Raw genomic sequence first — 72,089 nt, 5'->3', positions numbered from 1 at the left:
GATAAATCCTAAGGGGGGGTAACCTTAGGTCCTAGGGGGAGGTAACCCTAGGTGGAGAAAAACCCTAGGGGGTGGTAACCCTAGGTCCTAGGGGATGGTAACCCTAGGCAAAAAGTCTAATCAATCTGGAGGACCGGACTGGCATCCGGTATGCTCTCCCGAGAGGAATAGGTGAGGGCGTGTTCCCCGGAAGAGAGAACAGTAGGCGTCGGTTACACCTAGGGTTTCCGGTCAGAAATCCAAAGTCAGAATCGGACGGTCCGGTGACTGGAAAACATTTATAAATATGTTATTATGATGTACTGACCTTCTCTTGTAGGATATGTGTGTGTGTTTTTGGGACTAACATGTCTTACAGGGTCAAAAAGAACCAAGTGTGCCTCGGATGGCGCCTCAGAGGGTGATGGAGGTGCATTCAACAGGATAAGTTGTAACCAGTTCTATTATGATCCGCGCGGCTGACTCGGCAAGATTGGAGGCGCCTTGGATCGGCATGGAGGCGCCCTTAACGTCCAATAAAAGGACATCTCAGGCAGTACTTCAGACAACAATCAGAAAAGTGATCTTTCGTCAACTTGCTGCTAAACGAGACATTCTGGTTGAGCTATAAGGAGACTCCGACGACCTAAAGCTGCGATTCTTCTAACTCTTGTTGTCGGTATACTTTTTCGGTATTATTTTTGTAAAAATCTCCTGTACATTTTGCACGATTATAGTATTGCCCAAAGTAAACGCTCAACGAGCGTGGGCCTTGGAGTAGGAGTCGCCCTAGGCTTCGAACCAAGTAAAATCTTGGTGTGCTCTTCTATATTTGTGTGTGTTGTTTTATTCCACTGCGTTACTCGTAAATTTCTGAAACGCGTGAAAGCCACGAGCGCTATTCACCCCCCCTAGCACATCTCAATCCAACAATTGGTATCAGAGCGGGGTAGCTTCAATTTAGTGCAACCACTAATCAAGCAATTTTTTGTGGTGTCTTTTAAATTTTTCAAAGTCAATTGGGATTAGCACAATTGTTACATTCCAATCTATTTTTTTTCGTTTGAATCAATTTTTGTTCGAAGTTGGTGCAACACCACTCGAGTTCACTTTTCTTTTATTATACATCCCGCACTGCTAATCCAAGACCAAGTCTTGGAACAATTTTTTTTCCTTTCTTTATGTGTAAGTTTTAAAATAGCGCTTCAAGAAGGATATAGCACCGCTCGACCACCACTCTTCGCCGGAGACAATTTTGGGTACTGAAAGGGTCGGATGGAGACGTATCTCCAGACTCATTTTGAAATCTGGATGATCGTCAAAACTGGGCTCCAACTACCAACTAATGGCGTCGGCAAGCAACTACCATACGAGGACTGGGACGCGACACTAATCAAAAAGGTAGAAGCAAACGCCAAGGCAACCTACACCCTCCAATGCGGATTGACGAAGGAGGAGCTGAACCACGTCGGCCCATTCTTGAGCGCCAAGGAGCTGTGGAAGAAGCTGATCGAGCTTCACGAAGGAACATCTGACACCAAGGTAAGCAAAAGATATTTAATTCTTAATAAATTGTACAAAATAAAATTGCAAGAAGGTGAGACGGTTAGCCAGCTCCACGCCTAGATCCAAGATCTCCTCAATGAGCTTCATGCGATCGGACAAAAAGTGGAGAACCGTGACATAATCAGGTACTCTCTGAACGCTTTTCCAAGGAACACCTTGTGGGCATCCATGGTAGATGCTTACAAGGTTTCTAAGGACCTTTCTTCTATTAAATTAGATGAGTTATTCTCTGAATTTGAGTTGCATGAGCAGATTAATGCACGCCCGGTCGAAAAGGGTATAGCTTTGGTTGCAGGTACCGGCAGAACACGTGAATCAAAACCATGACGAAAAACCAAACCAGAACTAGAAGAAGAACCAGATTCAGATGACGACGATGACGAACTCACGACTAAGCTCGTCAACCTAGTAAAAAAGCTCTACAAGAAGAAGAAGGGCTTCAACAAAAAGGATGTCAGAAAGGTCATTCAGTCCAAGGAAGCCCAACCAAAGGTAAAGTTCGAGGTGACGTGCTACGAGTGTAACCAGAAAGGGCACATCAAGGTGAACTGCCCGAACCAGAATGATCCGAAGAAACCAAGGAAGAAGAAGGCCCTGAAGGCTACTTGGGATGAGTCATCCTCGGAAGAGCCTGATGACGAAGAACTCGAACAGACGAGTTTTCTCGCGTTGTCGGCCCGAGACTACATCAACAAATCAGGAAGCGAGGATGAGTCGGAAGCTAAGTCTGAGAGAAGCCACGGATCCGTATCCGTTTTTGAAGGGTCAAACCCCACTGTAAGTACAAGTCGATTATACAATTTAATTAATTACTTAATGCGTAAATTAGCTAAGTCTAATGTTCGGATCAAGTCACTTCTAAAGGAAGTAATATCCTTTAAAGAAGTGACTAATACTGAATCCTTGGCTAACCCAGTTCAGACTGGAACCTCAACTCAAGTCTAAAAACTTGAGGAAGAGAATTCCAGCCTAAAAAGTCAAGTCAAGGATTTGAAGACTACATTGGAACGGTTTACATTGGGTTCCAAGAATCTTGACTTGATTCTTGGAAAACAGAAAGTCGTATACAATCTATCCGGACTAGGATATAAAGCTAAAAAGAAATATTGGTCTTATTTATCACTTATTAACAGACCGAATAGTAAGATAGTCAACGGACTTTGTCAATCAAGTTGGACTTGGTCAATATTGGGTCCCCAAGGATTAAGTACATTACCTTGATAGATCATATCGAGGCTATGATACAGGGGGAGCCTGTTAGAGTGTATACTAAAAGCCTAGCCTTTTGTAAATATTTTATTTTGAAATAAAGAATCACATTGGTCAAATTTTTACATTTATATGCTAAATGTAGTTGTTCAATTAATTTATATTGTAGATAACATGGTGTGTGGTGTCACACACAGAAGATCATGTTATCAATTCCTTATAAATTATAAATAGTAGCTCACGACTAAGATGGAAAGGAACAAACCATTGGAATAGTCGTAGTATAAGTTGGTATTAGTTTATCTTAACTATAAAATTACACTAGTACGTTCTAAGTGTATTAAGCAAGACCAATTAAGGTAAGTTTTTTTTATATTGATTGAATAAAAGAACAAGACCTTTGTTATTATGGAAGTGTGTGCTCTTAATCCTAATATAATAACAAACACATATATCTAGTATTTATTTCTTTGACTTATCAATGGGTGAGATTTAATTCGATAAATCAAGAGGCCCGATAAGTTGGGAAATGGTATTATTTATAGTGTGTGTTGTTGATTATAGAAGGAAACTGTGTCCTAGTAATCTAGGTTGATAATGTCCCCAAGAGGAGCTCATAAGGATTGTCATGTAAACTCTGCAGGTGGACTTAGTCTGACATGATGATAAGGTTGAGTGGTACTACTCTTGGACTAAGATATTAATTAAAGTGAGTTGTCAGTAACTCATTTAATTAGTGGGCATTCAACATCTTAAACACAGGGAGATTAACACACTCATGATAAGAAGGAGCCCAAAATATAATTTGGGATTGGAGCGGTAGTTCAATAATAACTCTTTAGTGGTATGAGTTATTATTGATGAACTTGAGTTGTGTGTTCGGGGCGAACACGGGAAACTCAAGTTATCGGGAGATCAAAACCAATTCCTCCTCTCGGTCCCTATCGTAACCTCTTATTTATAAATTATTATACTCACTCATACCCACCTTCTTACCCACCCTAAGGTGGTCGGCTAAGCCTAGCTTGGAGCCCAAGCTAGGGCCGGTCAAACCAAGGTGAGAGGTGGCCGGCCCTAGCTTGAACTCAAGCTTGGTGTGGTCGGCCACATTAAAATAAAAGGATTTTATTTTTTTTAAAAAAAAAATTTCTTATGTGGAAGCCATGGTTTTAAAAGAGAGTTTAAAATTTAAATCTTTCCTTTTATAGCTTTCTACAAAAGATTAAGTGAAAAGTTTGATATCTTTCCTTATTTATAGTTAAAAGAAAATTTTTTATTTTTGATAAAACTTCCTTTTTTGTAACCATCCTCATGATTTAAAAGAGAGTTTTAAAATTAAATCTTTCCTTTTATAGTTTCTACAAAAGATTAAGAAAAGATTTGATATCTTTCTTTATTTGTAGATTGAAAGGAAGATTTTAATTTTAAAGAAAACTTTCCTTTTTGTAAATCATCCACATGTGTAAATAGAGAGATTTTAATTTATAAAAGTTTCTTTTTATAACCAACCATGAAGGGAATTTTTAAAGAGAAATTTTATTTTTAAAATTTCTGGAAACAAATAAGGAAGTTTTAATTTTGTGTTTAAAACTTGCCTTATTTGGAGCACTTGTAGGGGTCGTCCATGAGAAGGGTTAAAAGGAATTTTTAATTAAATTTTCCTTACTAACCAATGGTAAGGAAAATAAGAGAATTTTAATAATAATTAAATTTCCTTATTTGCCAAGACCAAGGAATATAAAAGAGAGGGTAGAGGTGCCTCACCTTATAACATATCTTCTATTGTTTCTCCCTTCTCTTCCTTGGTGTGGCCGACCCTATACTCTTCCTTTTCTCTTCTTCTTTAGTGGTCGGTGCATCCCTCTCTTGGAGTTCTTGTGGTGGCCGGTTCTTGCTAGGAGAAGAATGAGAGAAATGAGGCTTTGTTCTAGCATCCCTTGGAGCTTGAAGGTTGGTGGTCGAAACTTACAAGAAGGAAGGTGTCTTGGTGGTTCCCATCTCGGTAGATCGTTGCCCACACAACGTCCGAGATAAGAAGAGGAATACGATAGAAGATCAAGAGGTTATTGCTTATAAAGAAAGGTATAACTAGTAATTCTATTCCGCATCTACTAGTTTTCTTTGTATAGATTTTGAAATACCAAACACAAGAGGCATATGATTCTAGGTTTCGAATTTGTGATTCGAGTTTGTGTTTCTTTTGTTTTTTTCGAACTTGTGATTTGATTGTTTCTTTTGGTTAAACCTAGGGTTACTATAAGGAAATTAAATATTAAATTGCGTTGAAAGGCTTTGTCTAGGAAGTGGTGGATGCTCCCATACCCAAGAAGGCCTAGTGTCTCGCCATGTTTAACCTAGAAGCCGATTTCTGAAATTAATATTTAATTGAATTTGTAACATGGGTGGATTTTGATGAATAATGTTAAGCATCATTTGTGATCCAAGTCTAAACCACTAAGAACAGATAAGTTAAATTTGGAATCAATAATGTTAAGTTCCGTTTACGATTCCAAGTTTAATTTCTAAAAAACACAATAGGTTGTAAGGAATGGTTCAGGACTTATACAAAATTTTTGTACAGGGGAACCGGCATGATATTCCGAGTAGCAACCAACAGAGCCAATAGAAAAACTATCTTAATAAATAAATAGAATTGTTTGATGATTGTTTATTTACTCTCCTGTTAATATGCATGGTTATACTAAGATAGATTAAGGACTAGGCATAATTTACACTTGTTCAATTAAACCTAGGCATTTCAAAAAGAGAATTAAATATGACATTTCTTTGAGCGGTTCTATCTAGGAAGTGGTGAATGATCTCATACCCAAGAATGTCTAGTGTCTCGCCACGACCTGGGAACCAATCCTTGAAATACATACTTAATTGACTAATTGAAAAACCTAAGTTTAACTCAAATGTAAATTAATCCTTAGAAATAATATAAATCAAAGATAATCATCTCACAAAACTACTTAAGGTTCCTTGATTGATAACTTAGAATCGGGTGAGATGAATTCAGGTTGAACTCAATTCAATTTAATTAATCAATTAACTTAAGTAATTAATTTCAAATTTAGATCTAGGCTGAACTTATTATTAAAAACTCATTTTAAAAACTTATTAAAAAACGTTTTAAAAACTTATTAAAAAATTGTTTTAAAAACATATTAAAAAATCATTTTAAAAAACATATTAAAAATCATTTTAAAAACTTATTTAAAAACTTATTTAAAATCTTTTAAAAACTTATTAAAAAATTATTTTAAAAACTTATTTAAAACAAACAAACAATTCTCGGCGGGAAAATTCCCGCCGAAAACCACTAGGGCGCCTCGGACCAAGTCCGAGGCGCCCTCAACACGACATTGAAGGGGCCTTCAAAGAGCTTGAAGGCGCCCTCAATGTCGACATATGCAGCGAACAGAGAGTTCGCTGCAAATCAATTTTTCGCTGAACGCCGACGATCCAAGGCACCTTCAACCTTGGTTTTCTACCTTCTACCTCCATTAAAACCTCAGGATGCCTCCTAGGTATAATCTTAACTTATCTATTGTTCGTATATATTACTTTTGCTCATTTCTTTGCTGTATGAATTGCTTGAATCAAAATAGGAAACGTCGAAACATTGATCCTGCTCCCGCTAGCATACCTTCCACCAATCCTAGATACCCCTCAGAGCGACATAGGATTGAGTTCACCAGACATAAGTTTACCCCTATTAAACCTAAGTACTTGAGTAGGTCATTTTTGCTCAGTTTTGTCAGCCTACAGTCCAGATGATAGAGCATTATCATCTTAGTAAACTGGTTTATTGCAATCATGCAGTAAATCAGGACCTATGTGCTCAGTTCTTCAATAACCTCGAGCAGGTTGACGACCTGACCTACTCCACCAGAGTTGGTGGACAGGATATCCAGTTTACCCCTTCTTTGATTTGCACTAGTCTAGAGCTTAGATCATCTGCATGTCCCTTTTTGTGTTACCCAGCTAGGGATTTGCCATTTGGTGACCCTTATTCACACATCACATTAGACACCATCTACATGTATTTCTTTGGGGAGGAGAGACCAGAGGTCCTGACTGAGTTCAGGTCACTCTCCCTTAGGATTCAGGGCTATGTTATGTACAGAGTCCTGACAACATGTATTTTGCCACATCTCGGGATGTCCTGAAGATGCGACCTTCACATTCCTTTTTTCTGTATGCATTATGCCAGCGCTTAGACATCGATATAGCATTACATATGTTCCATAACATCGTTCATGCATCCAGTCTAGTCACGTCCCTTGAGATCCACATGCTCTACTGTCACATTTTGACATCCATTTTCTCGACCCTTGAGATTGATACCACCCAGGGGCAGTTGTCCCTCTAGGACCTTATGATGAGTTAGGGCAGCGTAATCTTATATTAGCCCGCATTGACGTCATCGTTGAGGGGATCCTAGCACAGCCAGTCGCTGCTCTGATAGAGCCCGAGGCAGCCGACGAGTTTATTGCCTTCTTTATTCCAGCCGAGGGAGAGGACTAGTTAGAGTTTACAACCGAGGATATTCATGGACAGCCCTCCACTTCGGCAGGGCCCTCGACCTCGACACAACCATCCACCTCCTTATCGATCGAGGACCGACTTATGTGTCTCGAGATTCAGTCTGCACAGACACGACGGCTTATCCTGGATGAATTTTGCATGCTTCGCGTAGAGATAGCCTCCGGCTTTTCTTCTCTTCGTCAGGGACAGCTTGCACCCGAGCAGCCCCCACCACCAGCTGACGATTCTTCTACCTGACTCTATCCTTACATGCATTGTATATTGGTCCTGGACATCCATGCATTGTATATTAGTTCTGGACATCTCACTAGTACTTTGTCTGCTTAGATATTTGATTAGTTGTCTTTCTGCTTAATAGTACCTCTATGTTAGTACTTAATTGATCTTCGTTACACTCAACTTGGTTTTCAATTTCTAGGAAAAATGACATCTTCAAAAAAAAATCCCAATTTCTTAAACTTTCAAATTTTGGACTTAGCCTAGGAATTTACCCCTAGAAATCATGTTCCCCTAGATTTCAGCGAGAGCATCTCACAAGCACACTAGGCTTAACTTGTTTGTGTTTGATAAACTTAGAATGGGGTGAGATGTATAGGGTACAATCTAGACTTCAGTATGCTTATTTCTATGCATCACAGTAAGTCTGGACAATAAATACCAAATTACAGTAATCAAGTTAAGTTATCTAGACTTAGTCAAATATAACTAGATCACTAGCTTAACTTGACCAACCAAGTGAAAGTTGTTGCCTTCTAGGTAATCAGCTAGTAACTAATGGTTAGACATATGGCCAAGGAATTTAAGTATTTACCTTTAAAATTACTCATGCTTGGACTTTAGGAATATATTTTTTGGTTTTATTCTCCAAATTGAAAATAACCTTAGTTAAAATTTTACAAGTTTTTCAAGTTAAGCATTTGTTTTAATTATTTCCAAAAAGGAAAAACAAAATTTTTTCCAAAATTTTGACTAAGTCTTTCAAGCTTAACGTTTAAAGCAATTCCATTTTTTTTTTTTGTGCTATGGATCTTTCAAATGCTTATTAAATTTGGCAAACTACTTCAAAAACTAAGTTACTTTTCAAAGTCAAAAACTTCACTTAGCTAAAAGTTTTACAAAGAACATTAAGTGTTTTCCGAAGTATGTTTAATCCTCTACTTAAAAACTTTTATGTTTATTAAACTTTCATTCTCTCCTTAAAAGCTAAGTGTTTAGTTAAACACCCTATTTTTGAAAACTAAGATCACTCTCCAAACTAACTAAATTTATCATTTGTCTTATGCTCCCTTAAAATTGTTTTGATATATGGCAAAGGGGGAGAGTATAAAGAAATTCAAAGAAAATTAAAGAAAGCTTGCTTGAAATTTTTTAGACTTAAGGGGAGCTTTTATTAAGGGGAAGCTTCTATTAAAGGGGAGCTTTAATCTGCTTGTGCTAAATTTTTGCTTATGCTTTGTATCTTTTCATTCTTTTGCTTAACTTTGAATATCAGTTGTCATAATCAAAAATGGAGAGATTGTTGGTGTGGGAAGCATCCGAAGATCGAACCTTAGTTTTGATAATGGAAAAAGGGATTCAAAGTTAAGTTTAATTGTTATCTAATATGCCTGTATGAGTTTGCAAGAAAGTCCTAATTACGGTTAGGCAGGTGGAAAATCCTAAGGAGCGGTAACCTTAGGTCCTAGGGGTGGTAACCCTACGTTGAGGAAAAACTCTAGGGGGTGGTAACACTAGGTCCTAGGGGGTGGTAACCCTAAGTGGAGGATAAATCCTAAGGGGGGGTACCTTTAGGTCCTAGGGGGAGGTAACCCTAGGTGGAGAAAAACCCTAGGGGTGGTAACCCTAGGTCTTAGGGGTGGTAACCCTAGGTCCTAGGGGATAGTAACCCTAGTTCCTAGGGGATGGTAACCCTAGGTCCTAGGGGATGGTAACCCTAGGCAGAAAGTCCAATCGGTCTGGAGGACCGGACTGACATCAGGTATGCTCTCCCGATAGGAGTAGGTGAGGGCGCGTTCCCCGGAAAAGGGAACAGTAGGCATCGGTTCGACCTAGGGTTTCCGGTCGGAAATCCGAAGTCAGAACCAGACGGTTCGGTGACTTTCAAACATTTATAAATATGTTATTATGATGTACTGACCTTGTCTTGCAGGATATGTGTGTGTGTTTTTAGGACTAGCATGTCTTGAAGGGTCAAAAAGAACCAAGTGTGCCTCAGATGAACAGTATCCTAGGCACCTCCATGGAGCTTGGAGGCGCCTCGGGTGCAGACTGTGAGCTGGTTGCGAAGAGGAGCAAGAGACGCCTCAATGGTCATTGGAGGCGCCTTGGACTGTTGATTTGAGGTGCCTCAGAGGGTGATGGAGGTGCCTTCAACAGGATAAGTTGGGACCAGTTCTGTTCCGATTCGCGCGGCTAACTCGGCAAGATTGGAGGCGCCTCGGATCGGCATGGAGGCGTACTTAACGTCCAATAAAAGGATATCTCGAGCAGCACTTCAGACAACAATCAGAAAAGCGATCTTTCGTCAACTTGCTGCTGAACAAGACATTTCGGTTGAGCTACAAGGAGACTCCAACGACCTAAAGCTGCGATTCTTCTAACTCTTGTTATCGGTATACTTTTTCGGTATTATTTTTGTAACAATCTCCTGTACATTTTGCGCGATTATAGTATTGCCTAAAGTAAACACTCAACGAGCGTGGAGCTTAGAGTAGGAGTCATCCTAGGCTCCGAACCAAGTAAAATCTTGGTGTGCTCTTCTCTGTTTGTGTGTGTTGTTTTATTCCACTGCGTTACTCGTAAATTTCTGAAACACGTGAAAGCCACGAGCGCTATTCACCCCCCTCTAGTGCATCTCGATCCAATAGATACTTGTCGTTTGACCCCCTTGAGGATTTCCTGGACCATCATCGGATTATTAAAGAAATATCCGATGATGTTTTTTCTAAATTTAAATGACTGTTTGTCTTAACATATTGTATTTCTTGTTTCCTATTTATAAAAGCTTGTTTTATGGCTCACTAGTACTTGCTCTCTATAGGGGGTTTCCTACTTTCCTTGGGCTAGATTCGTGTGTGTAAGTGAGGTATAGCTTGTGAGCTCAAAGAGCTTGTTGTGAGAGACCTTTTAAATCTTTGCCCGTCTTGGCTGAGGTAGTCAGGCAGGTTTTAGAAGAGCTTTATTTGAGGCTTGCTCAAGGAGTGTGGTAGGACTTAACTAAGCCCTGCATTTATGACTTGAGGACTTCTGGAGTGCCTCGCTAAAGGAATTAAGCTTAATCCAGGTCAGGATTACCTGACCTGGGTTTTTGCACATATGCTTGTAGTGATCACTCCCCGGCCTTAGATCTTTCCCTCAATCAACTACTGTTACAATGGGGTAACATTTTCAGACATAATAAGGCTGGAGATAGTTAGCACTCCATGGGTGGTCCAACCCTCTACCCCGGGTGTCCTGTAGGTAGTAGGCGCTGGACGCTAGTTTCTTAACGACCTTATAAGGGTCGTCCCGCTGAGGTGCTAACTTAGTTATCTCTCGACCGGTTTGATCCTTTTCCATACTAAATTCCCTTCTCCGAAGAAACGGGGGATCATCTTCTTGTTATAGGTCTGCCAGATCCTTTGCCAATACGCAGTTAACTGGGTCGTCGTCCTCTTCTGGGTTTCACTGATTAGATCCAGTTTTAGGAGTCGTCGCTCAGCATTCTCAGGGTCATACAGTAACTGTCGGTCGGACAGAACCCCAACCTCAACCAGCACGACTGCTTCATTGTCGTAGACTAGATGGAAGGGAGTGAGTCCCATACTCTCTCGTGGAGTCGTGCAGTATGCCCAAAGAATGTTAGGGAGCTCTTCGACCCAATCGCCTCCCACATGATCTAACTTAATGTAACGACCCGACCCTTTGGCCTCTTGGGCTGCCCTTGTGGCGGCCCTTATGTCGTCGGCCCATTTGGCGACCTCTAATGTCGTCGACCGACGACCCTTGGCTATATCGTTACTCACTAGGACTTTCCACCCCTGGGGGTTTAGAGTTCGAATCCTGGGGGAGGCAAAAATCCACTGCCAGGGGTGGAAAGTCCTAGTGAGTAACGGCACGGCTAAGGGTCGTCGGTCGACGACATTAGAGGTCGCCAAATGAGACGACGACATAAGGGCCGCCACAAGGGCAGCCCAAGAGGCCAAAGGGCCGAGTCGTTACAATAAAAAGGCGCCTTTTATTGTAACGACCCGGCCCTTTGGCCTCTTGGGCGGCCCTTATGTCGTCGGCCCATTTGGCGACCTCTCATGTCGTCGATCGATGACTCTTGGCCGTGCCGTTACTCACTAGGACTTCCCACCCCTGGGCAGTGGATTTTTGCCTTCCCAAGGGTTCGAACTCTAAACCTCCAGGCTTAAGTATTAGAGTTTATGAATCCTGGTAGCTAAGTGAGTGACGCTCACTTAGCTACCAGGATTCATAAACTCTACTACTTAGCTTGGAGGTCTAGAGTTTGAATCCTAGGGAAGACAAAAATCCACTGCCAGGGGTGGAAAGACCTAGTGAGTAACGACACGGCCAAGGGTCGTCGGTCGACGACATTAGAGGTTGCCAAATGGGCCGACGACATAAGGGACGACGGTCGACGACATGCCCGGCCCCGAGGCCTGCACATGGTTAGCCGGGTTTTTTATTGTAACGACCCGACCCTTTAGCCTCTTGGGCGACCCTTGTGGCAGCCCAACTGGCGGCCCTTATGTCGTCAGTCCATTTGGCTACCTCTCATGTCGTCGACCGACGACCTTTAGCCGTGTCGTTACTCACTAGGACTTTCCACCCCTGGCTAGTGGATTTTTGCCTCCCCCAGGATTCGAACTCTAGACCTCCAGGCTTAAGTACTAGAGTTTATGAATCCTGGTAGCCAAGTGAGACGCTTATTTGGCTACCAGGATTCATAAACTCTAGTACTTAAGCCTGGAGGTCTAGAGTTCGAATCCTGGGGGAGGCAAAAATCCACTGGCCAGGGGTGGAAAGTCCTAGTAAGTAACGGCACGGCCAAGGGTCATCGGTCGACGACATGAGAGGTCACCAAATGAGCCGATGACATAAGGGCCTCCAGTTGGGCCGCCACAAGGGTCGCCCAAGAGGCCAAAGGACCGGGTCATTACACTTAACCTTCAGCCCGCGAACTATCTCCCTGTTAGTGACCTTCATCTGTCCATTAATTTGCGGATAGGCCACGGAAGTGAAAGCTTAAGTGATGTCAAATCCTCGGCACCATTCCTGAATCTTTCGTCCTTAGAACTGTCGACCATTTTCTAAGACCAACTTGTGAGGGATTCTGAATCGACACAAGGTATTCTTCCATAGGAACTAGATGACAACACCTTTTATTATCCCGGTCAGGGCTTCTACCTCCACTTGAAGAAATAATCCACCGCCATAAGTAGAAAATGTTTTTGGCCGGGAGCCATAAGGAAAGGTCCTACGATGTCCATACCCTATTGGTCGAAGGGGCAAGAGACTATTGAGGTTCTCAAAGTCTCGGTCGGCCGATGGGTCAGGTTCTGATGCTTTTGGCAAGAGAGACAGGTGGTTACTAACTGATGAGCATCTCTTTGCAGGGTGGGCCAAAAATACCCGACTAGGAGTACCTTACGAACCAACGTCCTTCCTCTTACGTGGTTAACTTACTGTAACATCCTTGTGAACTTCTTACAGGGCATATTCGAGCTTGTTCGAGCCTAAGCATTTAAGTAGTGGTCGAGAGAATGCCCTCTTGTATAATTGGTCCCCGATCAATGTATATGCATGAGCTCTTTTTCTGATCGATCTGGCTCTTTTGCCTCGGTAGGTAAGATGTCTTGTTGAAGATAAATGATTATTAGAGCTCTCTAATCGATTGCCTCTTCCAAATTATTCTTTATGTTAATCTGAGCTATCAAGAAGATATGGGCTATTAACTTGTCCAGAACTCAAGTGGTTAGAGAACTAGCCATTTTAGCTAATTCATTTGCTCTCTAGTTGTCCGCTCGGGGAATCTTGGTCACTGTGACTTCCTTGAATCCCTCCTTCATTTTCTCATATACTTCTCTATATAACTGCAGCTTCTCATTGTTGACTTCGAAGTTGTCGGTCACTTGTTGAGCTACCAGTTGAGAATCTAAATAAATGACTACTCGGATTGCCCCGACGTGCCAGGTTGCCTGTAACCCTACCAATAGTGCCTCATACTCCACCTCATTGTTGGTAGCTATGAAATTTAGCCTAACGGCTAGTTGCATGATGTCTTCCTGAGGGGATATTAGAAGTATCCCTACTTCTCTCTCTTGTTGAGTGGATGACCCATCTACATATATTTTTCATGTTTCCTCAGAGTTAGGCTGATGGACCTCCGTCAAAAAGTCTGTCAGGGCTTGTGCTTTAATTGCTATTCGGGGTTGATATTGTATATCATATTACCCTAGCTTAGTCACCCATTTGTTGAGACGGCTGGCTATCTCCATGTTAGTAAGAGCCCTCCCCATAGTGCTATTGGTTAGGACAGTAACTGGGTGTGCCAAGAAGTACAGTCTTAAACGATGAGCCATGAGGATCAATCCATAAACCAATTTCTCTAGGGACGTGTATCGGGACTTGGCCCCTTTCAATAAGTGGCTGAAGAAGTATACTGGCAGCTATACATCATCTTGCTCTTTCACCAGAACTGCCCTCACGGCCTCAGGGGTAGCTGACAAGTGCACCTAGAGCGGCTCCCCAATAATAAGTTTAAAAATAAAGGCAAGGTCTCCAGATATTGCTTCAGTTCCTCAAAAGCTTGCTGCATTCTTCATCCCACTAAAACTTAGCAGCTCTTCGGAGTACCTTAAAGAAAGGGAGGGCTCTATCTGCTGATCGGGATATGAACCGAGAGAGCATCATAATCCTACCCACTAGCTTCTATACTTCTTTCAGATTCCTGGGTGCCTATATGTCCTAGAGGGCCTGAACCTTTTCTGAGTTGACTTCAATTCCCTGCTCAGTAATGAGGTACCCTAGGACTTTTCCCCCTCAAGCTCCAAATAGGTACTTTAATGGATTTAATTTCAGCCTATATTGCCTTAGCGTGCCGCATGTCTCTTCTATGTCAGAAATCAAATTTATTGCCAAGGTGGATTTGATGAGGATGTCATCTATGTAGACCTCTACGTTTTGCCTTATCTGCTCCCAAAAGATCTTATCTATCATCCGCTGATAGGTAGCTCCTGCATTGCGTAGACCGAATGACATAACTGTATAACAGAAAGTGTCGTCGGCTGTGATGAAGCTGACTTTCTCCTGATCCTCCTGGGCGAGAGGGATCTGATGGTATCATTGATAAGCATCCAGCATGCAGATCCTCTCGCAGCCAGAGGTTGAGTCCACCATTTGATCGATCCTTGGTAGCAGGTAGCAATCCTTAGGGCTAGCTCGGTTGAGGTCTCGGAAGTCAATGCAGACTCTCCACTTATTATTAGGTTTGGACACCAAGACCACATTAGAGAGATAGGATGGGAACTGTACCTCTTTAACGTGTCTTGCTTTCAAGAGTTGATCCACTTCAGCTCGGATGATCTTATTTTGTTCAGTCGAGAAGTTTCGTTTCTTCTACTTGACCGGCCGAGAATCAGACAGGAGGTGTAGCTTATGCTCAGCTACCTCAGACTTGACCCCCGGTAGCTCTTCGGGGGACTAGGCGAAGACGTCCCTATTGCGTGTCAGACATTTAATCAGATTTGTCTTGATTTTGATCGGCAGATCGCCTGATATGCGGGTGATGCTCTCTAGACGCTCTCGATAGAGCTGGACCTTCTCTCAAGGAATAAGTTCTTCAGCTATAGGAAGGGGTTCATCTTGGATGACGTGATTCCGCCATCCTGGGTTCTCTGAGCCTTACGGGCCTCTACCTTCACCATGTCGATATAACACTTTTGAGAGACCAGTTGCTTGCTTCTAACTTCCCCGACCTGGTCTCCCACATGGAATTTAATCTTTTAATAGAAGGTGGAGATGGTCGCTCGGAACTCGTGCAGTGCTGATCTTTCTAGGATGACGTTATAAGAAGATGGTGAGTCCACCACGATGAAAGTGCTTTTCCGCGTCCTCACCAGGGCTCGCTACTCAGAGATATAGCTTGCTTGATTTGGCCCATTGGTCTTATCTCATTGTCGGCGAACCCATACAATGAAGTAGCTATGGGATGGAGCTCACTAATGTCGATTTGCATGCCCTCGAACGCATTCTTAAACAACACATTGACAGAGCTTTCGGTGTCAACGAAAACCCTGGCCATGCGGCTGTTGGCGATGATCGCTTTGATTATTAGGGCATCGTCATGCGGGAGCTCCAACCCCTCCAGGTCTTGTAGCCCCCGAAACTGATAATGGGTCCTGCAGCTTGTTCCCGACTGCATCCTATCTCATGTATCTCCAAGCGGCGTTCATGAGATTTCCGGGCTCGGGTGGAGTCCCCATCAGTGGGTCCTCCAGAGATCATGCCGATTTCTCGGATGACGGCATTTCTCCTGTTCTCCTCCTCAAGGGATCTTATTTGCTCCATGTCCTGGCGTGGCTGTTGGCTTCCCTGACCCTGCAGCTTGTTCCCGACTGCATCCTATCGCATGTATCTCCAAGCGGCGTTCATGAGATTTCCGGGCTCGGGTGGAGTCCCCATCAGTGGGTCCTCCAGAGATCATACCGATTTCTCGGATGACGACATTTCTCCTGTTCTCCTCCTCAGGGGATCTTATTTGCTCCTTATCCTGGCGTGGCTGCTGGCTTCCCTGACCTATATTTTTGGACAGGGATTTACTTGACTAACCTACTATAGTAGGCTGGCTAGCCAGCAGCCTCTGAAGCTTGGGCACGATCTCGGGTGGAGGCAGACCTAGTTCAGTTGCACGCCGAGAGTCATGGGCGAACTGGATGCAATCTCCAGTGGAATGGGTGTGATACCTATGGTAAGTGCAATAGCGGGGCCCCTACTAACCGGGTCTGGGGGCTTGGATAGCTTCTACCCATTGAGCTGTCTTGGAGTCCTGACCATGCGAAAATCCTTGTCGGGTATCCTTGTGGCGGGGAAAAGGCCGAGCTGGAGGTTGGGACGACCTTTTCTCTGGCTTGTTGGCAGTAGCAGGCACCTTGTCTGCTTTCCGCTGAGCCGCTTGGACTTCTTTTACGTTGATGTAGTTAGCTGCCTTCCCCAGTATCTCATCAAAATTCTTCACAGGCTCTCAGATGAGAGCCCTGAAGAACTCCCCCTCCACCATGCCATGGGAGAAGACGCTCATCAATATCTCCGAGGTAGCAGACGGGATGCCCTAGTCTACCTGGTTGAAACATTCTCGATGGACCCTTGCTTAAGGGCAAAGAGACAATGGTCTGTCTTCTTATACTTCTTGCTATTGGCGAAATGGCGCAGGAAAACAGTCTTGAAGTCTTGGAAAAAGGTGATGAACCCGTTCGGCAATCCATCGAACCATTTTTGTGTCGATTTGGACAGAGTGTTTAAGAACACTTGGACTTGATGGCGTCGTTGTATTGGTGCAGCAACGTAGCGTTCTGAAATTTTCGGAGATGATCGTCCACATCCTTGCTACCATCATACTCTCCAATAGCTGGGAGCTTGTACCCGTTTTGTAATTTTTTCTCGAGTACCCTTAGAGAGAAGGACACTTGCTCCTCAGGCACTTCCCTAGGCTCCTCCCGGAGGACTATGACTTTCCCCTTCTTTAAATCTCTAGGCAGAGAACTCTCGGCCATGGAAGCATGTGGTTGCTCTTTTTTATTATAATAGTCTGAACCCTTGTTATAATGGTCCAGGCAGGGCTCCCGATAGAAGGCTTGAGGGAAATTCTTGGGTTGTTTTCTTTTAGACCCCCGATATGAGACATGGGTATAGTCCTTGGAAATTACATGCATCTTATGTGGATGTGAAGCAGTGGTGTATTTTTCGGAAGCCGTTTGCCTCTTGACCTTCTTGAATAGTTCGTATTCTCCTATTGTCATGGTGACGTTGATTCTTCTAGTCTCCTCCATCATCACATTCCGGAGCAGGTGAAGGAAGTTCCCACAGGCGACGCTAAATTAATCCTGTTCGGAATCTGAGTCAAATGAAAGTCAGCTGAGATGTCGTTGGTGTTGACGGAGAGACAACTCGGACACCCCTAGCGTGTGTGCTTAGGAAAATGGACCCTCCACATGGTACTGGCGGACGACGGTGATTAAACCGGCGGTACTTGGTCTCTGTGCACACTCAAACAAGCGCACGAAGTGTTAGAGACTAGAAATCAAGGGAAAAGTCCCCGACGCAGGCCATCCGATGCTCAAGTCAGGTATTTTTTTCTCAGAAGAACAGTGTACGAAGGGAAAAGAACTGTAGAAAACAAGTGTGAATGTGCGTGTACCTGCTCAAGGGAGATGACCTCCCTTTTTATATTACCATGTGTACCTTTGGAGCATGACCGATGTCAAAGAATGTAGGGTGTCAGGGCCTTTCGGGTGATGGAAGACATGTGACACCCTCTTATGGATTGAGAGAAGGTTCTATTCGCAGATGACAGCAGATAATTGGAATATTCCCTGACATATGGTCGTTATTCCCTGACATGCGATTACGATTCTCTGACATTGTTGTCGCCTAGTGCCTGCTGTCCCGCCCAAGTTTAGCTACGAGCCGTTCAGGCTGACTGTTAGGGTGTGGCGCTTGTCTCGAGTTTTGGTGAGGGAGACGAGTTACGACGAGGAGGGGTTTTCACGCTTAGAGTACTAAAGGGCTGATCGAGAGTTGTCTTACTGAAAGCACCAGATTTGTCTATGCAAATCAGGTTGAGAAAACCAGACCAGCCAGGGAGGGAAGGTCAAACCTTACTCCAGGCTGCATCTTATGTCTCTGATCTGGGATTCTGATCTGTCAGTACCCGCCTGGGAATTATGTGGCTGATGACGTCAGATGGTCTAACTCATTCTTTCTCCCAACTGCTGACTGTCACGTCCCCTTGACTTCTGAATGTCATGCCCCCTTGACTTCTGACTACCACGTCCCCTTGACTCCTAACTGTCTGGCCTTATCGGACCCCACCTTTATGCATCGTATCAACGATGTTACTAAGTTTTAGAAATCAATAACAAAATAAAAAATGGTTCAAGATTTTTTTTGGATGAACAATATAAAGAAATCAACAATATAATTTTTTTTTCTAATTTTTTTCATCATTGTGTTGTTGATTTTCAAAATTTAGTAACACAATGGTGCTGATTGGTAAGTAGAAAAAAGAGAAATTTGTTTTTTATTGTATGCATACGAAAGAGAGAAATGTTTAGAGTGGTTGCATGTAATTTTTGTCAGATGAATCGTAAAAACAAGAAAGACTATATTATTTGGACATTTCTAAAATCATATTCATATTTGGGGAAAATATATATTTACCTACATTATTTGATAAATTGTCCTTAGATAAAATATTTGATAAAAATTAAAGGTGCCTTGTTATTATTATTATTATTATTTTAAAAAAGAGCATCTAATTATATCTAAAAATATTTTTTTTAATATTATTTATAATAATTTTATTCAAGATTACTATAGCATAAGATAATTTAATTAAATTTATTATAATAAACAAACCGATACAATAATATAAGTTAATATAATTTTAATTAAATTATAAAATATTTTAATGTATCAGTAGTTCAATAAATTTTTTTAAAAATGAGAGTATTATTTTGATATTTTTAAAATTGGAATGCACTTTGTTTTATTTTTTTTTTTTCAAAACTAAATTCGATTTAGTTTTTCCGGGGATGAGAGAGAAAACCAAAGGCATCCTGAACGCAAGCAACCTCCCGGTCTAGTCCCGAAGAAGACCTATTTGTTCCTCCGATGCTCCCACGCTTTCTGCAGCCTTCGTCCGCCATTGTTGGGTTCTTCGTGCCCACCTCCGCCCCTCACTTCTCCTACTCCCTCCGTAGTCTTCATTTTTCCTCTCACTTTCTTGGTCTCTCATCTTCCACCTCTGGTGCCAACGTCCAGCAGCAGCATCGTCAAGAAGAGCATGGACATGGCGTTTCCTCGAAATTGGTGTGGTTTATTTCTCCTTATTTGCTTTCTTGTAAAGTAAAACCCTTCCTTTCTTTTTGAGTAGTAGCATACTACATGAAATTGTTAAGAATGTGGATAGGTGTGTCAAAGTTGGGTTTGTAATAGGAAAATTTGATATTTTATGCACCCAAAGTGTTAGAATTTGTGGAATTGTGCATTCCGCTGCACTTCAATTGTTCATTCCGCTGCGCTGCATTTGGCCTGCCGCAGTGCACTTCGCCCAAGGTGTGCTCTCTGCGCGCCTCTCCTTTTATTTTTTTCCTTCCATAGTGGCAAATCCGCGCAAAAAAGCGCTTCTCCGAGATAAGATATTAGTCTCCAAGATAAGATATTATAATTAAAATTTTTGATCCCCTTTGGGTTCCCTAAAGGCTACTATTCCCTGGGCTGGCCTTAACGCATCGAATACAAGACTTTCTCACATAAAATCGCCCGAAGCTGATGTTGCAGAGAGACCTCCAAATTAAATTAAAAAAAATTTGCTAGCGTCTTCAAGATGGTTAGTTAACCTGCTTGACGATGAAGTGGTTTTCACTGGATGATGTACTGTAGACTTATAAGAAACTCACCATACCTCAAGTAACTTGGTGGTAGGAGCCATGTTAGAATGCCATGATATTAATCCTGTGAACTTGTCTTTGTGCATTCTGAATTCTATGATTTGTTTTTTGGGATCATTCTGTTGATGGATGTACTTAGTCTAACTAATTCTGTATCACAGTATCCGTACTTTTCATTTTCTGAACAGTGCAATATTTGAACTTTCAGGGACCTGTAAAATCTGGTTTATACCTAGTTGCAACGCCAATTGGAAATCTTGAAGATATCACCTTACGGTGAGTTATGGGGTTGTCAAAATCTATTTATTATCAGTGCATATCTTATATAATCTCATGGGCATTATTTAGAACATTTACCAGATCATCATATATTATGTACACAGTCAGCTGATTCTCTCACATATCAGCAATGGATTTGATCTGTTGGTAAATCGTTGTTAAATTTAAAAGTCTAATTATGATTCTTATATGAAGATAAGTTACTTATAAGATGAGATTAAAAATGACAGGGATTTTGTCAGACAATCTTTTAAATCTGAAGACGTTGAACTTGATGAAAACTGAAAATTAAAGATCAAAATACCTTTTTAATATGGTGGATTAATGAGATATAGCTCATATATATGTGGATGATATTTAAACTTAGTAGTGCATCTAATGTGAATTTGATTTCAAGTCTTTGAAGGAAATAGGAGAGTAAACAGGCTTGGTTGTTCATATTTGTTTTTGAAGAAAGATCTTGTTTAAGCTCTTACAAAAATGTAGTAGCAGAATAATTAATTGTGTTTTTAGGTTTTGGAGGTATGTTGTGCACCATGGGTGAGAAGAAGATACAAAACAGTGTGTTTTTGTACATATAGGAATTATCTAGTTTTTTGTGATGCAATCTGTGTAATCCTCACACGTGGTAAGATTTTTTCCATTGGGAACATAAAACATACACAAACAATAAATTATTATTTGTGAGAATTTCATCTTCTTTTGGGTTTTCTTGTCAAAATGTAAAATCCTATCTTAGTTCTTACCATAACAATGAATTCACACAAAATACAGGGCATTGCGCATTCTTAAATCTGCAGATTTAATACTTTCTGAAGACACAAGACATTCTAGGAAGTTGCTTCTGTACTATGGAATTACAACTCCACTTGTGAGTTTGTAGCATTACTTATAATTATTTTGCATTCCCATGATCTGGAATTGTATATTATCAACTTATCTTTCTCTGAATATAAATTTTGTTTTGTAGCTTAGTTATCATAAATTCAATGAGTCTGAACGTGAACGTTCGATATTACAAAAGCTTCGACTAGGTGAAGTCATTGCACTAATTAGTGATGCTGGTACCCCATGCATCAGTGATCCTGGTATGGAACTGGTTAGTTAACCTTTTAAGATCTTTGTTGATTGAAAAAATATTGGAAGTTTGTCGATCTCAGCTACCAAGAGTTTTAGTTCATGGTTTGAAGTTGTCAGTTTGAATGCTGTGAAATAATGAAGGAATTGTATTTCAGGCAAAGGTATGTGTGAAAGAAAATATACCTGTTGTTCCTATCCCCGGGCCATCAGCTTTAGTTTGTGCTCTTTCAGCTTGTGGCTTGTCTACTGATGAATTCAAATTTGGTAACCATCCATATGCCCATATGTCTGGACAACTATTTATAACATTACTTTTATGTGTGAGATTTTTCTTTAAGGCCTTTTGTTCTTACACTTCCTTGGCATGCAGTTGGATTTCTATCCAAGCATGCACGGACAAGAAGAGAAAAACTTAAAGTTTCTGCTGCTGATACTGCAACACAAATATTCTTTGTACCTCCCCATAAGCTTCATCAATTTCTTGAGGAAGCGTCCCTAATTTTTGGAGATGCAAGGTAGTTTATAATTCCAGATGTCATTTAAAATCTGTCTGATCTTTGTTTTTTCTCAATTATCTTGTCATATTTTATGATGCCTTGTGGTTGGAACATTGCAAAGTGCTAACAGTTTGTTGCTGGTTATTTTTGATGGTAAATTAGTCTCCATAGTGGTTAAACTGAGAATTGAACCGAATTGTTCACAAGAAAGTCTTGTTACCTTGATACATTTAGTCATGTGATAAGAAATTCTTATTTGTGACTAGGAACATTTTCTCGTACATTCTTGTTGACCGATCAGTGTGATTATTTCATTTGTACAATTGATTGTTTTACATGTTTGTGCTGAATGGAGATAGAAGTTGTTGCTAGTGCAAAATTTCAAAAAAATTTCCCATGCTACGCATCCATGTATATTATGCTAATTCCTTTTCCTTGCACATATCTTGTAATCTTGGCTTTTCTATCGTGTGAGAAAGGTGGTTTATAAATTAACAGATTCGAAGATGCAGAAGAGACATCTACAGGAATTTTAATCATCAATAATTACAATAATAGACCACAAGAAAAATGAAGCATAACAATAAATCTTTTGTGGGTTTAGCAAAAGAACTTTGGTGTGAAGGGAGGGTGATCTACAAGAAAATCATCAAGGATTTCAATAGTGGTCTATACGAAAGTTGACCCATGTTAATTAGGTTTTGGGGGTTTAACCATACGAGTAATATTTTTTTGTTTTTTGTTTTTTTGCAACTTTTTGGATTGTTTCTTTGTTATAATTGATTCCTTTTTACCTTTCTGTTGAATGATGGTTGAGCTTGTGCAAATTTTCATAATCATTTTGGGTGTTACATATAGATAGGTAGTTTGTTAAGAAAACTTCAAAGAGATGATATGAAAATATTAGTCAACAAAAACTTCAACAGTCTATTGGGTTATGTACGGACCACAAAAGGCTGAATTTGTTGGTAGAGACGTGAGCTAGATAGTCAATAAACATGAAAAATAGCTTCCTACTATTTTGATTTAGCTATAGGGATAATGCCTCACTATTGTGATATCCTAAGTGGAAATGTTCCCACTCAATCGAAGAACCATTATCATTAATGAACTTTATTCAAATAATTAATATTCTGTGTATTTTGCATGAATTTGAAGTAAGATGTAATTTTTGTTAAATCCTTTTATAATAAATAACACAAAAGGCTCATGGATAGTCAAATATACTTCTTTTGATTCTCAGGGGACATACAACCCACATTTATTATGTATGACAACTTATAATAAAATGACAAAAGTGCCATTGATGTTCAATATGACCAAACAAATTTTATCTGTTCTTTGCTTATTATTGTGCATTTAGTGTCATTCTCTCTATGAACATTGTGAATAAAGTACTAAGATGAAATTATTCTGGACTACAATCAGGTCATGTGTTATTGCACGGGAAATGACAAAAATTCATGAAGAGGTATTTGATGTCCACCATGTATCGAGGTGGATCTGTTCTTGGTATTAAATTTCTTAACATACCTTGTTTTCTTATTAATTCTATTGCTTTCCATTCATGTTTTAAGCATTCGTTCTATGAATAATGATAAAGTAGTCACAAGTTGTTTTTCTTGTTTGGAGTCTAGATTTAGTTCTAATACAAGGTTTAAAATCTTGATCTGTGCCAAGATTTAGTCACAAGTTATTTTTCTTGTTTGGAGTCTAGATTCAGTTCTATACGAGGTTTAAAATGTCGACTTGTGCCAAGATTTCAATCTTGAAGAATGATACGATTTCGGTATCATATCGTGTTGTGCCGATATAGTTTCAGTATTTTTTTAAATATAAAATATATTAATTAAGAATAAAAAATAATCTAAATATTTAAAATACAAAAATATAAATAAAAATATTTTTAAAATATATATAATTAATGGGATAATTTTATTAGGGTTTATTTGAGTTTATTTAAAATATCCCTACTATAACTAGGAGTTGATTAAAATTATTAAAATAAGTTTATTTAATTTTACAATTGTTATGCCGATTGTTGATCAGTCTGCCACCCGTCGCAACATGCGACGAGTCCACCGTGGCCGCAGGGCTTTAGCGACGAGGCCATTGCAGGGCTTGCACAACAAGTTTGCCACGAGCTTGCGCGATGAGTTTGCTGTGGCTGCGGGGCTCGCACAATGCCTCTAAGGCCGGCCGTGGGCCTTGTAACTTTTGGAGTGCCGGTGCCGATTTCGGTCTTCGAGTGGAACAAAATGTTCACTCGGTATGGGTGGTTTGGCGCGAGATTTTAATCACTGGTTCTATATATAGAAAAATTTTCAATATATATTTGAACGTTTCTTGTATCCCATCATCTTCTGGAATCAATTCAACCTTAACCCAGTTTTATTAAGGAACAATCTACCTCCTTTTCTTTTCATTTCTTTTTTTTTTTGCTTCTTTTGTTTTTTTTTTGTTGGAAGTACATTGTCTTCTGTTTTCAATGCGTGCAACTAAAGGCGATCTATGCTAATAATACATTGGACACTTCCATTTATCACAGCTCTTTTCATTATCCTGGTCATAATCATGAAAGCCAAACAACACCCTGCTTGTAGGTTTGGTGCAGTTATCCGCAACTTTGATTTGTGTTCATTTTTTGCATCGAGTTGTACATTTTTAACATAACACATTTGTACCCTTTGTTAGGAAGTCGACTGGGTTGCCTAATCATTAAAGATTTAATAAAATCCTTAAATGTAAGGCCATCACAACTAGGTTCTAGGCCTACATCAATCATTGTCAAGCTTCATTGAATGTGCCATTTAGCGCAAGGCATATGCTTTCTATGATTATGGGAAAAAAATAAGGTACTTCGGTGTCCTATCAAAATTTAGAATCTTTTGTTTTGTTTTAAAATTTATTATAATTTTTATTATTTTTTGGGGTGGTAGTAAGCCCGCCCATGACGAATATTGTCATGGTCGATTCCAAGTTCGAATATAGGAGGATGGTTATGTTAGATTGTCTATCAATGTAAAACATAGACATATTATATATGAATCCATCAAATAGAAGTAGTGCCTACGGAAGTAGAGAATTAAACGATTTATGAAGTTATTCAATCTGATATTGAAAATGAAGAAAATGTACAATGTCTCTGATATAAAAACCGAGACATAAAATTATGCAAATTACACTAACATTAAACTAATGAGTCATATTATGAAACGTTGGAAAAAAGTGATAGTAAAAATTAAGGAGGTTAAGGTGATTGAAAATCAATTTAAATTCACACTTGTAAGGTTTACAACAGAAGCTTATATGGAGAATTCTAGAAAAGAAATGTGTTAGCATATCGTATATTGAAATAAAGGATATGTACGAGGATGTAACGCAAGAATGAAGAGTCCGAGCAGGTTACGAATTGTTTTCCATTACGATGGAGTTATACCAAGGATTATTTCTAAGTCTATTTTTTTTACACTAGTTGGTAAATTGGACACATCTAAACAAGTTATCATGGTGTATGTTGTTGGTGATGACATTATTCTAGTTGATGAAACGCATGAAGAAGTAAATGATAAGCTTGAATCATGGTGAGAAACATTAGAAGTATAAGGTTTTAGGCATAGTAGAGTAAAGATTGAATCTATGAATATTAGACATAGTAAGAAAATTGTTAGGATAGGAGAGGACTTATAACTAAGAGCTTTGAGTATCTAAACTTGTTTTGCAAAATCATGGAGGCATTCATAGAGATGTTTTATATAGAATACAAGAAGAATGACTAAAATAGAGTAGGACATATGATGTTCTTTGTGATCGTAAGGTAGCTCTAAATCTTAAAGAGAAATTTTATAAAATGATAGTTAAACCTACTATGTTATATGAAGTTGAATGTTGGACTAGAAAACGACTACACAAGCAAGAAATGTGAGTTGTAGAGATGAAGATATTAAGATGGATGTGTGAACATAAAAGGATGGACAAGATAAAGTCGGAGTAATGCCTATTGATTGAAAATTTCGAGAGACATGTTTAAGATGATACCGATATATATTTAGGAGACCAATAAATGTCTTAGTTAAGTGACGTGAGGCCATGACAAATACACACTTTAATCGACGAAGAGAAACCAAAGAAGATTTGATTAGGAAGGATAAAAGAGGATAAAGTTCGTTTAAGTATACATGATGATATAGTAGGGGATATAGTTCAATAGCATAGGAGGATCTATATAGCCGATCCCACTTAGTGAAATAAAGGGTTGGTTGTTATTGCATTTTTTTGGCGGTGGTGGTTGTTAACACACTAATAGAATTAGGTGTCTACTATGTTAATGGCCTAGCCTTCTTACAATGTCTACCTTCACAACTTGTCAAGCCAACAACATGATCCCACGATCCTTCTCTCCTAGTCTCCCTCTTTGCGAAGTGGCAAACACAGATGACCACCTTTGTTGTGACAGCAGGACCACCTCTTTGGTGACGACATTATTCACTCATTGGCTTCTATCGGCACTTGCACAAACTTTAAGGTGTGACTTGTGAGCACTTTTTCACAGAATTTATTGAAATTTTTTTCATAGTTTTGGTTTTCAGAAAATTATACTGCATTTCTAGTTCTAATCAATTTTATTGATGAATCTAATCAGATATTTGAAGCAATCGAATTTCCATTTTGCAAGATCAATTTCATTTTCTTTTCGAGGTCAAATATTTGTCTTCCTGTTGTTTGTTTTTCAATAATATTAATCTTCGTATTTTTTATATTCAGATCCAAGCTTTAAAATTTTGACCCGTGCCGAGGTTTCGGTCCTAGACCGGAATGATACGGTTTCGGAATCGTATCGTGCCGTGCCGATACAGTTTCGGTATTATATATATATATATATATATATATATATAGTAATTATTAGATAAATATATTTATTGTGTATAATTTAAAAATAAGTTATATATTGATTTTATATAAGTTCTCCATTATTAAATAACTTAATATTGTTATAAAAAATAATTAAATATAGGTTTTTTAAAAAAACAATTGATGTATAAATAATTTTAATTAAAATTGATACATCATAATATAATATGTTAAATGGAAGCAATGATTCTTGTAATATTTTACTTAGATAACCTTTATAGTTCTCCAATGTCCAGAGTAAATAATCATAATTATATAAATTAATACAAAATACTATTTTATATATAATAATCATATAAATTAACTATCTGTTTATTTAATTAATTAATAGTTTAAATAATATATATTTAAAATAGTAAAAAAACTAGAATATCAATTAAATATTAAAACAGTAAAAAAATATAAAATAATTAAAAAAATATATAAGAATAAAAATTTGATTTATTAGAATTTTTTAAATTTTTTTAGAATTTTTAAGAATTTTTTAGATTTTTTAAAATAGTAAAAAAAATTTCAGAATATTATTTAATAAAATTTATTTTTTTTTAAAAATTTAAATATATTTTTTTATATTTTATTTGGATAATTTAATTAGGGTTTACAAAAGCCTCTTTAAAATATCACAATTAAGTGGGAATGAGAATTGTTTGATTTATTTAAATTGCAAAATTAATTTTGCATAGTAACCACGCCGAAGCTGCGACTCACCCACGACGTCGCGACCCATCCGACGCCGCGCGGACGCCTCCGACGGCGCCGGAGGCGTCTGGCGTCACCTCCGGCAACATCGGAGGAGTCCGACGACGCTTTCGGTGGTGCCGGAAGCGTCCCGTGACGCTTTCGGCGTCGCCAGAAACATCGCGTCGCGACGCCTCCGTCGCCCCCGAAGCTTTTGGCGCCTTGCGACGTTTCTGCCGGCACGGGAAGATTCTGGCGACGCTGTCCATGCTGCCGTGCGACGACGAGCGACGTATGACACGACGAAATCTTCCGTAGTTCGGTGCCAGTTTCGGTGCGCGGGCGGAACAGTAAGTTTTGTCCGTTCCGCCTGGCACGGAACGAAATTTTGAACTATGTTCAGATCACATTTGAATATTTTTCAAATAGTTAAAAGCAGGGAGGGGATTGACTTTCTTAGAAATTTGATAGCATCTAACTAAATCGAGAATAAGTAGTTAGAGTTTAAATTTATGATGCGTACTTTTTAGCATGGTTTAAAGTGCCATGTCGAAAAGGTTGAAACGGGCGAAACGTCTCGTTCCGCTCGGTGACAGACACCGGCACGACCCTGGCACCAGACCCACGACAGGTGCGACGTGTTGCGCGACCCCGTGGTCTTAGCAGAGGGGTCGCTTGACCATATAACAGTAACGAAGAGATTGCATAACCCTTCCGCTGTCGTCGTGGAGGCATCGTGCGACCGCATTGCAGAGGGGTCGCACAACCAACGTGGTCGTGCCGAAGGAGTCATGCAATCTCCGCGGCCATGGCTGCTCGCGCAACCCTGCGACAACACCGAAATCGTGCGGGCTCGCGAGTGATGTCGGATTTCAGATTTTTTTTAATTAAACTTAGGTTAATTTTTTTATTCAACTCTTAGTTATGGTGGAGATAATCTAAAGAAACTTTATTAAACCCTAATAAAATTATCTAATTAATTTTATATTTCATTTATTTTAATTTAAAAATTATAATAAAATTTTTATTTATTTATTTATTTATCTATTTTCATATTTTTTTTAAAAGATTATTTTTTATCTTGTTTATTTTTTAAATATTTATGTTAAATATTTTAGTTTTTAATTAATATATTTTATATTTAAAAATATCGAAATTATATTGACACGATACGGTACCAAAATCGTATTATTCCAGTCCAGGACCGAAACCTCGGTACGGGTCGAAATTTTAAACCTTATTTTTTAACTTCCAACAAAAAATAAAAATTTATAAAAAATGATAATTAATGCTGATACTTTTGGAGAAGGTTATCCAACTTTTGAAATTGATGAAACATTCACTGAATTGAACATGATATCTAACAGAATTAGTAATGAGAGGGTTAAAAACTAGATCAGAGACAGCTTGAAGTCAATTAGTACTCATCATAAAGTGCGTAGTTTTAGTCAGTGAGGTTAGCGACCTATTAAATATTGAAATAATGGGAAAAACAAATCTGCTTATTGTTTGTGATTAATCAAGTTGGTTGCAATTTAATTGTCTTCTTCATGTTTCTTGGTTATCAATGTTTATTGTACTTGTAGAGCAAGCTTATCAAAATTGGGATTAATACCGTCAAGATTTTCAAATCCTATTTAAAATCGATGAAAATTCTAAAGTTGGCTAAGTTGTTTAAAATTTTTTATTATTTTTTATATTTCTAAAATATATATAAATAATGTTTAAAAGATGTTAAATTAGAGTTTTTATTTACGAAGAAAAAGTCGTTAGTGTCTCATATATTCAAACAAATTTAAATTAATAATTTTTCTTTTTATTTGGTGTTAGATCTATTTGGGAGAGAGATTTTCATGTGGGTGAGTTTTTTATTTTCTCTTTCTCATATATTTATCCCCTTTACTCCATCATTTTCATCGTAATCTTTTGAATGATTTGAGGATAGAATTCGCTTTTGATGCTATGTTAATTGACATCACAGTTGAAACATGATTTGGTTCTATACCTCCTTCCTCTTCTCTGATCACCATTCCTTGCCACCCATTCCCTTCCACTACATTCTCGAGGAGCAGCTCTCCCTTTGTGCCAATGCCAACACCAATAAAGTTGCTTGATGATGACTCTGTTGATTACTAGATTATAATCTCATTGTTATGTGGCCACTAAACATTGACAATTTGATTGGTCCAGCCAACGTCTCTCTCCGGCGTTATCAATGTTCAAACTACCATTGATCCTTCCGAACCAAAGATGATGCCAGAATAGGCTTCAGATTTGATTGAAACCCTAATATATCATTTTAGAATTTAGTCTGCAAACTTTTAAAATTTCATATTAATCCTTTTTAAAATTTATGTTGTTGCTATTGCAATAGTAATGGATAAAAAATAGCAAAAAAAGAGAAATTAAAGAAATAGTGAAAAATGGAAAAACTTATCAAAAGAAACAACATCAACCACCAAGGCTTATCCCACTAGATGAGGTCGACTATATGGATCATTTTACATCATTGAGTTCTATCTCCAACTATATCATCATTTATATTTAAATAAATTTTATCTTGTTTTATTGTTGCTAACCATGTCTTTTTTGGTCTACCTCTTTCTCAGTTGATATGCGTGTTTATCCTAGTTTCACATCGCCTAACTGGAGTATTTATTGGTCGTCTAAGTATATGGTCGTACCATCTTAAATGTGTTTCTCAGAGTTTTCCCACAATATATGCAACTCTGACTTTCTCTCTAATGTTTTCATTTTTTTTTTTGTCCATTCTCGCATGTCTACACATTCACTTTAACATCCTCATCTTTGGAACTCTCATCTTATGCTCATGTGCTCAAGTCATAACCCAACATTCAGCTCCATATAACATAACAGGTCCAACTGCGGTTTTATAGAATTTTCCTTTAAGTTTTAGAGGTACTTTACTATCACATAAAACACCCGATGCTCTCATCCATTTCAACTATCTTGCTTGTATTCTATGTCAAACATCTCTCACTCCCTCCATCATTTTGTAAAAATAACCCTAAATATCTAAAACTCTCGGTTCCGGCCAACTTGTCATCTCCTATCTTAACAATTGTCTTATTATATCTATTATTGCTGAACTTAAATTCCATATATTACTTTTTCCTTCTAGTGTTTCCTACTAAGATTCTAATTTAGCATTTATTCCTTCACGTGTTTCATCTACTAAAATAATATCATCTGCAAACAACATGCACCACGGTACTGTGTCTTGAATATGTGTAGTGAGTTCGTTCATAATTAATATAAAAAGATAGGAATTTACAGTTGATCCTTGATGTAGCCCTATCTTTATTGGAAATGTTACAATTACTCCACCTGAAGTCTTTACTCTAGTCGTTACATCCTCGTACATATCTTTAATTAGTTCAATATATGTTACTCTAATACCTCTCTTTTCTAGAATTCTCCATATAATTTTTCTTGGACTCTTTCATAAGTTTTTTCTAAGTTAATGAATACCATGTGTACATCTTATTTTTGCTCCTGATATTTTTCAATTAATTGTCTAAGAAGATGTATAGTTTCTATTGTCGATCTTCCATGCAGGAACTCAAATTGATTTTCGGTCACCGTGGTTTTCTTAATCTTTTTTCTATTACTTTTTTCCAAAGTTTTATGCTATGACTCATTAGTTTAATGCCCCTATAGTTTGTACAATTTTGTATGTTTCCTTTGTTCTTATATAAGGGAACTAGAGGACTTATTCTCCATTGATCAAATATTTTTTTTTATTTTCAATATCATGTTAAATAATTTTATAAGTCATTCAATACCTTGTTTCTCTAGGCACTTCTATATCTCTATCAGAATTTCATCTGGTCCAAAGACTTTTCCATTGTGTATCTCATTTAAAGCTTATTCTACTTCTAAAGTTTGAATTCTACGATAAAAATTTAAATTTTTATGTTCATTTGACTTACTTAAATTACCTAAGTTAAGTTGGTATCTAAACTTTCATTAAAAAGTTGATGAAAATACCTTTTCCATCGCTCTTTTATTTCTCCATTATTTACTAGTACCCTATTACATTAATCTTTAATACATTTTATTTGGATAAGATTTCTTGTCTTCCTTTCTCTCACTTTAGCTATTCTATAAATGTCTCCTTCCTCTTCTTTTATATCCAATTTTTGATATAATCGTTCAAAAGTTTATTCGTTGTTTCATTCACTATTCTCTTAACTTCTTTATGGGCTATTGTATATTTTTTTAGGTTTTCCTCGTTCTTATAAATATATAATTCCTTATAAGATATTCATTTTTCCTTCACTTTCTCTTGTACTTTCTCATTCCACCACCAAGATTTCTTACTTAGTGGTGCATGTCTCTTTGACCGAGTACACTCTTAGCTACTATTTTTAACTTTAATACTCTCTTATCCCATGTTGTATTAAAATCACCATATATTTCACCTAATGCTTGTACTCCTACGTTCTCCTTAAATATATTTTGCTTTCCATCCTTTAACTTCCACCACTTAATTTTAGGAGTCGTATATTTTTTCTTTTTATTGATATTATGCTTGAGGCGTATATCCAACACTATTAACCTATGTTGGGTAGTTAAACTTTCTCCAGGGGTGACCTTGCAATATTTACAAATCTTTCTATCCTTTTTCCTAGCCATAAGAAAGTCAATTTGCGATTTATTATTTCCATTTTTGAATGTGACTAGGTGTTCTTTTCTTTTTTAAAAAAACGTATTAGTTAATATAAGGTTATATGCTATCGTAAAATCTAATATAGTTTTTCCTTCCTCATTTCTTATTTCAAACCCATAACCCCATGTACCCTCTCATATTCCTCATTCTTCACTCCGACATGCTCATTTAGTTCACCTCCTATTAAAATCATTTCATTTGGTGGAATATTTTATAATATTTCATCTAAGTCGTCTGCAAACCTTGATTTGGTAGTTTCATCTAATCCTACTTGCGGTACATATACGCTAATTATATTCATAGTTTCTTTCACTGCTATTATCTTAAGGGCTATAATTCTTTTCCCTTTTCTAATTACTCCTACAACTTCTTCATTTAACGAACTATCTACAACAATGCCTACTCCATTTTTTGCTTTACTCTTACCTGTGTACCATAACTTAAAACTTGAGTTCGCTATTAGTTTACCTTCTTTCCTACCCATTTTGTCTCTTGTACACATAAAATACTAATTTTTCTTCTAATCATCATATCTACTATCTCTATTGATTTATCAGTGAGGGTTCCTATGTTCCAAATTTTAGATTATTAGTTTTTTTATCATATTTGTTTTTATCTAACGTATGATGTGAGAACTCTTGCCTATTTAATACTACACCCAAGTTCTCATAGAGATGTAGCGGTCTTTGTCGATATGTTACATTCGGATTTGCATCACGAACTCTTGCATATTAACACTACACTTAAGTTCTGGAGATGTAATGGTCCTTGTTGAGACGTTATAGTCGGATCCTGCAATGCGTTTCTTCCGGGGAATAACCTAGCATTAGTACAATAGTTTAACGGATCCATTCATTAAATATTTGTCATAGTTGTAACGATGCTTGACAACTTAACACAACCTCCCTCCTTTTTCCGAGCTTGGGACCAGTCATGATTGGTTCGTCACTGACGGAGTTAAACTTATCAAAAAAACAAAAAACAAAAAAGGAAAACAATGAAAAATAAATAAGAGAGAGAAAGTTAAAACTCATATAACATCATTTTATTTTAATTTTATAATTATCATTACTGGTCTATAGTTAATTGGCATGACAAGAAACTACCACAATTACATCTAATATAGATTTTAGGATAAGGATATCAAATAAACTAACGCAAACAAGAGAATAATTTCATTATTTTTCTGAAAATGATAATTATTGTATATCTGTGTGCTAGAACATATGCACCTATGTTTGTATGTAGAACGGTGAACCTATTATATTTCTTGATTGACAGACGATATTGAAAATTATTTTGACCGATATAACATGACCTCTACTAAATGAGAATGATTTATCAAATTTGTACTTAGTGGATCTGTTAAAATTTGTTAGCGATGTGTCTAAACCATTAGAGACTAAGATAAGACGTGATAATACCATCTAAAGGCATTAGTTCGCTTACAATCCATAAGGAAGTCATATCAGTAGTTCCACAGATATGATAGGGAATATTTTTTGACTTATTAGAAAGGATAACTTAAAAGTAAGAGCACAAAATCAATGCTGAATCTTGCAAAAATTAAAATTAGAAAGAACCCTAATTCATTGGAAGGATCGCCCAGGATAGCATAATAAATAATTCATGTTTAACAGACATCATGAGGCAAACATTACTTGCACATAGAAACATTGACATATGATAACTTGCTTGGAGCTGAATTCTCCTTGGTCACTTAGAATGACACAAGTCAAATTTTGGGATAAAATTAGGATTTATTTTAAAATTTTTAAAATTTAAAGTTTCTATGAATTTATATAATGTTTAAGAGTCATTTTAAGTTTTATAAAAATTTGCTATATTTAGAGATTGCATTAATAGTTTATAAAAGACGTTAGGGGTCCCATGTAATGAATCATCTTTCAGGTAATAATATTTTTCTTCTTTGATGACTTTGAGGCCTTAGATCTTCTTTTGCAGATATTTTCATTCTGCATCACAACACAATGAGGTTGAGAATGACCATAGAGGATATCTTTGCATTCTATTTGGGAAAACAAAATATAAAAATTTACCAACTCTGCACATCAAGATATGCCTCAAACGTGCAAGAATTTTAGAGATTGAAGAGCCAGTGAAAGACAAAAGCTTGAAGTTCCTCCAACTTGAACCATCGTGAAATAAAAAGTGATATTTGCTGTAGTTGAGTTGCCTCAAGCAGAAGATTTCCTCATCATACAGCCTCTTTTTCTTCTGCTCACTGGCTATGCTGGGATTAGACTTAAGTGCTATTCCTTTGACCTAAAGAGGAGAAGACAAATTGAAACTCATGTTTTGGTTTTCCCGGGAGTCAACACATTCAAGGATTGTTACTTTTGGAAGGTTGCAGATTTGGTGCACTGGGAGGTCATTAATGAACTCAAGGAGCTCCTTGCTTCTGGCTAGGTTTTTTTTACTAAATGCAACATTCTTCACTGTCATTGTTATGCCATTGGGAACAATGCAATCACCAATAAAACTTCCCTCATCAACAGTGAGCCATCCACAATATTATCTGCAACTTGGATGAGGGAAAGCTTGAACTTATTAGAAAGTGTTGTCGGTTAGAATGATGCAAAGATGCATTGGTGACAAATGAGAAAACAACAATGACCTTATATTTGACAATTTATGTAACTATTTAATGATTTTAACAATACACTTAACCTTCATTCTCATTTTTTTTTAAAAAAGATCTAACAGATAATGGATAACAAGATAAAATTGTTAACAATATATTAATGCATAAGTTGGGGTGTTTTGAGTAAACGAGCTATATACATGTGGCATACAATATTTGGGTTGTTGTGTTCTTGAACTAGAATTTGCTCATTTTCTGTAATAAAATAATGTCCATTTCAGTTTTGGCGAGGCACATTGGGTGAAGCAAACAAGATATGCTCAACTCAGCAGCCAAAGGGAGAAATAACACTTTTGATTGAGGGAAAGATGGCTTCTGATGAGAATGAGTTAACTGATGACCAACTTGAGCTTGAACTTAAAGAACTTATTTCAAAAGGCCATAGTCTTTCCGTGGTTGGTATTGTGCTTCTGTTGCTTTACTTCTGTATTTCTTTTTCATTGGTTGGCAATCCATCTATTCATTAATTTGCCAACATAGTTTGAACTTGTGCAACAACAAAACAGGTCCTTAAAACAAAAATATTTCATTCAAATTGGCTAAGAATTTAATTTTAATATTATCCACATATTTCTAAAAAATAGTTGGAGAGTATGATAATGTATCCTTCAATTCTGCTGCCGCTAATACAACTGAGTAGCATATTTATAAAACCATTTGCACTTCTTGTTCTTGTAGTATATTTTATATTTTGTCATTTACATTATATAATATTTTTATGCATCCAGTAAAGATTTCTGTGTGACAATATATATTCCACATGGTTAGAACCAAGCGATTAAGAGCTCAAGTGGATCACTGTCTTATCTGCTTTGATAATTGTGCTGGTGATGGCTGAATCTCATACCTTATCCTCTGGTAGTTCAAATGTTCTATTTTTACTTTAATGCGAATATATGATATATCCATTATTTCTGTACTTATGGAATGAGTCATAATGACAACGTTATACATTCTTGCACTGTTTTTTCATTTTTACACATATTTTCTCAAATAAAATGTGATTCATATATTCTGAATTCTTAAAGATCATGTCAATATAGATCTACTTGACTTAATGAGGATGGTAATTGTAAGATGGCTGCAAAAAAGAAGGTATGAAAAGAGTGTATCTGCAAATCTTATGTTTCTCTTAGGGAAGCTATGCTAAAGAATGATTGAAGATTCCATATTGCCTCTTATCATTTAATTTAACTTTTTCTTATTTTTATAGCAATTTTGATCATATTTAACATGAGTTAGATAGATGGTCCTACCAACTTCATTTGATCAGCGATTGTAATTGTCAGATTCTTAGGTTTCTAGTAGTAACAGAAGAATTTTGACTACAATCTAAATTGATTTTTAATCAAAATTTTTCCTTCTCTATGCTATCCTCAAGTCGCCTCGTTGCATTTTCATGTTGGTAATATTGCGTTTTACTTAGAGACACCTTCAAGGAGTATAACCTGTTTCCAATTTCTTACCCACTGTTGCCTTAAATAGTTTAAATCTTTCTACCATTTGCTTGGATGTTCAAGTCACATCTTCAAGTGAAAATTCAAGTATTTATTTAAAGCACGATCTTCTTATATTTGTTATATGGTCATATATCTTTAGATCTTCAGTATCAAAACGCTAATCTTTGATAAAATTGACACAGCTGTCATTTAAGATTGTGGTACGACAGCAAAAACCTTTCTATGTTATATTTTAGCCTACATTTTTTTTATGTTCCAAACCGACCCCATCTAATAGGATAAGACTTGATTGTTGTTATATTTTCTTCCTATTCCGACATGCACAATCAATTAGTTGAATGCTATCGCCCTTTCACTACTACACTGTGTTGCACTATATTTTATCCTAATTTTATTGTACTTTCAGGCGGTGAAATTGGTTACCGGGGGCATATCAGCAAGAAGGAAACATGTCTATGCACTTGCACTGAAGTTGTTCGGAAAGCAAGCAGCAGGGATGGATGATGATTCAGTTCAGGATCTATAAGTATGGTAAATCCTTGACACCCTTCTCCCTAACTACAGGCACATCCTCTGTATCAATGTGAATTGTTGCAAATCTTTGATAGCTATTTTTAGTTATTCTAATTCTTGATATGCATAAGCAGTATAATTTCTCATAAATATTTATTTGATATCAGTCTTTACCTCCTTCAGATTATATTGATGTGCTTCATCAGGTGCTTTGATGGTGTTTCGATGGCAATATACTCGAGACAAAACATCTTATTGAAAATTTTCACTTGCTTAGATCTGAGATCAAGACCACTTGTCTAAATTATTAGGGGGTGTTTGGTACGCGCGTTTTCCATTTTCATTTTCTGGAAAATGCGCGTTTTCTGAAAAACGGTGTTTGGTTTGCGTTTTTCACGCGCGTTTTCTAAAAAATTGGCTATCGTTTTCTAGAAAAACAGAGAATGACAAAAAGTCATTTTCTGTTTTCTAGAAAACGCGCGTTTTCTAGAAAATGAAAATGAAAACGGTGCAAATCAAACGCACCCTTATCTTTTTTTTCTTTTCTTTAAGAGAAAAAAAAGGTTTATATAACCATTTAAAATATGGTTGAAAAATATATTGTGTTTTTTTTTGTTGGGGGACATTTGTGAAAATTACTTAATGTTTGATAATTTTAATATTAAATTTACTTTCTAAAGCACTTGTCTCACAATTTAAAATTGTATTCGGTAATATGCATAAAAATTACAAAAAATTTTAAAATAGTTACAGCAAAATGTTATCATATTAATTTATATATTATTATTTAAAATATGCATCTTTTTTACTTAGCAAAGCTGAATTGTAAAAAAGTTGGGTACTGAAATTTTTAAAAAATTATTAAAAAAAAAATAATTAGAAAGATTCATTATATTTTATCGCTATAATGTATTTTAATTTTTTAAGTTTCTTTTTCTTGGGTATATTTATGTATAATGTATGCCGATTTCTTAAGTTATATTCGAAGTATTTGGGTAATTTATAAATTTTTAATAATTTGTGTGTTTTAATACATTTTTAATATTTTACTGAATATAATCACCTAACTAAAGGAAAAAATTATTAATTGTGATATTATAAATATTTTGTAAACAACAATAAAATGCCATGGAAGAAATAATTATTGAGTCAACCTCTTATTGTAAATGAATTTGATGATGAAGATAATACTAATATTGTAAAAAATATTCTGAATCTTGATAATTCAGAGAATTGAGATAAAATTCATCAATAATCAATATATGAGGGACTTTTTAAGTTGAAAAGGGATAAATTAGAATGGATGATATCTTGTTTCCTAAAATAGTATTAGTAGACATTTTGATACCTTGCACTATAAGCTATTGCTTAAAATGTGTAATAAGTGATAGAAAATAATTAGTTTATTTGTTTTTTTTTATAGAGTGTTTTACTTTTGTTACCAGTTGTTTAAAACTGAATGTGTCATAGATAAAATCGGTTAATTAACTAACGAAGGGTATAAAGATTAAAGATTGACGTAATTTAAATCGACGTCTTAAAAATGCATGAAGTTGAACCTCGAGATGTATTTTCTTTCATATAATCTGAGAATATATTGTGAGGAGCATTTAGAATGAGTGTAATTATTTGTTTACTATGATGAAACGAGTGAGGAGCATATAAGTTGTATAACTAATTAGATTGTATTACAATAAGATTGTAAAGAAATAAAACAATTGATAAAAGCTTTCAAATAGAAATTAACAAAGACAAGGGCATGGGAGATTAGTATTAAAACGGATAATACATATTGAGCATAGGCTAGCAAAAAAATTTACTTTAAAAAAAATTATGTTGAGAAGGATGGTAACCTCTTGCAAATGATTGTGCAAGAGCACATTCGTTGTATAAACACAAGAGATGCATTGTACATATCTTGGATTTAAAATTCAAAATAAATTGATAAACACATTGACAACTGAAGTGAAAAATACCATTATTGTAAAAGTTAAAAAGCAAAATATTATCTGGTTATACTAGATTATATTTTAGATGCAAATCATGAAGAAAGAACAAATGTCTCTTCTTGGTAGGTAAAGATATTGGATAATATTTGGGAGGTAAAGATATTGAATAATATTTTCAAAGGTAGATGATACATCAAGTTATTGACTTTTTACTAAACTAAAAATCATGAAGAACAAATGTCTCTTCTTGGGGGTCCTAAAGGATATTGGATAATATTTTCAAAGGTAGATGATACATCAAGATATTGACTTTTTACTAAACTAAAAATGTGTTGAGAAGTCTTGAGCTTGATTGATTATATATGAGCGAAGGGGTATGACAATGGATCACATGTGAAAGAAAAGTATAATGGTGTACAATAAAATTACTTAAAATAAATTTTAAGCTTCTATACTCCATATGGATGTCATGACTTTAACTTGGCATTATGTGATATGACAAAATATTGTCCCAAAGTTATGTTATTGTTTGAAGTAATATAGGCTATAACATAATTGTAGGGATTTTTTTTTTCTCCAAATAGGACTTGCAACTAAGGGATATTGGGTTTTTGGTCTGTTCGCCGCAAGTGCTTCTCGATTTATCCTAGTAGCCGGTGGAAAATTTTCGTGGAGCTGGACCGGTCATCCCAGACTTGACACTACCCAACCTGATTAATCATTGTTTGAAGTAATACAACTCTTTTATATATTGTTGTTATCATCTATCAAACAATGGAAAATTTACTGATCCTGTCTGAAAGTCGAAGAGGTAGATGCTGGGGACGTGGCACTCTTGTTGATCTCCGAGGGACTTTGCTTCTGCTTGCAACACAAGCAGCATCAGTGTCAAGCTAGGGAAGGGATCTCCGGCGATGACCCTTCGATGCTCAAGTCAGTCTCTGGCGAAGCAAGAAGCAAAGGAAAATATAGCGCAACTGTAGAGATCGCAAGAAAAGCATACCTCCATCGATGCTTGGACCCCCCCTTTATATAGGGTTCCTGTAGCGTGTGTGCATGCTTCTTAAAGCGGGTGAACTGTGTTAGGATCTCTTCGTAGCGTTTCTTTCTACAATTCGTTAGCGCAGCGGAAAAATAAACTAGAAACGAAAGGAAGAATGTCAAACCTTAACACAGTGATGTACGAGGTTCGGAGATGATGCTCCTACTCCTCGGCGTGTCCGTAAGGTGGACGAACCCAATCAATCCGTCGGTGGATGAGTCCCCAGAAAACCGGCTAATAAAAACTCCTTCTGGGTGGAGAAACCTCGCCACACTTGTTTGCAACAGCAAACAGGAGTACAAGTACAAAGAATAAGCAAGAAATACAATAAGAATACACAAGCACTCTACCAATCTTGCTTTCTCGTCGACTGGAGTCCGGATGAAACAGCAGCTTCAAAAACCCTAACAGCAGCAGCTGTTCCAGTCGGGGAAGCTCACGCGAAGCTTTCGGAAGGAACTCAAACAGAGCTCTTATCACCGCCCACAAATCTTCAGCAGAAGAGAAGAAAGAAGAGAAGAAGAAGTAGTTGCACCAAATCCTTGATCTCCTTTTATAACCTGCGAACCTGCACAGCGAAGACAGAAGCCAGCGGAGAAGACGGAGCGACCCGTTGTGACTCAACGGTCGAATCGTGGACCGATCAGGCTCCACCCTGATCGATCCTGGGGACCGATCAGGCCCTGGGCTGATCGGTCCCTAGACCGATCATATTGCTCCACGTAGTGCCCAACTTTTCGTTTCTGATCGATCGTGGACCGATCAGCCACCGGATCGGTCCACGACCGATCCCACCTCTCTTGCGTCTCGATCGGTCCGTGGAGACCGATCAGCTTGATCGGTCCCCCGATCGAAGCTCAGCGCTTTTTTGTTATCCGATCGGTCACCGGATCGATCGATACACAACGATCACTGATCGGTCGATCCGAGCTTGGTTTTTGCCCAAACCAAGTCCCAAACCTTTCAAACCAATATCCGGTCAACCTTGACCTATTGGTACATCATGCTTAGCATCCGGTCACTCCTTGACTGCTAAGACTCCCCACCAAGTGTCCGGTCAATCCTTTGACCCACTTGACTTTCCTCCTTCGTGCCAAGTATCCGGTCACTCCTATAACCTACTTGGACTTCCCATCACCGATGTCCGATCACCCTTGATCCATCCGGATTTTCCCTTGCCCGGCTCACTCACTGTGACTTTCACCTAGCTTCACTCACTAGGGTTTCCACACCGCCTAACATCCCAGTTAGGACTTTCTCACCGCCTCACCCAGGACTTTCCAACCGCCTAACATCCCAGCTTAGGACTCTTTCCACCGCTTCGGCTTTCAGTATACACTCCAACACGAGCCCTCTCGGACCTCCCATGCCGGCTTCCTCACTGGGACTTTTCCACTTGCCAACATCCCAGCTTAGGACTTTTCTCGTGCCAAGCTCCCTGCTTGGACTTTTCCGTGCCAAGTCTCCATACTTGGACTTTTCCCGTGCCAAGTCTCCATACTTGGACTTTTCGCGTGCCAAGCTCCCTGCTTGGACTTTTCCAGTGCCAAGTCTCCATACTTGGACTTTTCCCGTGCCAAGTCTCCATACTTGGACTTTTCGCGTGCCAAGCTCCCTGCTTGGACTTTTCCAGTGCCAAGTCTCCATACTTGGACTTTTTCCCGAATCAGGTCAACCAGGTCAACCTTGACCTACGGTTGCACCAATAATCTCCCAACCATCTATTCTTGTCTCACATCAAGAATAAAACTCTCTCACGAGTGTCAAACATCAACATGCAACTCAACTAGGTCAGCCTTGACCTAAGGTTGCACCGACAATCTTCCCAAGTCAAACATCAAAATACAACTCGAGTCAAGTCACTTCGAGTCGGGTCTACCAGGTCAACCTTGACCTAAGGTTGCACCAACAATCTCCCCCTTTTTGATGTTTGACAAAACCCATAATCAAGTTAGGTTAACCTGATAACCTAACTTAGGTTTTCCAACCATCTTCCAATGTCCAATGTTCTTTCCTTGAACATTCTCTGGACATTCTCCCCTTAGGTTAACCCGATAACCTAACTTGGGTTCTCCAATAATTCTCCCCCTTTTTGACACACATCAAAAAGAATTCCAATGTTCTTCCTTGAACATTCCTTGACATTCTTCCCCTAGCTTAGGTTAACCCGATAACCTAACTTAGGTTCTCCAATAATTCTCCAATGAACACTCTCCCCTTTTTGACACACATCAAAAAGAAAAAGGAGGGTATCAAGGTCAAGAGTTTCTTCCTAATGAAAGTCTCATACCTTTCATTGAAACTCTTAATTTCCCCCTTGATACTAAACTCAACAATCAACTTAGTGATAATCCCATATCACTAATCCTCAAAAGTCTTAAGTAGTAAAAACTCCCCCTAAAAGTCAACTTCCCCTTGACAATTAGGTAAAACTCCCCCTAAAGGTCAACTCCCCCTTTGACCATTGCACCAACAATGTCTTTGAGAGTTCCAACAACACCACTTCTATAACTGAAATTTCAGACAACAGCTAAAAAATCAGAAATTCGGCACGCCTGATCGGTCACCGGACCGATCAGCCCTTCACCAGATCGCACTCGTGCTACTGGAACTCACTGGATCGGTCTGCAGACCGATCAGATCTTCCCTGGATCGGTCCCCGGACCGATCCAGCCACTGAAATCAGAACTTCTGATTTTCTCCCCGGGAGAAGTTCATAAACTCACAGAAAATTATAGAAAATTCGAAAAATTGTGAAATTTTGAGGATACATTCCTCATAACATATACTATCATGGAAAAAATAGTTTTCTATGAAAATAACTTCCATTTTTCAATCTTGATACAAAGTTCAAAAACTTTGAAATCGTTCAAGTTTAACTCAACTTTGTATCACAATGTTCAATGATGAATGCTATCACTAGGAAAGCTTCATCAAGGTTTTTCAAATCAATTTTAAAATACTTTTAAAACCATTTGAATTTAGGACCATAATCTTAGGGCTAGATGTACATGACTTGTACACAAGCTTTCCCTATGATCCTTAATTTCTTAAATTAGGGTCATCTAGGTACAAGGACATTGCACCTTGATCCTAACTCATGATCCTAATATCTCACACACATCTAAGGTGTATCAAACCACATTCAAGTCAATTTGATGTGAGATATGGGTTAAGGTCAACTTAGGCTAAGTTCTCATGCATTTTCTAAACACTAATTTGATCTCAATATCAAATTATATGTTTGTCCTTAAATCAATTTCATTGATTATAATGCAAGAGATGATAACATGGCATATAATGATATCATAAGTAAAAATATGTGCTAATGTCATGATGTCATGGCATAAAGTTTGAAAACTTAAATAAAGCATGACATATAAACTAGCCTAAGCATTATCATGACATTTCAAATGATAATAAACTAAATATGATGTCATGGCATGACATATGGCAACCAATCATGGCAAGTTAGCACAAATAAAATACCTAAATTCCCTATCTAAGTATCCTTAGCCTTAGCTAACTTAAAATCTAACCCTAGATTGCCCATATATCCCTAAGAGAAAACCAAAATCCCAATTATGGTATTTCTCTAGGTTTTCTTAAATTATGCCAAATAAGATTAAAATCGATATTTTTCAAATATGACACACTTTACTCTTCAAGGAGTAAATAATAATTCTTTTTCATTTTCAAAGGTTATCAAAACCTTGAAAATGCTCCTTGAGTGTCAATTTCCTCAAAGTTGGGTTAAGTACCATTCTAATTGGAGTTGACACTCTCTAACCCATCTATGGGATAGAGAAGATGCTCCTAGGAACCCAATATCTATGTGAGCTCATTGGGTTCACTAAATATTCACTAGGGATGACTTCCCTAGCAACCCTCCTAATGACCCTCCTAGGCTTTGAAGCCTTGGTCATTTGGGACTCATCAAGATCAACTCTAGGGGTGACTCCCCTTGTGACCTTGGTGGTGGTCTTCCTAGCCCTAGGTTTTGTTCCATAATCGAATGGAACACTATGATAAGTGGGCTTGACCACTTGTGACTTAGGTTTGTGACCCAAACCTTTCTTGTCCTTGGACTTGGGTTTTTGACTCTTAAACCCTAGAGATGACTTCTCCATGTTTTTAAGAGCCTTTTCTAAATTATCAAGTCTTGACCTCAAGACTTGATTTTCCCTCTCTAATACCTCAAGTGTTAATTTGTCATTTTTCTTTGAGATATTCCTAGGCATATGTCTAGATGATTTGGGATTTCTACCTAGATTTTCCTTAGCCTTAGATGAGTTAATTCTAGGGTTGACTTTCCTAGTGTTATCCTTATCTAGGCTCACATGTTTGGCACCTAAGCATGTGTATCGATTTCTATAATTAACATGCTTATCATTCTTGACAATAGCAATAAGGCTACTAGCATGCATCCTACTAGAATTGCAAGAATGTGCCTTAGAGATTACCTTAGAGTTTGCCCTAGCTCCCCCTATACATGTGCTCGATCTCTTGTCCTTGTGAGATTGCCTCCCTCTCAGACATTGGCTCCGATAATGTCCCCTTCGCTTGCATTGGAAGCACATCACGTGCTCCTTGCCCTTGCGTGTTGGGACTCCGGCTTCCTTGACCTTTGGTGCCGGTGGAGTCTTTCTAACCCTCTTTGGACATTTACTCTTGTAATGTCCATACTCCCTACACTCAAAGCACATTATGTGTAATTTATTTGAAATTGAAATGCTTGAGTTACCTAGGGTTGAGGTGGGATGTATGCTTTCTTCTTCATCCCTTCCGGAGATAGAAGCTTCTTCCTCTTGCTTCATTCTTGAAGAAGAACTCTCCTCCTCTTCTTCCTTAGATGTTGAGTAGCCCTCAACTTCTAATTCCTCTTCTCCATGATGTGAGCTACTTGGCTCACTTGACTCCTCTTCATGGCTTGAAGTGGAGTTCCCCTCATGGAACTTAGCCAAGTTGTTCCACAACTCCTTGGCATTGTTGTATCCATCTATCCTACACAATATATCGTTAGGTAATGAGAATTCAAATATTTTCATTACCTCGTCGTTGATTGTGGATTGGTGGATTTGCTCCTTCGTCCACTTCTTCTTCTCAAAAGGTTTTCCTTCTTTATCCATCGGAAGAGTGAAACCTAATTGTACACAAGTCCAATTTTCAATGTTAGTCATAAGGAAATACTTCATCCTTACCTTCCAATACGCGAAGTCGTCGCGATCGTAGAAGGGTGGAATGGTGATGTCTTCTCCGAGTTGATCCATCTCTAGCTTGTGCTCCCTCGGGTGTTAATCCGGCGAAGAGCGACCTTTCTCTGATACCACTTGTTAGGATCTCTTCGTACTCGGCTAGAGAGGGGGGTGTGAATAGCCGCCCCAAATCGCTCGTTTCTTCCTACAATTCGTTAGCGCAGCGGAAAAATAAACTAGAAACGAAAGGAAGAATGTCAAACCTTAACACAGTGATGTACGAGGTTCGGAGATGATGCTCCTACTCCTCGGCGTGTCCGTAAGGTGGACGAACCCAATCAATCCGTCGGTGGATGAGTCCCCGGAAAACCGGCTAATAAAAACTCCTTCTGGGTGGAGAAACCTCGCCACACTTGTTTGCAACAGCAAACAGGAGTACAAGTACAAAGAATAAGCAAGAAATACAATAAGAATACACAAGCACTCTACCAATCTTGCTTTCTCGTCGACTGGAGTCCGGATGAAACAACAGCTTCAAAAACCCTAACAGCAGCAGCTGTTCCAGTCGGGGAAGCTCACGCGAAGCTTTCGGAAGGAACTCAAACAGAGCTCTTATCACCGCTCACAAATCTTCAGCAGAAGAGAAGAAAGAAGAGAAGAAGAAGTAGTTGCACCAAAGCCTTGATCTCCTTTTATAACTGAAAACAGAAGCCAGCGGAGAAGACGGAGCGACCCGTTGTGACTCAACGGTCGAATCGTGGACCGATCAGGCTCCACCCTGATCGATCCAGGACCGATCAGGTCCTAGGCTGATCGGTCCCTAGACCGATCAGATTGCTCCACAGAAAGTGCCCAACTTTCTGTTCGTTTCCTGATCGGTCTGTAGACCGATCAGGACACAGCTGGATCGGTCGACAGACCGATCCCACCTCTCTCGGCTGCGTCTCTGATCGGTCGTGGAGACCGATCAGGCTTCATGCTGACCGATCAGTAAGCGCACAGAACTGCGCTTTGCCTTCTGTTTGTTATCTGATCGGTCACCGGATCGATCGATACAAACGTATCGCTGGATCGGTCTGCAGACCGATCCAGAGCTTGGTTTTTGCCCAAACCAAGTCCCAAACCTTTCAAACCAATATCCGGTCAACCTTGACCTATTGGTACATCATGCTTAGCATCCGGTCACTCCCTTGACCTGCTAAGACTCCCCACCAAGTGTCCGGTCAATCCCTTTGACCCACTTGGACTTTCCTCTTCGTGCCAAGTATCCGGTCACTCCTATGACCTACTTGGACTTCCCATCACCAGATGTCCGATCACCCTTGATCCATCTGGATTTTCCCTTGCCCGGCTTCACTCACCAGGACTTTCACCTAGCTTCACTCACTAGGGTTTCCACACTGCCTAACATCCCAGTTAGGACTTTCTCACTGCCTGGCTTCACTCACCAGGACTTTCCAACTGCCTAACATCCCAGTTAGGACTTTCCCACTGCCTGGCTTCACTCACCAGGACTTTCCACCTGCCTAACATCCCAGTTAGGACTTTCCCGCTGCCTGGCTTCACTCACCAGGACTTTCCACTTGCCTAACATCCCAGTTAGGACTTTCCCTCGTGCCAAGCTCCCTGCTTGGACTTTTCCGTGCCAAGTCTCCATACTTGGACTTTTCCCGTGCCAAGTCTCCATACTTGGACTTTTCGCGTGCCAAGCTCCCTGCTTGGACTTTTCCAGTGCCAAGTCTCCATACTTGGACTTTTCCCGTGCCAAGTCTCCATACTTGGACTTTTCGCGTGCCAAGCTCCCTGCTTGGACTTTTCCAGTGCCAAGTCTCCATACTTGGACTTTTTCCCGAATCAGGTCAACCAGGTCAACCTTGACCTACGGTTGCACCAATAATCTCCCAACCATCTATTCTTGTCTCACATCAATAATAGAACTCTCTCACGAGTGTCAAACATCAACATGCAACTCAACTAGGTCAGCCTTGACCTAAGGTTGCACCGACAATCTTCCCAAGTCAAACATCAAAATACAACTCGAGTCAAGTCACCTCGAGTCGGGTCAACCAGGTCAACCTTGACCTAAGGTTGCACCAACAAACTGTCCCAAACCTTCCGTGAATAGTCATGTCGGTAAAATGTCCTTGATACAGTACCTTAATGAGCCGAGCATATCTCTGAAGTGATAATGGAAGCTTTCGCCGTATGATCTTCTGCCTGACCCCGCTACCCGTCGACGACTCTAACTCCCAAAAGGATGTTAAAGGATATCTCTCTGGTGTCTGTTGCTCAACCGAATGGGACGACCGCTCGGCTGGGAGTTCCTTGTCCCCGTGTCGTTCGTTGCTGGGCCGAGCGGGGTGGCCGCTCGGCTGGAGTCTGGCTGATGAATCTACTACTTGGCTAAGCCGGATAGCCGCTCGGTCGATACTTCCACTATCTGGTTGTTACATGTCTAGACCGAACGGGATAGCCGCTCGGCTGTAGTAGCATTGTCCGCGTGTGGCTCGCTCGGTCGTGACTCTACTTTGCTGATCTAGTCATTGATGTAAAATCGAGCGGGGTGGCCGCTCGGCATGCTTCTGCGGACACTTGACATCCATTCATGTCTAGAGCGTCTTAGCTCAGCCGATGGTCGAGCTAGTGATGATGTCGGATTGAACCTTTCATATCTTGGTCGGGCGAACTATTCGCCCGCCTAGCCTGTGATAGGAGGCATTGATTGCCTTGACTTTGACCTCCATTGTGGCGAAGACCTTTCCCAAGGTGGGCCCCTCCTTATCACCGTATCGCATGCCTCCCCTTCAAGTCTAGTAAAAGGAGGATATGGTCCAACTGACTGGACTATTACATGAGCAGATGAATGTACTCTCGGCCTTCCTTTCCGTATGACCTGATTAGGCTAGACCTGACCCTTGCCAATCGACCTTTTGAAGGTGGTCGCTCGGTCATGAGTATGCTCCTTTGATCCGATCGGACAATCAAAGGGCTACACTTGTAGACTTTTTCATCCGTCTATCTCGGGCGAATGCAGGCTGGCCTAACGTCACCCCGATTTCTCGGGAAGCGTGCTAATCCCTTTTCATTAAGGTGGAGCATGTTCCCATGTCAGCCTTAATTGCCGACCCATGGTAGCACGCCATGTGTCACGCCCACAGCCTCCGCACGCCTGATGTGACAGGCATTGATGGCGATGTTTGGCGGTTTAAATTCAACGGTCAGATCTTCACATAGGTTTTCACGACCTAGATCGGACGACTCTGGTTAGCCGAGCCCAGGGGTATATGAGCTCGCTGCCCCACCTCCTTCTCCACACTTTTGCTATCGCATTCCCAACCTTCGTGCTCATGCTCCTTGTGCTCTCCAGCGATCCTGTGTGCGTTCTCCGGCAATCCTTCGTTCTCTTCCTCTGGCGGCCTTCTGCGCGTCTTCTTCGACCATTTCTGGATCCTCATCCCGTAAGCTTCCTTCCCTCATTCTCTTTCGATCTTCGACCTCTCTTTCTTCCTAGTGACTTTCCAGTGGTCTCTTCGCTCCTTTGGTCGCATTTCTTTTGTTGTTTTTGCTTTCCATCGCAATGGCGAGCTCTTTGCAACTGTCGGTCGCCGTTCTTGGACTCTGTTATACCAATATGGAGTCCTGGTTTGATGCAGGTGACGCGGAAGCTCTGAAAAATACCTTTGAATTCCCTCTCGGGCATGAGATCGTCCTACCCACTTCGTCCGATCCGCCCAACAATCCCCCGATCGGACGAGCTTAGCCCGATTCGCACCCGGCTGCCGACCAGCCTAGGTATGCCACAACTTTATCCTTTCCCTTCGATGCTAACTATTTTTTCTTTTTCTTCTGCAACCGAAGTCATGATGTGAGCATGGGTGCCCGGCAAAGTGAAGCTTTTGGACGCTGCGATCGAGGCGGTGGCCACTGAAGAGTTGACGGGCCGAGGTCTACAACCAGTCAGGCCTCACGAAGACCCACTCAGGCTTAGCAAAGAAACACCCGTAGAGGTGGGCGAAAGCACGGCCAGCCATGCGCTGAGTGGAGGGGCCACCCTGAGCTCCCAGCTTCAGATGGAGCAGCGCCCCATCATTCCTGCTGAGGAACCCTCTCAATTGGGCTCCTTCGACATGCCGCTAACTCGACGCAAGAGGCGTCGAGCGGAGGCGTCCTCGCGCTCTGCTACCTCGGGCGCGCAATCGGTCAAGAGGGTCGAGACTTCGACTCTGACTCCGCTCCTAGCAACTGTGGAGGCATCATTGTCCGATCGGACGCCTTCCTTGGCCGAGCTGCCATAAGGGGCCATGGCTGCAGCGCCTGTGGCCTTCCTGCCGCCACCACCAAAGCCTGTAGCAGTCCAACAGTCTGGAATCTTACCGGTTTCTGGTCCAGCGGCCTCCTCCCACTCGACTCCGAGAGGCCGCCGATCTTTCATGGCGATTCTCCATCTGCCAATGGAGGATTACAACGAGTCGAACGCCCAGTCTCGGATTCCCGAGCACCGGATCCTCATCCGGGGGCAACTCGTCGAAGTTTGGGAGGACGCCCAGGCCCATGTGGCGATGCTCCCTCCAAGTGCCTTAGCCAACAGTCATACTCAAATGACCACCGGAGTAAGTTCTTTATTGCAAATTCATCGCTTACCTCCGTTCGACCCTGACCTTCTTTAGTTTACCTGCAGTACTGGTGGAGAGTTTGGCCATGTGCCACAGGCTGGCCCATTTGGAGGATGAGTTTAGGAAACTGAAGGTCTCGGGCGGCGCCTCTTCCTCCCAAGAGCCATCCATCTCCGAGATCGAGAAACTGAAAGCTAACCTGGAGAAGAGTAACAAGCTTCTGGAGGCTGAGCGAAAAAAGGCTGGCGACCAAGAGGTGATGCTGACTGAATATAAAAAACAAGTCGCCACCTTTGACAAGAAAATAGAGTCGGCTACCACCCGGAAGCAACGGAACATCAATGACCTCGAGCTGAAGAACCAGGAGGCTAGGAGGCTCGCCCAGAAGCTCAAGGAGGTCGAAGATTTTATAGTGACTGAGCGGAGCAGCCGCTCGACCAAAACAAAATCCCTTTGGGACCAGATAGCCGTCGCCAAGGACGAGCTGGAGGGCTCCCGGGCGGCCCTACGTACCTACCAGGACGCCGAGGGGAGCAGGTTTGAAATCATGAAGCAAGCCTACCTCTGTTTGGACGCATTCTGCGATAGATTCACTGATCGAGCCCTTCGACTTTTTGACTTGGCGATCGAAGGGACGATCGGCCAGCTTCACGAGGGGGCCCACTTACCGACCGCTGTGACGGGCAAAGTCATAAGTCGGGATAAGCTTACAGCCGCTCTACCCGACGACATGTTAGACTACTTAGAGTGAGGCTGAGAGCTTGATCTTTGTAATCCCCCTTTTGTAAGCTTTTCCAAGTATTAATGCATGCTTCGTCGTTCAGCGTGACTTTTTCTTATTGTTTTCTCGTTCCGTTCTTCCTCTAACCGTATTGTAGCCTCATAATTCTTCCGTCCGACCGTGATTTTTATGCGCGTCCACTAGATTCGCCTTTCTTTTCAAGTCGTTGGGCCTGAAGTATTCTGGGGCGTTCTTAATGGGCCTTTCATTTTCCCTCTTGGGGGCTTTTGGACAACCCTTATTTGCAATCAGTCATTCGACCGCCTGCGTAGTCTTGGGTCTGTCGTTGCCGCTTGTCTAGTTGACTTGTGTTTAACATCGCCACTCGACAATTAGTGGAGACGAGGGTTTAAGATCGCCGCTTCACCGTTGGTGGAGGCGAGGGTCTAAAGTCGCCGCTCAACCGTTGGTGGAGACTCGCGTTTAACATCGCCGCTCGACGATTTGGCGAAGACCCGCGTTTAACGTCGCCGCTCGACAATTTGGTGAAGACCCGCGTTTAACATCGTTGCTCGACAATTTGTATATATTTGCACTCGGGTTTAAGGTCGCCGCTCGCCCGTTTATGGAAACGCACTTAAGAGAGGTCTTTGCTCTTTTTATTCAAAATTTTCCCTGCACTCGGCAAACACATAATAGCTGCAAAGTTTAGGATTCACTTGCGCACCTCTCATCCGCCCTGTAGGGTTGTAGATAGTTCGTGCTCTAGGACCTCTCGAGCTGCCTCCCCTATTCGCCCTCCAAATAATAGGTGCCCGAACGGAGCTTCTGCACGACCTTGAATGGTCCTACCCATGGTGCCTCGAGCTTGGCGACATCGCCAACCAACTTCACTTTCTTCCAGACGAGGTCCTCGACATACGTGGAAGGATCTAGGGATCACCCGCTGATTATAATTCTGCTTTATGCATTGCCGGTAGGCTGTTAGGCGAATGACGGCTCTTGCCCTTGTTTTGTCCACCAAGTCAAGCTCTATCATCCTCCGCTCGACGTTCCCCTCATCGTAATACTGCACCCGATCGGATTCTATTTCGACCTCCACCGAGATGACTGCTTCGCCACCGTATACCAATTTGAATGGGATTACGTCGGTCGCCTCTTTTGGGGTCGTACGGAGCACCCACAATACATTGGAGATCTCATCCACCCAGCTGCCCCCCCACCCATGTGGTCAAGCCGAGCGCTCAAGATTCAAAGGATCTCCTGATTGGTGACTTTAGCTTGCCCGTTGCTCTGCGAATAGGCCACGGAAGTGAAGGCCTGTTGGGTACCATATCCCTCGCACCACTCCCTGAGCCTTTGACCGACGAATTGTCTTCCATTGCCTGAGACAAACCGGCGAGGGATGCCGAACCGGCAGATAATGTTCTGCCATACGAACTTCATCACCATCTGTTCAGTTATTTTGGCTAGGAGCTCGGCTTTAACCCACTTGGAGAAGTAGTCCACCATAACGAGCAGGAACTTCCACTAATCGGTTTCCATGGGGAATGGTCCTACGATGTCCATGCCCCATTGGTTGAACGGACAAGAGATAGTGGAAACCTTCATTTTCTCTGTAGGCCGGTGCGAGAGGTGGTGGTACTTCTGGTAGGATAAGCACGTGGCCACCATCCGAGCAGCATCCTCTTGGAGGGTCGGCCAAAAATATCCGGCCAGCAGAATTTTCCTCGCTAGTGAGCGGCCGCTCGGATGCCCTCCGCAGGATCCTTGATGCACCTCTTATAGTATGTAGCCGACGTCATTTGACCCCACACACTTGAGTAAAGGTCTGGCGAAAGCCTTCTTATAGAGCTGGTCGCCGATCAAGGTGAACCGACCAGCTCTCTTCTTTATCAGGCGAGCATCCTCCAGATCGATAGGTACAATCCCCGAACACAAGAACTCTGTTAGGCATGTCCTCCAGTCGTTTGGAAAGGTGATTCCCTCCATACAGTTGATGTGAGCCACTAGCAATACTTGTTCGATCGATTGACCTATGACGATCGGCGTTTACAAGCTGGCCAGCTTTGCTAGTTCATCCGGCGCTTGGTTCTCCGATCGAGAGATCTTTTGGATAACCACCTCTTGGAAGTTGACCTTCAGCTTTTCAAAAGCCTCTGCATAGAGCCTTAACTGCGAGCTACTTATTTCAAAGGTCCCGGATAGTTACTAAGCGGCGAGCTGGGAGTCTGAGTGGATGAGGACTTTATCCGCTCCCATGTGCCGAGCTGCTTGTAGGCCAGCTATCAGTGTCTCATATTCTGCTTCGTTATTAGTAGCTCGGTAGTCTAGCCAGACGGGCAGCTGCATCCGATCTTCCTGAGGCGAGATGAGGACTAAGTCAATCCCGTTGCCCTGCCAAGTGGACGAATCATCCACGTATATCCTCCAAACGACCTCTTTCTCAGGGCTTTGGACTTCGGTAACAAAATATGTCAAGGATTGTGCCTTGATAGCCGTACGGGGTTGATATTGGATGTCGAATTTACTAAGCTCCATCATCCATTTGATCATCCAGCCGGACGCCTCAGGATTGAGAAGGACTCTTTCCAAGGGATTGTTGGTCATCCCGATTATCGAGTGAGCGAGGAAGTATGGGAGAAGTCTCCGCGCGGCGAGCACTAAGGCTTTCTTCAAGTGAAGAGTCATCCATCGTTGTTGTCGAAGTAAGCAACAGACTGACAGTGAGCTACTGTTCATCGGAGTTAGAGGTTTGATCTCCGGGCCCTTGTGTGATGGCAAGGGTAGTCATTTGGAATTAAAAGTTGAGTGTGAATTGTGGAGTGGTAACTTAGTTTTATTCATGTTGATGTTTAGTAATTATGATTGAATGCTTGTATTGAACTTAATTCCCCATGTTTGAATTGCACGCACTATGCTTAAATAGTTTTAAGCACACAGTATGTTCGATGAATTGTTTCAACCATTAGTTAAGCTTAATTTGATGCATTTTAGTTTTTTTAATTCTTGCTTTGTCTTGTTCTTCCAATTTCTTTAAGTTCTAGTTTTGATTTAATGCAATTAGGATAGATTAGCTTAGGTTTCGTTACATGCTCTAGGCTTCGTTCTATGCTTAGTTAGGTTTCGTTACTATGCTTACTTTACTTTATGTTGTCTTTTATTTTCTGCAATTATAGTTAGGTTAGACTTAACTTTCCTTTACTTGCATTGTCTTTCATTTACTAGATTATGTTTCATTTAATGCTTTGCTATTTTATTCCTTAATTTAATTGATGTGAATCCAAAGAGAAAAATATCTCAAGAACCCACAATGAATGGAAGAAAAAAAGAAAGAACTAAATCGATAAGATTGATGAAAAGAACCTTGACCCAATGCTTAGGAAAGCATGAACCTTGGTATAGAAGATGCAAGACGCCACAACCTTGGGATGGAGGTTGATAAGTCTTCGAACGCCACAAGGAAATGCCTTGATAAGTTATAATTCAATGAAGAACCAACATATGAGAGCCTCATCGTACTTTAGATTGAAAATATGTCAAAGATACATGTGTGGCCGTCACCCCTTTATTTATAGCTATAAGGTGACCAAAAAACCCTAAAAGGCCAAAAGAAAACTCATTTAGTAAAGGCCTATGTAGACTACTTAGTCATTTTAAGCTTATGACTTTATTACAACTCAAATAAAAGTAGAAATTGAACCTACATATCCCTACTACATAGACATGATACTTAAGTGCTAATTAAGCTCATCTAAGGCTTGAATTAGGTTGACTATGTCGAATGACTTGCTCTTGGTCAAACCTTATTTAATGGTAGCTTTGGCCTTCACATTTTCAATTAGTACATTAAATGCTTCCTTCATCTTTCTAGCCTTAGCCCTTGTAATTGACCCTCCCTTGATGCATAATGGATCATCATTAATATCTAGAGTGGGTTGACCATGATCCATATCGTTAGCTTGTTGCTCTCTTTCTTTGACTCCATCATTAATTCTATTGATTGTGAAATTGTAGTATAAAGTGACAATGCGTTGTGAGATTACTATTAATGGATAGATAGGATGTTGTTCATTTCATTAAGGTAAATTTCATACTTGTTTTGCTATCTCATTTGTTTGGTTTATGATCAAAATCCAAAACCCTTAGGGTGCGTTTGGTTCAAGTCATCATGTATAACCTTGGTTATGTGATTACCAGGTAATCACATAACCAAGGTTATGGGGAAGAAAACATAACCAAATGTTGTTTGGTTCAACCTAGGTAATGCAACAAAAACTTGTTTGTTTGAAGGTTTTAATGAATACCCTAGTTTAATATTTTACCGTATTACCCTTAGTTACAAAACCAACTATACATAATAATAATAATAATAATAATAATAATAATAATAATATTATTATTATTATTATTATAATTATTTATTTTTTAATATTTTTTTACTTTTCTTTTTCTGGTATATTTTTTTACTTTTTTATGTGTTTTTTTTATTTTTTAATGTTTTTATATTTTTTATATTATTTATATTTATATTTTTTTACATTTTTTAATTTTAATTTTTATTTATTTATTTTATTTTTAAATTTTTTAATTTTTAAAATTTTTATAAATTTTTTATTTTTTTTTAAATTTTTATTTTTAATTTTTTTTAAAAATTATTTATTTAAAAAAAAATTAAATTATAATTTTTTTTAAACATTTTTTTTTATTTTTTTACATTTTTAAATATTTTTTTTACATTTTTTCTCTTTTTTTTCATGTTTTTTCTTATCGGAGGGTATTTTTGGTAAAAAAAATTCGTTAACCCCGGAATCAAGAAAAACTTTAGTTTTATGAGGTTTTCCGATTCCGGGCTGCATGACCCTTTTGCTGACGTGTCAGGCATGGAACATTACTCGGGAATCATTGAATACCTAAACCAAACAAGGTTTTTGTTGATAACCTTGGATGGATAACCAAGGTTATCAAGAATAACCCTCAACCAAACACACCCTTATTTCCATATCACAACAACACAACAACAACCAAGCCTTTTCCCACTAGGTGGGGTCGGCTGTATGAATCCTTTTACGCCATTGAGCTCTATCTCCTATTATATCATCATCTATATTTAAATAAATTTTATCTTGTTTTATTGTTGCTAACCAAGTCTTTTTTGGTCTTCCTCTTCCTCGTTTGATATGCATGTTTATCATAGTTTCACATCGCCTAACTGGAGCATTTATTGGTCGTCTAAGTACATGTCCGTACCATCTTATTTCTATATCAAAAATCTAAAAATATAAATAACATACAATCCTATAGTTATCATTCCATCATTGCATTCGTTGGGAGACGACTCGAGTTGACCCTATGTTATACTAGCGTAGATAGATTCGGTACTTAATTCTTTGATATCGTATCACAATAGTACAATTTTATGAAGGATGCTACTGATATCTAGACCATCAGTGCAATAGAAGCATAGACTCATTCTAAATTCCTATATCGAAATTATATCATCAACTACCTTGTCAACACATTATATGTTGTGTACAACAAGAAGAGAACGAACGAGTTGTGGGAGTCCCTGAATGAGAAGTACAAGACAGATAATGCAGGGGCCAAGAAGTTCATTATGGATTGATTCCTAGACTACAAGATAGTTGACTCCAAGATGGTGATCAGCTAAGTCTAAGAGCTTCAGGTGATCCTACATGAAATTCATTCAGAAGGCATGGTTCTAAATAAAACCTTACAAGTAGCTGCTATCATTAAGAAGTTTCCTTTCAGCTAGAAAGACTTCAAAAACTACTTAAAACACAAGCAGAAGGAGATGAACGTGAAAGAGCTCATTCTTAGACTTCGAATTGAGGAAGACAATAAGATTTCTGAAAGAAAGTTGTTCTCTCAAGCTACTATGAAAACCAACAAGGTCAATCATGGTCAAAACTCAAAATGAAAGAATCCCAAGTCCTCCAAAATGTGACCCAGAGTAGGCATAATCAAAAATAAGTCCTCTAGGAAGTGCTTCAATTGTGACAGAGTCGATCATAAATCTTCAGAGTAAAGAAAGGCAAAGAAGAAGAAAGTGTCCAACCTGAACGAGGGACAAGAAATGGGCAACCTCTATACTATGGTCTCCAAACTGAACCTGGTGGTTTCAAACATTCAGTAATAGTGGATCAATATCGATGCCACCAGACATATATGCTGTAACAAGGAGCTTCCCCACAACTTTAAAGAAATCAAATATGGGGACAAACTGTTCATGGGGAATTCTACAACCTCAGACATTATGGGCTAAGAAAAATGGTATTGAAGATGATCTCGGGCAAAGAGTTGACTCTCAACAATTGTTATATGTTTTGAAGATTTGGAAGAATCTAGTGTTTGGATCATTGTTAAGCAAGCATAGCTTCCATATTATTTTTGAGTTGGACAGAGTTGTTCTATCTAAAAATAGAGTATTTTTAGGAAAGGGTTAGAAACCGATGGACTATTCAAGGTTAGTGTAATGGTTATTAGACCTAAGGTTAATAAAATTAAAAAATCTTTTGTTTATATACTTGAGTCTTCGTATTTGTGACATGGTAAACTAAGATATGTTAATTAAGATGTATTGTATAGATTAATTAACATGCAATACATACATAAAATCTACCTTGATTCAAAACACAAGTGTGAGATGTATGTTAAAGTAAAAATGACAAGGTCATTCAACATATTGAAAGAAGCAACGAACTACTTAATTTAAGTCACACCACGTATACGACATAAAAGGTATTCGGTCACATGGTGAGAATAAGTACTTTATCACTTTTGTAGATAATTACATAAAATACTATATGTGTATATACTCAAAAGTAAGCATGAAGCTATAAAAATTCATTCTCTATAAAATGAGGCTAAAAATAAACTTAATAAAAGGATTAAGGTGGTTCAAATTAACCAAGGTAGTGAATATGTATCACCATTCACTGAGTTGTGTGCTAAACATTAGATCAGACATTAAACAACATCTCCTTATACTCCTAAGCAAAATGGAGTTGCTAAGTAAAAGAATCGCACTCTAAAGGAGATGATGTATGATCTTCTATTAAGCTATAGACTACTAGAGTGCGTTTGATTCAAGTTATCATGTATAACCAAGGTTATGGGGAATTAAATATAACCAAATGTTGTTTTATTCAACCTAGGTAATACAACAAAAACTTATTTATTTGAAGGTTTTAATGAATAACCTAGTTTAATATTTTGTTGTATTACCCTTAGTTACAAAACTAACCATACATATTACTTTTTTCATTTTTTTTCTTTTTTTAATGTTTTTCTATTTTTTTTTAAAAAAAAATCTCTTTTTTTACTTTTCTTGTTTTTTACATTTTTTATGTGTTTTTTATTTTATTATTTTTTTAAATTTTTTATGTTTAATTTAAAATAACTATGCTTATATGACATGATATAAAGTTCTTAAGAGTTGTATACTTGTATGTTGAAAGAAACTCATGAACCTTACTCTTAATATTTCGGCCATGGTAAGGTGATGGTTTAGAGAAGCTTAAACAAAATTCTAATATGCTCAATGACCTCTGTGATATTATGTTATGAAAGATGATTAATGCTCTCATGTTTAATTGGAATGTAGAAAATTAGTTACATGATTTATGACATGTAAGATCACAAGAGTCCTAGCTTGTTTATGATCCAACTTTGTGTATGATGTTCTTAGTAAATCTTGCTATGAAATTTACTTAGGTTTCCCATGCTTTAGGCCACTTAAAGGAAGTTTATATTCTATGAATTTCGGCCAAGTAAGGTTTAAAGGACCTAGAGGCCTTGGAAATGAAACCTAAGGGGTTAAAAGTACTTCTTATGAAAACTTGATAATGTGTGAATGTGATACATGTTTGTATGACCTAAATGAATCATTATGTGTTCGGCCATGAAGGGATAGATGCCCTAGAAACCCTAGAACAAAAATTAAATATGTCTATGCCATGCTGTATGAAAATGATATGATAATAAGTTAGAATGCATGATTGCTTTAGTTACGAAATGATATGCATAATGAAGTTATATTATGAAATATGTCATGATGTGTTATAGCATAGAAAATGCTATACATAATGAAAAGAAATGAAGTCATGTTATGATATGTGATAGCATAGAAAATGCTATACATAATGAAAAGAAATGAAAAGAATAAATGCATGAAAGATTGTTAAGGACATGATATGATAGTTATGCATGATAAGTTATTTTATGGTTTGTACCAAGGGTGGGCTCCGTAAACGCCCCGGGGTCGATGGAGTAAGACTCGGGCCTCGTCAGTAATGGGCCTTTGAGTGCCCTAGGTCGATGGAGTAAGACTCGGGCCTAGTATGTATGCATGGTAGGGCTCAAGACTTGCTACCTTGGACCTACACATTATGTATGTGGTACAAACCGGGATCCCAAATGATGATAATATTAATTTCAAGTACTATTAAGTATAAGTTTTCAAATTCACGATGCATTGCCTACATTCATATGTGCTTGAATTATATGATGATATGATATAATGTCATGTGATATTATGATATGAATATGATGCCCTTGTATGTCTTATGCTTGTGATTTATTTGTTTTATGATATGATATTCATGCTTCTATGAAATGATATGTGAATAAGAAATACGCATGATATGTTTGAATAGAATGATATGTTATGTTATGATTAGTTGAGACGATGATATGTTGATCCATTCTTGATATACGATGATTCTCGGTTTTAGTGAGTAGGAAAGGAACTTACTGAGCCATGAGTGCTCATAGCTTACTTTCCTTGTACCGCAGATAAAAGAGAAAGCTGGATGAACAACGGAGCAGCAGGAGGAGCAGATAGTGATGTGTGTGGTGGTGGTTCGGCTAGGACGATTCGGACAAATTAATATTTTTAGTTATAAGTTCAATATGCACATTTGAACAAATCAGAATATGTGATATTATGCTTAATAAATTAAATTCTTTAAAGTTTTTATTCTTCCGCTGTTATAGTAAAACATGTACGTAAGTAGTATAAGAACGTAGCGCCGCCCTTAGGTAAGAAGGGTGGGCGTTACAGACAGTGAAGACCAAACTAGGGCAGAGGAGACGACGCTAGGGCACAGAAGAGGGAGGCGGGGTTGGCTTCGACTTCCGGCGAGTGCTTGGCATCCACGATGAGAAGAGGCAGCGGCTCTTTGGCTTCAATGCTAGGGCACAAGGACGGCGGCCTGTGGTGCCTGCGTTAGGAGGAGAGCCGACGGTGTGGCTCGAGGGAGAAGAGGAGAGTCGCCGGTTGCTGGGGTGCGCGCACACAAGGAAGAGAGGGAAGGAGGAGTTCGGCGTTGTGAGTTAGGACATGGGGAGGTGGTGGAGTTCGGCAACAGGGAGGAAGAATAGGGCACGGGAAATAAAACTTAAGGTAATTAATATAAACCTTAGGTTAATTAAAATAATCAACTCCCTAATAAATAAGTATTCCAAACAGGCTTTTATCACGCCCAGCAATGCATCCCCATTAAATACATCGTACGAACTCCGATTAATTCTATAAAAATTTCTAAAAATTCTTAAAAATTCCGTTAAGGCTATTTTGCCTATTAAACCTTATTATTTAATTATTATTTGTTGCCGTATTTTACATTCTCCCCCACTAATAAAAATTTGGTCCCCAAATTTACTGCTCAACCCAAGAATCCTCATCTAAGGGTAACAACTAAGCAGCATACATATATATTACTCTATCATAGTATCATGAACAAATCTCCAACCTCAAAGAATGACTCTGTGGGTTATGAGCTCACCCTGCTTCCGCTTCTCCCACACTTCTATCTAGACAACTGTGGGTAATCAACTGCCACCAAAATCCATAACACACACTAGCAGCGAACCTCTTTGATCAGGAAGTCCCTCACAAACTTTCCAAACAATTCCTCAATCCAACCAATTTAAGTCTCTAATCTTGAGCACATGATATCTATGATCATTAAGTCCACCACTCAATCTCTTCAAGTCAACAAGCTCCTCAAGCACCATGTGCACTATCCAGTCGTATCATTACAACTATTGGCAATTTGGCATGCTTGATATTTTCCAAAGCTATCTTAAGATTCCAGCAATCGAAGAAAAACAGCACAACTTCAAAATTAACTTGGCATTCCCAAATCTATAACGAAATTTCCAACAATTACAGAAACAAGCATGCATCACCAATTCACAATTCTTCCATCATATAAATTTGTTGAGCTAACTTAAACATTGATCTTCCAGAAGCTTGATTAAGGTCTCTCAACCTCCAGCTTATACCATTATTTTTCACATGTTAGACTAGTAAGTCTTGAAAGAGATACAGTAAATCCCCAAATCAACTAAAATGACCTACATCTAGTGTTAGTAAAATCTTACTAGTTTATTTAATGAGCATGTGCAAATTGGACAACTGAAAATTCAATACTCATGTTAAGGTTGATTGGCTGATGACTTGTCACAATGCTCAACTCTGAAGTGATCGGTATATTCTCAATACCCTCTCCTCTCTTTTCATGTGTCAACGACAAAGTAAACTTATGGGCCTAAGTCCATCACATGCATGATAGTGACATGGGGAGGATTCAAACTTAGAGACTCCTATTGCATAACCATGTTAAAGTGGGTTTGACTAACCAATATAAAAATACATTTATATTCCGAACAACTTAGAATGATAAAACTTCCCTAGAAAGAACTATATATACAAGTGAAATGCGAAGAAAGGTCAAGAATGAAGACTGCTACATGGTTTAATCTCAACTCTTGATTAGGCAAAAAGATCATGAAAGATGTTCTATAATACCTGGCCTTAGATCTGCCTAGTGATGGTGAACGAGAATGCATCCTCCTAAATTGCATATTAGAATTATCAAGTGACAAAAACACAAATTCTCATTGAGAATCAAAGTTGTCACACCCGTATTCATTTCCTCACTTTTAGCTAAGATTGCTTCAGTTTGTCTCTTCCCCACCTTGGAAGTTATATCTCGATGGCCACTATAGGTATAAGTTTCTCATCAGAGTAAGTAGGTTCAAGTGCACATAGCGCAATCTCCTAGATTTGTTGCTTTCCAAGATAGGATATTATGTGTGTGAAAGTACAGTATGGGTAGCAACAATCTTTAATCTGACAGAACATGTGCTGGGTTAGACACATATCTCCTCAGTATAGACACATGGAATACATCGTGAATGCTTGCCATAGCAAGTGGTAGCGCCAGATGATAATCTACCGCTCTAATCCTCTCCAAGATCTTGAAAGACCCAATGTATCGTGGAGCTAGTTTACCTCGGAGACCAAATCTCTTCGCCCCTTTCATGGGTGAGACTCTCAAAGATACATGGTCGTCAGTAGAGAACTCCAGGGGTCTACGTCTTCGATCCGCATAACTCTTCTGGCAGTCCTGCGCCTCTGACATCCTCCATCTGATAGTGCGGACCAACTCTGCCTCCTACTAAGCTCTCTGAGGTCCTAGCAGCTAAGCCTCCCCAACCTCCTCTCAGGGGGTAGGTGTCCGACAAGGTCTATCATACAACGCTTCAAATTGTGTCATCTGGATAGCGGAATGATAGCTGTTGTTGTAGGCGAACTCTACTAAGGGAAAGTGGTCCTCCCAGCAGCCTCCGAAATTCCTAACGTAAAACCAGGACGTGAACCTTGAGTCTCTATCTGATATAATGCTCAAGGGAACACCATGCAACCTGATGATCTCCCGACAATAGCGAATCTATCTTCCGAATCACTTAGAAGTGTGCAGATTTGGTTAATCGATCAACGATTACCCAAATCGCGTCATAGCCTCGTCGTGTCCTAGGCAATCCCACCATAAAATCTATGGTAATGTGTTCCCATTTCCACTCCGGAATAGGAATCCTTTGAAGTAAACCGGCAGGTCTCTGGTGCTCAGCCTTCACCTGCTCATAGACTAGACATCTAGCTACAAACTCCGCGATGTCTTTCTTCATGTCGTTCCACCAATAGGAACGCCTCAAATCTTGATACATGCGAGTTCCGCCTGGGTGGATCGCAAATTGAGAGCGATGAGCCCCCTGAAGTAACTTCTCCATAATCGGATGAGATTGAAGTACGCATAACCTGCCTCGAAAATAAAGAATACCCTCATCATCTCGAGTGAACTCTGTCTGCTGCCCAGAAGCTATCCGGCTGTCAATGGACTGTAAGCACTGATCACCGGCCTGGGCCTCTTAGATCCTCGTCCTGATCAACGACTGAGCAATCATGGTAACTAGAATACCCTGCTCTGTCTGTCCCTGCTCCTCAAGGCCCAACTCGAAGAAACCCTGAATCAAGTCCATGACCAAACCTCGGTGACATGCTAAAGTCCCTCCGGACTTCTGGCTAAATGCATCGGCAACCACATTAGCTTTCCCTAGGTGGTAGCTAATGGTATAATTATAATCCTTCAGGAACTCCATCCATCTCCTCTATCGGAGATTGAGTTCCTTCTGGATGAAAAGATATTTGAGACTCTTATGATCAGTGAGAATCTCAAATGTAATACCATACAGATGATGCCGCCAAATCTTCAAAGCAAAGATAATAGCGGCCAGCTCCAGATCATGTACCGGGTAGTTCTGCTCATGCTCCTTCAACTGACGAGAAGCATAGGAGACTACCCAATCGTGCTGCATCAACACAGTGGCCAAACCATGTAAAGAAGCGTCGGTGTAGAGTACGAATTTGTCCTCTCCGGAAGGTAAAACCAGAACTGGTGCCGACACTAATCTCCGCTTCAACTCCTGGAAGCTAGTCTCGCAGGCTTCTGATCACGTGAACTTCATGCCTTTCCTGGTCAGATGTGTCAGCAGCATAGCAATGCAGGAGAAACCCTCAACAAACCGTTTGTAAGATTCGACCAATCCCAAGAAATTGCGGATCTCCTGCACTGACTTCGGCTGCTCCCAGCTGGTGACAGCCTCGATCTTTTGAGGGTCTACGGAAATACCTCGACTAGAAACCACGTGTTCCAGAAAACTGACTAAGGATAGCCAAAAAGTACACTTGCTGAACTTCATATATAGTCAATGTTGTCGAAGAGTCTCCAAGACTATGCGAAGATACTGTGCATGTTCCTCCTCAGAACGCGAGTAGACCAAAATGTCGTCAATGAAGACGATAACGAACTGATCTAGATACTCCAGGAAGACGCGGTTCATCAAATCCATAAATATCGCTGGATCATTGGTAAGCCCAAATGGCATTACCAAAAATTCATAATATCTGTATCTAGTGTGGAATGCTATCTTTTGAACATCAGAATCTTTAACTCTCAGCTGATGATATCCTGATCACAGATCAATCCTAGAATACACTGATGTACCTTTGAGAAGATCAAAGAAATTCTCGATCTGTGGTAAGGGGTACTTATTTCTGACGGTCACTGCATTCAGCTGTCTATAATCAATGCACAATCTCAGAGTACTATCCTTTTTCTTGACGAACAATACCGAAGAACCCCATGGAGATACACTAGAGTGAATAAATCCATGGTCCAATAACTCCTGGAGTTTGACCTTTAGTTCGTCCAACTCTTTCGGTGTCATACGGTAAGGAGCTTTCAATGTCAGTGCGGTCCCCAGAATTAGCTCAATAGCAAACTCCACTTGCCTTCGGGGAGGCAAGCCTGGTAGCTCATCTGGAAATACATCTGGATACTCTCGGATCACTGGAACGTCTGAGAGCTGAGAACTACTACTGTTGTCAGCATTAATTAACGACAATAGAAATCCCTAACAGCCATGTGACAACAATTTCTGAGCCTGAATCACAAAAATGGTCAATATACCGTCATCCCTGATGCCAGTGAAATCCCACGAGGGTTGGTTTGGAGGTCAGAATGTGACCACCCTCATCTAGCAATCAACCATGGCATGATATACTGAGAGCTAATCCATGCCAAGGATAATGTCGAACTCGACCATTTCCAGTACTAATAAATCTACAATGAGTATATTGTTACCGAAGTCCAATGGGCATCCTCTAACCCCCTGAGTGACATCTAATGCATCACCGGAGGGTAGAGTGATGGACAGCCTCCACGGTCTAAGGATAGGTAGTCTACCAATCTCCCTCATAAATGCACGAGAAATAAAGGAATGCGAACTACTAGTACCAATTAGCATATCGACTGAAAATGCATAAAGTAAAACCGTACCACAGAAAATAGATCCGTCAGCCCGCTGCGCATCCTCTGTGGTAACTGAGTGAATATGTCCAGTCTCTGGTGGAGGTGGATGTGGTAGTAATGCCAGAGGCTACTGCGTCTGAGCCTGAGCCTGCCACTAAGGCGGTGCTGGATACTGTACCAGAGATGGATATGAGGGCTACGCCTGAAATTGAACCGGTGGATAGGGCTACGGCTGATACTGCACCAGTGGCTGAGGCTGCAGCTGAAACTGCACTAGTGGATGAGACTGCAGCTGATACTAGTCTAGTGGCTGCGGCTGCGACTAGTACTGCCCTTACGTCAGATACTGAGGTCCTGAAACGGAACTTTGTGATACCGCAAGGGCACTGGAGTACTCCTGTTCGTGCATGCCATATGTAGCTACTGCAGGGGCTATCCTCTGCTGGCGATGCGAAGTTTGGGCTTTCTACCTCCCTCGCTGACCCTATCTGACTACACTGACCTCCCTGAACAAAACCCCCGGAAGCCGCATGTTTAGCCTTCAGCGAACAATCTCAACTCATGTGCCCTGGCAGTTTGCAATAATAGCAAACTGACTGTCCCAGGGAGCAGGCTGATGTGATGTGACCTTTGGACCCACATCGGGTGTAGTGCATGTCACTAGAGGACTGTTTCCGGTTCTGCTGAGAAGACCGAGAATGTCCTGATGAAGTCCGCCCTAATTTCTGAGGCTGGCCAGATGCCCCAGAAGTACCCTGACCCGCCTGAATGCGACCACTTTGTTGCGGTCCGATAGCCTGTGGTTGTCGGGTCTATCCTAAAGCTCGGTCTGTCTACCTCCTTTTCTTATCCGGATACACTCTCTGCTGAGCCAACTCAATCATAAGGGCTATGCCCAATGCCTCTATGTAAGATAAATTACCAAAATCGGTAATCTTTAATTGTAGATACCCATCCAATCCCTGGACAAATTGAAGCATACGAGACCTGTCCTCAGCAACTAACTCTTGACAAAATCTGGCCAACTGATTAAATTAAGCATTGTATTCCGTCACCGTGTGGTTATTTAACCGAAGACTTAGAAAATCCTGCCGGCGTGTCATCTGATATGACCGTGGAAAGTATCGGCTCTCAAAAGCCTCTCTAAATCTCGCCCAGGTGATGTGATGCTCACCTATAATCGAGCGTTGCGTATCTCACCAGATATCAGCCTTGTCCCGTAAATGGTAAGCAGCCAGCTCTACCTTCTTCCACTCAGACCAAGCCATATAGAAGAAAGTCCACTCCAAGGTCTCTATCCAAGATTGAGCCACACTCGGATCGGTCTCTCCGCGGAATAGCGTGAATCAGCTCTTCATCGACTCTGCCAAAGTTGGGATTCGAGCTCGTGCCGCAATTATATCAGTAAGGTAAGTAGGGATCGTCGTGGGAACTGGCAGAACCACTGGAGCTGGTACTATATGTAAGGTCCCACGAGTGAAATTAAGGAAATTATTTATAGAATTTCCTAAGGTCACATGAACATTAATTAGGGGATTAATCAATAAAATTTTCTACGAATTATAGAACTTTTTCAGAATTTTAAATAAACATGTATGACACGTTTTAAGGAATTTAATTTTAAAATAATAATAATAATAACAAATTAAGGTATCACGAGCGTTAATAAAGGAATTTATTTACTAAATTTCTTACGAAATTTTAGGGATTTTTTTTGGGAATTAAAATGAACTCGTATGACATAATTTAGGGGATAGAATTATTAAATTTGAGGGAAATATATATAATACCTAATTAAGTTGGGAGCTGATTGACGATAATTATCCCAGATTAGGATTAATTGTCCTAAGTTAGAGCTCTAATATCTAGGTATAAAGTCCAAGTTTATCACCGATTCATTCACTGTTTCCCCAAACCTCACCGCTTCTCCATTCCCTGCTCAGTCCCGCCGATCTCGACGGAACTGCTCGCTGAACCCTAAGCTCCGATTTGACTCCTTTTCTCAAGTCGGCGAGTGGTGGAGGGCTCAACGACCGGACGCGGAGGTCTCCAAACACATTTCTACTGGCGTGACATCATTGAGCGAGGGATTCTACGGCGACACGAGGAAGAGAAAGGCAAGAAAGGCAAGTGTATTTCACGGTGATAGCTTGAGATCTGTGAGGTAGGGTGGGATGGAACATCTAGGGAAGGTGAGTTTTGGTAGGGATTTCGATGGTTTTCTTCTTGTGGCTGTTATGATGGGATTTCCTTCAAGATATTCCGATTGGTTCATTTGTATATGCTTTCGATTGTCTTTCTTGTGGACGCATCCGATCGGTTTTTCTTGTGAATGTTTCGGACTAGCTTTGTCGCTGTAGAGTTGTGTTTTGGTTTGAGGATTTGGCTGAAGGTTTGTTTAGCATTCGACGAGTTTTGAATCGAGGTTGAAATTTTGAGATTTCCGTGATGAATGGGGATTAGTGTGCTGTGCGTTAGGCTGCATGACACTTGTTTGTTTTAATGTTAGATAGAGTTAATGGTGTGATTTGAGCTTTGAATGAAGTTTTGGGATTTGGATAAGGCTTTTCGTGAGGATCTGGACTTGGTTTTGTGAGTTCTGTGGTTTTGTTTTCTCTTTGAAATCTTTGGGCAGATCTATCCGATACCTTTATTATGTGAATGTTAACGTTTACATGTTTTGATTTGGGGTTTCGGGAAGATGTTGTGAACCTTTCGTTTCGGAGGTTGGTGTGTGGGATTTGTGGGCTTGTTTTTGATTATTTCGCTCGGTGGAAATTTTGGTTGTTCCGTTTCTGTATGTGTAAAAGAGGGATTTAGCTGACTCTATTGTGTTTATGTATTTCGTGTTACATCTGGAATTGAGTAGACTGGTTAGCAAGTTTTTTTTTGTTTGAAGAATTATGCTGTTAGAATTTATTTGTGTGGACACGGTTTGGTAGAGAATTCATAGAATGAATTGTTAAATTTTGTAGTTTGCACTTAGTGATAAAATTTTGTGTTGGTTCCTGCTGGAGTGATAATCGCCATGGGTAATGATTTCTTTTCCTTAAAGCACTTAGTCTAGCGTAGCAAGTTTTGTTTGCAATATATCAGTTTCCTCAATTCATATGGACTTTATAGCTGCTTGTCTCTTACTTATGTTATATATATTTATATTGAATATGGTAAATGTACATATTTACTGAACTTAATGAAATTGGATTTAAGTTATGATTGTGTTGTGGATACAGATAACTATGGTAAACGGACATGTTACAGAATTTAATGAATGGAGCTAATGTTATGTCTCTGATATATATGGGTAGAATAAGTTTTATGTGGCTAGTTGGTTGAATATGTGCATATGTGGTAGCAGTACGGGATGGGTGACCCGGGATGAGCTCCGGGGAGGGCCCATCCAAACTTGACTGATACTGGAATTTATGTTAGCTTCGGCTATATGATTGCATGTTCTCTAGGAGGTACCTCTAGGATTATGGGACTAGATTGACTGGCTCTAATTGTGGTTACCGGATATGCAATATATTCACCTTTATTAACTGTGTAGGAACTTTATTTACCACATTTTCTTTCTCTGTTATACAGCATTTTGGATATGTGTTTACTATCTAGCCCCTATCCCTATTACTTTATGGATGTCATGTTTCATCACATGAGATTATACTTGCTGGGTTGTAGGCTCATGATGACTACATTACAGGTGAGGATGTGTCTCTGGACACGACGGAGGGCTTATGGACGGAGTAGGCGAGGAGGCGGGATGGATGCATGGCATTGTCCGGGAATTAGGAGTGTTGAGCTTATGTTCTCCATGGGAAGGGTTTTTGCTTTGGTGTTGTCGAGAGTTCTTGGTGGGGTTTTCTCTTTGTTAAACTCTGGTGTGGGATGATGGCTTTTACTTCCGATAAAATAAATGTTTGATTTAGTATCATGTCATAAGTATATGCTTAGTTTGTGTTTGGTGGGTTGATGAAATGAAAAAAAAAAGAAAAAAAAAACTGAGGGTTGGTTACGGGATGTTTCACTATAGGTGGTACCGCTAGAGGCACTGTGAATACTATAGGAGTGGGTACAATAGGTATGGTCGAGGTAGGTACCTCTAAAACCATCGGATTCTGAGAGCCCGACACGCCTATAGTACCATGTGGAGTTTGTCCCTGACCGACAGGCTCGACCCCAGTAGACATCTCTGGCGACTCCGTCACCAGGGATTCCATCGTCCTACTGCATGGATATCCTGCACCATGTTTTGGAGTGGGAACACGTGTAGATTTCTTCATATCTGTTAAATCATTACACAGGTATTACAACAAGTGCCAAAATTATAAAATCAATCATCATACCTATTTGCCATCTGGAGATGTTCCGTCGCTGCCAAGTCCCCAATATGATCTTGTTTAACAATACCTCAAAATTCTGAAACTTGAAAATTGACAGAAATCCGTACAAATCCAAAAATACCTAGATTAACTCGCAAAACTAGGCTCTGATACCAAATAAATTGTCACGTCCCGGGGGAGTCCTTGCCATAGGAAATTTCGGCAGCATCTCCCCTGTACGAGTGACAATCTGATACTTGACTACATAACCCGCAGGGCCTCACAATCCCCGGCCAACATGGCTGGAACATATACAATAATATAAACAAACAATCCACATAGTTTATAATAAATTAGCCTCTGGCTGACTACACAACAAATCACAACACGTAGTTTATTATAAAACCTAGTCCACTACTCGAGGAAAACACAATCCACAACGGAAAACCATCGCAGCGGAAAACAAGGGTAGTAGAACAAAACTCGATATAACATCCACGAGTACAAGATCTACATATCACACGCATGTAGATCACAAAACAAGGAAACAAAGTCTGAAAGTAGAAAACCATATCTACACGAGGTGGGGGACTAGCGACAAGAACCTCTTGACAACCTCAACCTGAAATAGAAATAAAGCAATGGGGTAAGTTCAATGAACTCAGCGGGTATCAAGATGACATGTATAGTAAGATATATCTAACAGTAATAACCATAGAGTACAGTCTCCTGATCAAAAATAGGAAATGCGAAAAATGAACAAGCAAAGAAGTTGTACTCACCAAGACCTCCTATCCGGACATAAGAGTCGTCAGACCAAACATATCATGTCTCTTGTATGCATCTCTAGATGGACCAAGCTCAAGTTAAGCTTCAAACAAGCTCAAGCTCATAAAAAATAAACCAAGCCAAGCTTGAACACTCATTTCAAAAGCTTGGTTCATTTTAAGCTCGGCTCGGCTAGGTTATCTTATCAAACAAGCTTGAACACCCCAAAGCTCGGCTCGGCTTGTTTACAGCCCTAGGGATGAGAAAGATCGGAGGAAACTAGCTCCCCCTCCAAGTTCCACTGGTAAATCCACGCTCTCGATGCCGAAGAAGGGAGAGGAGTCGGCGATCAAGTGGTGCGCAAGTGCCGGCGAATGGTGGATCGGCGATCCAGCAATCTTGGGCAGCGGCGTTAGAGGAAGGCTCATCATGGTTTGGCTAGCCCTTGTAGTGGCCGAAGGTGGATGGGGATCGACTACTGGTGCTAGGGCAGAGGAGAAGATAAGGAAGAGGAAGGGGAAGAGAAATGGGAAAAATAGATGTGCATCGGTTTCTTCCTTGGCCAATGGTTTTGTTGGCGATGGAGACGAGGCGTCGAGGCGGCGCCATCGGTTTGGGGGAAGAGAAGGAGAAGCAGCGATGAGAAGAGGAGGGGATGGGTTCGATGAGGGGGGAAATAGGGCACGACACAATAAGAGGAAAAGAAACACACTAAAAAATAATTTAAACATTTCCTCATTCAAATAGGGTAGCTTAAACAGGCTTTCCCCTAGTCCAATAATTGATCCCCTTAACATACGTCAGACGAGCTCCGAAAAATTTCTAGAAAATTTCTGAAAATTTTGTTAAGGTTTTTCTTCCATTAAACCTTATTATTTTATTATTCTTTTATTACCGTATTTTACTTTCAGAATATCTTAAGAGTTCAAAATTAGTTATCCTAGGGTACCATATTCCTATATTTTGCGTACCTTTTAGATATCTAAATTTTTTTTAAAATATTTTTCTGATGGGATTCCTTAGCACGGATTTGATATATAGTACACATACTAACTGCAAATAATATATCTGGTCAGGTCAGCTTGCAGTTAGGTATAACAGATTACCTATAACACTTCTCTAATACTTTAGGTCTATTGGTGTTCTATTTGGATCACTGTCTATATTTTCATTTGTTTCCATGGGTGTTTTTGTTTCTTTAAAATTTTCTATTCTAAATTTTTTAAGTAATTTCTTTATATATTTTTCTTGATAGACATAGTTACCTTCATTAGTTTGTTTAATTTGTAAGCCTAAGAAAAAGGTTAACTTACCTACTTGAATCATTTCAAATTCTTGTTCCATTAGATTTATAAATTTTTGCAGAAAATCTGAGTTTGTAGATCCAAAAATTGTAATCAAAATAAAATTGGCTGACAAAAATATTAGATTTAAAGGTTTTTACTAATAGAGTTGGATCAATTCGATCTTGTTTGAATTCTTTTGAGATTAGATAGATAGACAGATAATCATTCATACTAAGCTCTAGGGCCTTTTTAAAATTTGAACATATAATTAGGTTGTTCAAGGTTCTCAAATCCATGCTTGATTTACATATACTTCTTTTTTTATTAATACATTTAAGAAGGCTGATTTGATGTCCATTTGGTAGAGTTTAAATCCTTTATGGGGTGCAAGCTTAGTAGTATTCTAATAGACTTAAGTCAGGCTTCTAGGGCATAGGTTTTATCATAGTCAAGTCCCTTTACTTGAATAAAATCTTTAGCTACTAATCTAGCTTTATTTCTTAGAATATTTGCTTTTTCATCTAACTTATTCCTAAATACTCATTTAGTTTCAATGAATTTTTTATTTTTGGGTAGAGGAACTAAGTCCCAACTTTATTTCTATCAAATTGGGTAAGTTCTTCCTACATGTCAATAATCTAGTTTAGGTCAAACAAGGATTCTTTTACTATTTTGGGTTCAACTTTAGAAATTAAAGATATTTGACTTAGGTTTCTAAATGATGCTTTAGTTTGAATCCTCAATTCTGGGTCACCTATTATTTGTTTAATTTAGTGGTTTAAGCTGACTCTTATTGTTCTAGATTCAGTTTGTGTTTGTTCATTTTCTTATGGTTGAAATTTGTTCATGTTCGTGTTCGTCTATTTCACTTGCTCCCCCTAGATCAGTGCTAGCTCTAACAAAATCAATTGGTTGTGGTTGAGTTTGATTTAAGTTAGTTTCCCTAGGGTTAGATTCATCAAATTTTATATTTGTTGTTTCTTTAATTCTTAGGGTATTTTTATTATAAACTCTATGTCCTCTATTATTTAATGAATATCCTATAAAAATTCCATTTTCAACTTTGGATGTAAATTTTCTTAACCATTCTCTTATATATAATATGTAGACTGAAGATCCAAATACTTTAAAATATTTAATATTAGGTAATCTATTATAGTAGATTTCAAATGGGATTTTATTATGTTTCTTATTTATTGTTGTTATATTTTATACATAGCATGCTGTATTAACGGCTTCAACCCAAAAATATTTTGTAGTTGGTATTCAT

General features: G+C 39.4%; 1 protein-coding gene across 7 annotated transcripts; it reads left to right on the top strand.

The window, feature by feature from the left end:
• Positions 1–19,107: 19,107 nt before the first annotated feature.
• On the top strand, positions 19,108–68,257 carry LOC121980497 (ribosomal RNA small subunit methyltransferase I-like). 7 transcript variants are annotated; one of them, XM_042532564.1, is made up of 10 exons: positions 19,108–19,383; positions 20,173–20,240; positions 21,018–21,114; positions 21,214–21,342; positions 21,479–21,587; positions 21,694–21,838; positions 23,249–23,291; positions 34,989–35,162; positions 36,634–36,758; positions 68,147–68,257. In XM_042532564.1, the coding sequence occupies exons 1-9, from the start codon at positions 19,186–19,188 to the stop codon at positions 36,751–36,753; spliced, it is 1,083 nt and encodes a 360-aa protein (XP_042388498.1). In that variant the 5' UTR covers positions 19,108–19,185; the 3' UTR covers positions 36,754–36,758; positions 68,147–68,257. The 7 variants fall into 7 exon arrangements, 5 of the variants coding, with proteins under 5 accessions (XP_042388498.1, XP_042388499.1, XP_042388497.1 ...); XM_042532565.1 differs by lacking the exon at positions 68,147–68,257 and adding an exon at positions 59,078–59,095; XM_042532563.1 differs by lacking the exon at positions 68,147–68,257 and adding an exon at positions 36,924–37,044.
• Positions 68,258–72,089: the final 3,832 nt, after the last annotated feature.

Source organism: Zingiber officinale, chromosome 5A (assembly GCF_018446385.1).
Source record: "Zingiber officinale cultivar Zhangliang chromosome 5A, Zo_v1.1, whole genome shotgun sequence".
Classification (NCBI taxonomy): Eukaryota; Viridiplantae; Streptophyta; class Magnoliopsida; order Zingiberales; family Zingiberaceae; genus Zingiber; species Zingiber officinale.
The sequence above is the reverse complement of the archived record's forward strand: the minus strand, read 5'-3'. Positions and strand labels throughout refer to the sequence as shown.

Coding starts and splice junctions, on each gene's coding strand:
- LOC121980497 (XM_042532564.1), top strand. CDS start 19,186: ATGCTCCCACGCTTTCTGCAGCCTTCGTCCGCCATTGTTGGGTTCTTC. Junction 21,115..21,213: donor ATGGAATTACAACTCCACTT/GTGAGTTTGTAG, acceptor TTTGTTTTGTAG/CTTAGTTATCATAAATTCAA. Junction 35,163..36,633: donor AAGGCCATAGTCTTTCCGTG/GTTGGTATTGTG, acceptor TTGTACTTTCAG/GCGGTGAAATTGGTTACCGG.